The sequence below is a fragment of the Salmo salar genome, chromosome 22, assembly GCF_965601325.2.
Source record: "Salmo salar chromosome 22, fSalSal1, whole genome shotgun sequence".
Taxonomy (NCBI): domain Eukaryota; kingdom Metazoa; phylum Chordata; class Actinopteri; order Salmoniformes; family Salmonidae; genus Salmo; species Salmo salar.
In genome coordinates, this window is record NC_138312.1 from 2,411,467 (window position 1) to 2,483,555 (window position 72,089).

A 72,089-nucleotide genomic window follows, 5' to 3' on the forward strand; every position below is an offset into this window, starting at 1 on the left:
TGTTGATAAATAAGTGGTGGCTGGTTCTCCATGTTTTTCCAAGAATTATTGCTCACCCACCTAATTAAAAAAGACCAACATTGCAAGCTACCCAGACGTTATCCATGTGAGTGCTATAGCATTTATCCATGTTTCCAAACAAGTGAATAAAGCACTTTACCAGCTATACTCTTTCTTACTGGGATTTATATGATTGACTAGCTAACGCCATGATGTTTGGATCAGGCTGTCTAAATAGCACACTGTGAATGTGCATCAGAGTAGTTCTGTTCTGACATATTTACCAATGCCCGGTGGCCATGCACATTTCCTGACAATCCAAACGGACACAGGTTTCTTTACTTCACTTGAGTATTTCGACATTCAGAACAACTTGCCTTTTATTGCAGGATGGAGTCCATTTCTGAAAGGTGCTTGTTTCCCTGGGAAAAGACGTGAGGAGAAATGTAAGTGTCTACTGTGAGAATGTAATGTCATATCATGCGATATAGCATATGGTTGGAGCAAACATTCATTCAGACAAAGAGTGGCGTTAGTACAATACTGTGCTGCAGCCAAAACACACGTCATCTGTGACCTCAAACAGCCAAACACACTCCAACACCTCCGTCCACATCCATACTCCCTTCAGGATAATGCAGAGCTGCTGACTTGTAATTCCGAGTTGGATGACCGTTCAAAACAATTTTCCCCCAGTCGCAGCACGTTTTTTCCCCCCGAGTTCCAGGTTGTCTTGATCGTCTGTAACCCGACCCAGTGACCTTTCACTACAGCGGAGTGTTGTTTTAGGTTAACATTAGCCTAGTAGCTAGCATTTGGAACAACATATTTGGAGAAAACTTGAGTTGACCGTAAGCCTAAGCATGTATCAATTGAAGAGTCACCTGAAGCTTGAGAGGAATGAATGGGAGATAGCTAGGCTACTCATGATGATGTGTTGCTTGTTTTTGATGTGCTTTGAGAATGTTATGAAAAGCACTATAGAAATGAAATGTAATAGTATTATTATACCAAAGATGGTTTATTTAGTTTAGTAGAGCAGAAAGCTCAGAAGAAGGCCAAGAGGCCAATACCTAAGCTTCAATAAACAAATGATACTAGTGAGCAGGCTTCTCTTTTCTTTCAACTTATCTAGTTGTTACCATGCACCCGCAACAAGATAGGTCAGAGGTCAGAGGTCAGATGTGCATTTCTTTATGTTGAAATGGGGAAAGTAAAACACATCAACAGTAGATTTACCGATATCAAATATATATATATAAAAAAAAATATATATATATATTTTTTTTTACATACAAAAAAAAAACTTTTCAATGAGAACAGCATTCCACTTTGGGTTTAAACAAAGGACTTCACCAAAAACAGTACAAAATACATACCTAATAGCTATAAATAAAATACATAGAAAATGCATAAAACTACTTAATCATGGCCTTTAAAATGGCCATAAGGCATGCCTCCCTGGCATTCACCTTCTCCAGCTTCCACATCTGGACCCTTCTGGAAGGGAGAGGAGCCCACAGCTGCAGCTAGGGAGGATGAGGAGATGATAACCGGTGTGTTGATGGAGTGGCAGCCCCCCAGCACCTCATCAATCACTGCATACCACTCCCAGGATGTGGCTGTGGCCTTCCTTCCATTCGTGCTGACTCAGGTGGGGGGAGCTTTTAACTCTAACTCTAACTAAAAGGATAGCTTTCAGCATCAAACATACTACATGTAAATACCTGTAAAAATGCCAATTGCAGTAAATTCCTCTGGAACACATGCACCTTTCTAACATGTATGTCTTCACACTTACATGAATGTGCCGGTGAAGCATAGGAAATAGATGGGAAAGTGTTGTTGCTCTCAAAGAAAAGGGGAACTTTATTAGCCAAGTACAGCACAGCAATACATGTCAAGATAACATACAGTAGCATACAGGTCATGTTTGGTTCTCCCACTTCTTATTCACCCATGCAGGTCACCAGGGAGATCATTCAAGATTGACGTCAAAATTGGACGTCTATTCATGTCCCGAAGACATCAGGAAATGCCTTCAAAACCAGCCGCTAGGGGCAACCAAGAGCACTTTTATCATCAAGTAGGCTTGGGTTTTGTTAGACTGTTGTGGTGGTGGATGGGCATGTGTTCAATCCCAGTCATGGACATTAGTTAGAATTTTTGGTTTTAACCCTATCGCAAACCCTAACCTTAACCATTCGGAATGTGTGCCTAAACTTAAATCTTAACTTTGAAATTTGACGTTTGGAGTAACAGAACGATACAGAGTAGTAGGAGCAACAAAAACACTTAGAAATGTGACATTTGGAGAACGTGGATGAACGTCTAATTCTTCAGTGAGACTGAAAGCTTGTTGAGGTGACAGCTAGCTGCCCCTCCAGCTCACACTCTTTCATGTAGATCCTGAAAAGACATAAGATGAAGCACAACATTAACCAAAACATGAGTAAAGTAGAATTGTGTGAACTTTCTGTAGATAGCTAGGACTGCCACATACTTTATCAAATTGGAGTGCCAAGGTGAAACAATGAGTGCAGCTTACCATTACTTTCACCATAACAGGTTATGTGCAATAAAACTAGCTAGACCCATTCATGCTGTAACCGTTCAGGTAGAAACTAATATTGCATAGCATGAACATTACAATCAGCTCACCACAAATAAAATCGACGTGACAAATCAGAACTATATAGAAGAAGAGAGAAGTGGTGGGACCAGCACCACCGTGAAAAATAGGAATTTAGGCTACCGCGTTACTAACGTTAGGTACAGCTAGTGGCAGTGCATTGTGCAGTGGCAAGAAAGCTAATTATGGCCACATGACTTACTCAAAACAGTTTTTTTTGCAGCATTTCTCCTGTCGTGTTCGCCACTGAATTAAATACCTGGTATTGTCGTCAGACCCTGCAACAGAACACAAGCCCTGGTATTAACAACAAGTAGCTAGCTGGGCTAATGTTAAAAAAAGTTGTCGCTCAACAGCAAGCAAGAAACCCTGTAGCTAACATTACTGTTTGAACAGTAATAACTTCAATTTCTACTAAAGTGCATAACTAGGTAAAGGCACGGCAAGCTACTGATCTGTAAAAAAAAAAAAAAATCACATTAGGATGAAATAATCCTGATCATTATAAAGAGAACAGAAATTATATACACTACTGTAGAAGCTTCACTAATTGCCATATTCCAACTTGTTTTGTTGTTTGTTTGAAGAGATCTAGCTAATCAAAACTCGCAGCCCTCCCTTCCAATGCATTGTGGCTGTAAAATTCCCGAAAAGTGAATATAAAGTGTGCTATAAAATGTTCTATTTTTGCGTATTGAGAATGCGCTCTTCATTGATTTCGGTAGCGCATCCCCATATCTAATTGATCAGCTGTTGTCATGCTGAAATGAGTATGACATCCAGGCATTTAAAGTATACTAGATTTTCAAAATGTCACATTCTATAAAACTTTTTTTTTCACATATACAAACGGTCTACTATTTAAGATGCAAGTATGGGTATTCGGACACGGCCACACACATGTTCCTTCACACACACACAAACATATTTATTCATACTAACGCAAGCACACAAACATATGCATGCACCACCATCTAAACAGGCTTCAAGCACACATCCACCCCCCCCCCCATATCCATACAGGCTTCACGCACACATCCACACCTCCCACATCCACACAGGCTTCACGCACACATCCACACACCCCACATCCATACAGGCTTCACGCACACATCCACCCCCCCCACATCCATACAGGCTTCACGCACACATCCACACACCCCACATCCATACAAGCTTCATGCACACATCCACACCCCCTCCCCCCCCACATCCATACAGGCTTCACGCACACATCCACACACCCCCCAAATCCATACAGGCTTCACTCACACATCCACACACCCCCCACATCCATACAGGCTTCACGCACACATCCACACACCCCCCACATCCATACAGGCTTCACGCACACATCCACCCCCCCACATCCATACAGGCTTCACGCACACATCCACAGCCCCCACATCCATACTGGCTTCATCCACATCCATACAGGCTTCACGCACACATCCACACAGCATACATCCATACAGGCTTCACGCAGACATCCACACACCCCCCAGATCCATGCAGGCTACACGCACACATCCACCCCCCCCCCACATCCATAGAGGCTTCACGCACACATCCACACACCCCCCCACATCCATACAGGCTTCACGCACACATCCACACACCCCACATCCCTACAGTCTTCACGCACACATCCCCCACATCAATACAGGCTTCATCCACACACCCCACATCCATACAGGGTTCACGCACACATCCACACACCCCACATCCATACAGGCTTCACGCACACATCCACACCCCCCCCCACATCCATACAGGCTTCACGCACACATCCACACACCCCCCACATCCATACAGGCTTCACGCACACATCCACACCCTCCACATCCATACAGGCTTCACGCACACATCCACACACCCCCCACATCCATACAGGCTTCACGCACACATCCACCCCCCCCCCCCCCACATCCATACAGGCTTCACGCACACATCCACACACCCCACATCCATACAGGCTTCACACACACATCCACCCCCCCCCCCCCACATCCATACAGGCTTCATCCACATCCATACAGGCTTCACACACACATCCACACACCCCACATCCATACAGGCTTCACGCACACATCCACCCCCCCCCCCCCCACACATTCATACAGGCTTCACGCACACATCCACACCCCCCCACATCCATACAGGCTTCACGCACACATCCACACCCCCCACAGCCATACAGGCTTCACGCACACATCCACACACCCCCCACATCCATACAGGCTTCACGCACACATCCACACACCCCACATCCATACAGGCTTCACGCACACATCCACACACCCCACATCCATACAGTCTTCACGCACACATCCACACACCCCCCACATCCATGCAGGCGCCACGCACTCATCCACACACCCCACATCCATACAGGCTTCATGCACACATCCACACACCCCCACCACATCCATACAGGCTTCACGCACACATCCACACACCCCACATCCATACAGGCTTCACGCACACATCCACACCCCCCACATTCATACAGGCTTCATCCACACACCCCACATCCATACAGGCTTCACGCACACATCCACACACCCCACATCCATACAGGCTTCACACACACATCCACAACCCCCACATCCATACAGGCTTCATCCACATCCATACAGGCTTCACACACACATCCACACACCCCACATCCATACAGGCTTCACGCACACATCCACACAACCCCCAGATCCATGCAGGCTCCACGCACACATCCCCCCCCCCCCACATTCATACAGGCTTCACGCACACATCCACACCCCCCACATCCATACAGGCTTCATCAGCACCCCCCACATCCATACAGGCTTCACGCACACATCCACACACCCCACATCCATACAGGCTTCACGCACACATCCACACACCCCACATCAGTACAGGCTTCAAGCACACATCCACACCACCCTCCCACATCCATACAGGCTTCACGCACACATCCACACCCCCCACATCCATACAGGCTTCACGCACACATCCACACCCCCCCACATCCATACAGGCTTCACGCACACATCCACCCCCCCCCACATCCATACAGGCTTCACGCACACATCCACCCCCCCCCACATCCATACAGGCTTCACGCACACATCCACACACCCCACATCCATACAGGCTTCACGCACACATCCACACACACCCCAGATCCATACAGGCTTTACGCACACATCCACCCCCCCCCACATCCATACAGGCTTCATTCACACATCTACACACCCCCCACATCCATACAGGCTTCACGCACACATCCACACCCCCCCACATCCATATAGGCTCCACGCACACATCCACCCCCCCCCACATCCATATAGGCTTCACACACACATCCACACACCCCACATCCATACAGGCTTCACGCACACATCCACACACCCCACATCATTACAGGCTTCAAGCACACATCCACACCACCCCCCACATCCATACAGGCTTCACGCACACATCCACACCCCCCACATCCATACAGGCTTCACGCACACATCCACCCCCCCCCCCACATCCAGGCTTCACGCACACATCCACACACCCCACATCCATACAGGCTTCACGCACACATCCACACACCCCACATCCATGCAGGCTCCACGCACACATCCACCCCCCACATCCATACAGGCTTCATGCACACATCCACAAATACCCCACATCCATACAGGCTTCACGCACACATCTACCCTCCCCCCCACATCCATACAGGCTTCACGCACACATCCACACACACCCCACATCCATACAGGCTTCACGCACACATCCACATCCATACAGGCTTCAAGCACACATCCACACCCCCCACATCCAAACAGGCTTCACGCACACATCCACACCCTCCACATCCATACAGGGTTCACGCACAAATCCACAACCCCCCACATCCATACAGGCTTCACGCACACATCCACACCCCCCCACATCCATGCAGGCTCCACGCACATATCCACACACCCCACATCCATACAGGCTTCACGCACACATCCACACACACCCCACATCCATACAGGCTTCACACCAAACATCCACACAACCCCCAGATCCATGCAGGCTCCACGCACACATCCACCCCCCCCCCCCCCCCCCACACATTCATTCAGGCTTCACGCACACATCCACACCCCCCCACATCCATACAGGCTTCACGCACACATCCACACCCCCCACAGCCATACAGGCTTCACGCACACATCCACACACCCCCACATCCATACAGGCTTCACGCACACATCCACACACCCCACATCCATACAGGCTTCACGCACACATCCACCCTCCCCCCCACATCCATACAGGCTTCACGCACACATCCACACACACCCCACATCCATACAGGCTTCACGCACACATCCACATCCATACAGGCTTCAAGCACACATCCACACACCCCACATCCAAACAGGCTTCACGCACACATCCACACCCTCCACATCCATACAGGGTTCACGCACACATCCACAACCCCCCACATCCATACAGGCTTCACGCACACATCCACACCCCCCCACATCCATGCAGGCTCCACGCACACATCCACACACCCCACATCCATACAGGCTTCACGCACACATCCACACACACCCCACATCCATACAGGCTTCACACCAAACATCCACACATACCCCACATCCATGCAGGCTCCACGCACACATCCACACACCCCACATCCATACAGGCTTCACGCACACATCCACACACACCCCACATCCATACAGGCTTCACGTACACATCCAAACACACCCCACATCCATACAGGCTTCACGCACACATCCACACCCCCCACATCCTTACAGGCTTCACGCACACATCCAGTCACCCCCCACATCCAAACAGGCTTCACGCACACATCCACCCCCCCACATCCATATAGGCTTCACGCACACATCCACACACCCCACATCCATACAGGCTTCACGCACACATCCACACACCCCACATCAGTACAGGATTCAAGCACACATCCACACCACCCCCCCCACATCCATACAGGCTTCACGCACACATCTACACCCCCCCACCTCCATACAGGCTTCACGCACACATCCACACCCCCCACATCCATACAGGCTTCACGCACACATCCACACCCCCCCACATCCATACAGCCTTCACGCACACATCCACACACCCCACATCCATACAGGTTTCACGCAAACATCCACACACCCCCCAGATCCATGCAGGCTCCACGCACACATCCACCCCCCCACATTCATACAGGCTTCACGCACACATCCACACCCCCCCACATCCATACAGGCTTCACGCATACATCCACACCCCCCATATCCATACAGAATTCACGCACACATACACACCCCACCCCCTCCATACAGGCCTCATACACACATCCAAACCCCCCACATCCATACAGGCTTCACATACACATCCACCCACCCCCCCACATCCATATAGGCTTCACGCACACATCCACACACCCCACATCCATACAGGCTTCACGCACACATCCACACACCCCACATCAGTACAGGCTTCACGCACACATCCACACACCCCCCACATCCATACAGGCTTCACGCACACATCCAAATCCACACACGCACTCACGCACTCAAGCACACATCCACACCACCCCCCACATCCATACAGGCTTCACGCACACATCCACACCCCCCACATCCATACAGGGTTCACGCACACATCCACACCCCCCCACATCCATACAGGCTTCACGCACACATCCACACACCCCACATCCATACAGGCTTCACGCACACATCCACACCCCCCCCACATCCATACAGGATTCACGCACACATCCACACACCCCCCACATCCATACAGGCTTCACGCACACATCCACACACCCTACATCCATGCAGGCTCCACGCACACATCCACACACCCCACATCCATACAGGGTTCACGCACACATACACACACCCCACATCCGTACAGGCTTCACGCACACATCCACACCCCCCACATCCATACAGGCTTCACGCACACATCCACACCCCCACATTCATACAGGCTTCACGCACACATCCATACCCCCCCACATCCATACAGGCTTCAAGCACACATCCACACACCCCCCAGATCCATGCAGGCTCCACACACACATCCACCCCCCCACATTCATACAGGCTTCAAGCACACATCCACACACCCCCAGATCCATGCAGGCTCCACACACACATCCACCCCCCCACATTCATACAGGCTTCACGCACACATCCACACCCCCCCACATCCATACAGGCTTCACGCACACATCCAAACCCTCCACATCCATACAGGCTTCACGCACACATCCACACACCCCCCACATTCATACAGGCTTCACGCACACATCCACACCCCCCCACATCCATACAGGCTTCACGCACACATCCACACCCTCCACATCCATACAGGCTTCACGCACACATCCACACACCCCCCACATCCATACAGGCTTCACGCACACATCCACCCCCCCCCCACATCCATACAGGCTTCACGCACACATCCACACACCCCACATCCATACAGGCTTCACACACACATCCACACCCCCCACATCCATACAGGCTTCATCCACATCCATACAGGCTTCACACACACATCCACACACCCCACATCCATACAGGCTTCACGCACACATCCACCCCCCCCCCCCCCACACATTCATACAGGCTTCACGCACACATCCACACCCCCCCACATCCATACAGGCTTCACGCACACATCCACACCCCCCACAGCCATACAGGCTTCACGCACACATCCACACACCCCCCACATCCATACAGGCTTCACGCACACATCCACACACCCCACATCCATACAGGCTTCACGCACACATCCACACACCCCACATCCATACAGTCTTCACGCACACATCCACACACCCCCCACATCCATGCAGGCACCACGCACACATCCACACACCCCACATCCATACAGGCTTCACGCACACATCCACACACACCCCACATCCATACAGGCTTCACGCACACATCCACACACCCCACATCCATACAGGCTTCACGCACACATCCACACACCCCACATCCATACAGTCTTCACGCACACATCCACACACCCCCCACATCCATGCAGGCTCCACGCACACATCCACACACCCCACATCCATACAGGCTTCACGCACACATCCACACACACCCCACATCCATACAGGCTTCACGTACACATCCAAACACACCCCACATCCATACAGGCTTCACGCACACATCCACACCCCCCACATCCTTACAGGCTTCACGCACACATCCAGTCACCCCCCACATCCAAACAGGCTTCACGCACACATCCACCCCCCCACATCCATATAGGCTTCACGCACACATCCACACACCCCACATCCATACAGGCTTCACGCACACATCCACACACCCCACATCAGTACAGGATTCAAGCACACATCCACACCACCCCCCCCACATCCATACAGGCTTCACGCACACATCTACACCCCCCCACCTCCATACAGGCTTCACGCACACATCCACACCCCCCACATCCATACAGGCTTCACGCACACATCCACACCCCCCCACATCCATACAGCCTTCACGCACACATCCACACACCCCACATCCATACAGGTTTCACGCAAACATCCACACACCCCCCAGATCCATGCAGGCTCCACGCACACATCCACCCCCCCACATTCATACAGGCTTCACGCACACATCCACACCCCCCCACATCCATACAGGCTTCACGCATACATCCACACCCCCCATATCCATACAGAATTCACGCACACATACACACCCCACCCCCTCCATACAGGCCTCATACACACATCCAAACCCCCCACATCCATACAGGCTTCACATACACATCCACCCACCCCCCCACATCCATATAGGCTTCACGCACACATCCACACACCCCACATCCATACAGGCTTCACGCACACATCCACACACCCCACATCAGTACAGGCTTCACGCACACATCCACACACCCCCCACATCCATACAGGCTTCACGCACACATCCAAATCCACACACGCACTCACGCACTCAAGCACACATCCACACCACCCCCCACATCCATACAGGCTTCACGCACACATCCACACCCCCCACATCCATACAGGGTTCACGCACACATCCACACCCCCCCACATCCATACAGGCTTCACGCACACATCCACACACCCCACATCCATACAGGCTTCACGCACACATCCACACCCCCCCCACATCCATACAGGATTCACGCACACATCCACACACCCCCCACATCCATACAGGCTTCACGCACACATCCACACACCCTACATCCATGCAGGCTCCACGCACACATCCACACACCCCACATCCATACAGGGTTCACGCACACATACACACACCCCACATCCGTACAGGCTTCACGCACACATCCACACCCCCCACATCCATACAGGCTTCACGCACACATCCACACCCCCACATTCATACAGGCTTCACGCACACATCCACACCCCCCCACATCCATACAGGCTTCAAGCACACATCCACACACCCCCCAGATCCATGCAGGCTCCACACACACATCCACCCCCCCACATTCATACAGGCTTCAAGCACACATCCACACACCCCCAGATCCATGCAGGCTCCACACACACATCCACCCCCCCACATTCATACAGGCTTCACGCACACATCCACACCCCCCCACATCCATACAGGCTTCACGCACACATCCAAACCCTCCACATCCATACAGGCTTCACGCACACATCCACACACCCCCCACATTCATACAGGCTTCACGCACACATCCACACCCCCCCACATCCATACAGGCTTCACGCACACATCCACACCCTCCACATCCATACAGGCTTCACGCACACATCCACACACCCCCCACATCCATACAGGCTTCACGCACACATCCACCCCCCCCCCCACATCCATACAGGCTTCACGCACACATCCACACACCCCACATCCATACAGGCTTCACACACACATCCACACCCCCCACATCCATACAGGCTTCATCCACATCCATACAGGCTTCACACACACATCCACACACCCCACATCCATACAGGCTTCACGCACACATCCACCCCCCCCCCCCCACACATTCATACAGGCTTCACGCACACATCCACACCCCCCCACATCCATACAGGCTTCACGCACACATCCACACCCCCCACAGCCATACAGGCTTCACGCACACATCCACACACCCCCCACATCCATACAGGCTTCACGCACACATCCACACACCCCACATCCATACAGGCTTCACGCACACATCCACACACCCCACATCCATACAGTCTTCACGCACACATCCACACACCCCCCACATCCATGCAGGCACCACGCACTCATCCACACACGCCACATCCATACAGGCTTCATGCACACATCCACACACCCCCCCCACATCCATACAGGCTTCACGCACACATCCACACACCCCACATCCATACAGGCTTCACGCACACATCCACACCCCCCACATTCATACAGGCTTCATCCACACACCCCACATCCATACAGGCTTCACGCACACATCCACACACCCCACATCCATACAGGCTTCACACATACATCCACACCCCCCACATCCATACAGGCTTCATCCACATCCATACAGGCTTCACACACACATCCACACACCCCACATCCATACAGGCTTCACGCACACATCCACACAACCCCCAGATCCATGCAGGCTCCACGCACACATCCCCCCCCCCCCCACGTTCATACAGGCTTCACGCACACATCCACACCCCCCACATCCATACAGGCTTCATCAGTACCCCTCACATCCATACAGGCTTCACGCACACATCCACACACCCCACATCCATACAGGCTTCACGCACACATCCACACACCCCACATCAGTACAGGCTTCAAGCACACATCAACACCACCCTCCCACATCCATACAGGCTTCACGCACACATCCACACCCCCCACATCCATACAGGCTTCACGCACACATCCACACCCCCCCACATCCATACAGGCTTCACGCACACATCCACACCCCCCCACATCCATACAGGCTTCACGCACACATCCACACACCCCACATCCATACAGGCTTCACGCACACATCCACCCCCCCCCACATCCATACAGGCTTCACGCACACATCCACACCCCCCACATCCATACAGGCTTCACGCACACATCCACACCCCCACATTCATACAGGCTTCACGCACACATCCACACCCCCCCACATCCATACAGGCTTTAAGCACACATCCACACACCCCCCAGATCCATGCAGGCTCCACACACACATCCACCCCCCCACATCCATACACGCTTCACGCACACATCCACACCCCCCCCACATCCATACAGGCTTCACGCACACATCCACACCCCCCACATCCATACAGGCTTCACGCACACATCCACACACCCCCCAGATCCATACAGGCTTTACGCACACATCCACCCCCCCCCCCCTCACATCCATACAGGCTTCATTCACACATCTACACACCCCCCACATCCATACAGGCTTCACGCACACATCCACACCCCCATACATCCATATAGGCACCACGCACACATCCACACACCCCACATCCATACAGGCTTCACGCACACATCCACACACACAACACATCCATACAGGCTTCACGCAAATATCCACACACACCCCACATCCATACAGGCTTCACGCACACATCCACACCCCCCACATCCATACAGGCTTCACGCACACATCCACCCCCCCCCCACATCCATATAGGCTTCACACACACATCCACACACCCCACATCCATATAGGCTTCACGCACACATCCACACACCCCACATCAGTACAGGCTTCAAGCACACATCCACACCACCCCCCACATCCATACAGGCTTCACGCACACATCCACACCCCCCACATCCATACAGGCTTCACGCACACATCCACCCACCCCCCACATCCAGGCTTCACGCACACATCCACACACCCCACATCCATACAGGCTTCACGCACACATCCACACACCCCACATCCATGCAGGCTCCACGCACACATCCACCCCCCACATCCATACAGGCTTCATGCACACGTCCACAAATATCCCACATCCATACAGGCTTCACGCACACATCCACCCTCCCCCCCACATCCATACAGGCTTCACGCACACATCCACACACACCCCACATCCATACAGGCTTCACGCACACATCCACATCCATACAGGCTTCAAGCACACATCCACACCCCCCACATCCAAACAGGCTTCACGCACACATCCACACCCTCCACATCCATACAGGGTTCACGCACACATCCACAACCCCCCACATCCATACAGGCTTCACGCACACATCCACACCCCCCCACATCCATGCAGGCTCCACGCACACATCCACACACCCCACATCCATACAGGCTTCACGCACACATCCACACACACCCCACATCCATACAGGCTTCACACCAAACATCCACACATACCCCACATCCATGCAGTCTCCACGCACACATCCACATACCCCACATCCATACAGGCTTCACGCACACATCCACACACACCCCACATCCATACAGGCTTCACGTACACATCCAAACACACCCCACATCCATACAGGCTTCACGCACACATCCACACCCCCCACATCCATACAGGCTTCACGTACACATCCAAACACACCCCACATCCATACAGGCTTCACGCACACATCCACACCCCCCACATCCTTACAGGCTTCACGCACACATCCAGTCACCCCCCACATCCATACAGGCTTCACGCACACATCCACCCCCCCACATCCATATAGGCTTCACGCACACATCCACACACCCCACATCCATACAGGCTTCACGCACACATCCACACCCCCCCACATCCATACAGCCTTCACGCACACATCCACACACCCCACATCCATACAGGTTTCACGCAAACATCCACACACCCCCCAGATCCATGCAGGCTCCACGCACACATCCACCCCCCCACATTCATACAGGCTTCACGCACACATCCACACCCCCCCACATCCATACAGGCTTCACGCATACATCCACACCCCCCATATCCATACAGAATTCACGCACACATACACACCCCACCCCCTCCATACAGGCCTCATGCACACATCCAAACCCCCCACATCCATACAGGCTTCACGCACACATCCACCCCCCCCCCACATCCATATAGGCTTCACGCACACATCCACACACCCCACATCCATACAGGCTTCACGCACACATCCACACACCCCACATCAGTACAGGCTTCACGCACACATCCACACACGCACTCACGCACTCAAGCACACATCCACACCACCCCCCACATCCATACAGGCTTCAAGCACACATCCACACCCCCCACATCCATACAGGGTTCACGCACACATCCACACCCCCCCCACATCCATACAGGCTTCACGCACACATCCACACACCCCACATCCATACAGGCTTCACGCACACATCCACACACCCCACATCCATACAGGCTTCATCAGCACCCCCCACATCCATACAGGCTTCACGCACACATCCACACACCCCACATCCATACAGGCTTCACGCACACATCCACACACCCCACATCAGTACAGGCTTCAAGCACACATCCACACCACCCTCCCACATCCATTCAGGCTTCACGCACACATCCACACCCCCCACATCCATACAGGCTTCACGCACACATCCACACCCCCCCACATCCATACAGGCTTCACGCACACATCCATACCCCCCCACATCCATACAGGCTTCACGCACACATCCACACACCCCACATCCATACAGGCTTCACGCACACATCCACACACCCCCCAGATCCATACAGGCTTTACGCACACATCCACCCCCCCCCACATCCATACAGGCTTCATTCACACATCTACACACCCCCCACATCCATACAGGCTTCACGCACACATCCACACCCCCCCACATCCATATAGGCTCCACGCACACATCCACACACCCCACATCCATACAGGCTTCACGCACACATCCACACACAGAACACATCCATATAGGCTTCACGCAAACATCCACACACACCCCACATCCATACAGGCTTCAAGCACACATCCACACCACCCCCCACATCCATACAGGCTTCACGCACACATCCACACACCCCACATCCATACAGGCTTCACGCACACATCCACACACCCCACATCCATGCAGGCTCCACGCACACATCCACCCCCCACATCCATACAGGCTTCATGCACACATCCACAAATACCCCACATCCATACAGGCTTCACGCACACATCCACCCTCCCCCCCACATCCATACAGGCTTCACGCACACATCCACACACACCCCACATCCATACAGGCTTCACGCACACATCCACATCCATACAGGCTTCAAGCACACATCCACACCCCCCACATCCAAACAGGCTTCACGCACACATCCACACCCTCCACATCCATACAGGGTTCACGCACACATCCACAACCCCCCACATCCATACAGGCTTCACGCACACATCCACACCCCCCCACATCCATGCAGGCTCCACGCACACATCCACACACCCCACATCCATACAGGCTTCACGCACACATCCACACACACCCCATATCCATACAGGCTTCACACGAAACATCCACACATACCCCACATCCATGCTGGCTCCACGCACACATCCACACACCCCACATCCATACAGGCTTCACGCACACATCCACACACACCCCACATCCATACAGGCTTCACGTACACATCCAAACACACCCCACATCCATACAGGCTTCACGCACACATCCACACCCCCCACATCCATACAGGCTTCACGTACACATCCAAACACACCCCACATCCATACAGGCTTCACGCACACATCCACACCCCCCACATCCTTACAGGCTTCACGCACACATCCAGTCACCCCCCACATCCATACAGGCTTCACGCATACATCCACACCCCCCACAGCCATACAGGCTTCACGCACACATCCACACACCCCCCCCACATCCATACAGGCTTCACGCACACATCCACACACCCCACATCCATACAGGCTTCACGCACACATCCACACCCCCCACATTCATACAGGCTTCATCCACACACCCCACATCCATACAGGCTTCACGCACACATCCACACACCCCACATCCATACAGGCTTCACACACACATCCACACCCCCCACATCCCAACAGGCTTCATCCACATCCATACAGGCTTCACACACACATCCACACACCCCACATCCATACAGGCTTCACGCACACATCCACACAACCCCCAGATCCATGCAGGCTCCACGCACACATCCCCCCCCCCCCCCCCACATTCATACAGGCTTCACGCACACATCCACACCCCCCACATCCATAAAGGCTTCATCACTACCCCTCACATCCATACAGGCTTCACGCACACATCCACACACCCCACATCCATACAGGCTTCACGCACACATCCACACACCCCACATCAGTACAGGCTTCAAGCACACATCAACACCACCCTCCCACATCCATACAGGCTTCACGCACACATCCACACCCCCCACATCCATACAGGCTTCACGCACACATCCACACCCCCCCACATCCATACAGGCTTCACGCACACATCCACACCCCCCCACATCCATACAGGCTTCACGCACACATCCACACACCCCACATCCATACAGGCTTCACGCACACATCCACCCCCCCCCCACATCCATACAGGCTTCACGCACACATCCACACCCCCCACATCCATACAGGCTTCACGCACACATCCACACCCCCACATTCATATAGGCTTCACGCACACATCCACACCCCTCCACATCCATACAGGCTTCAAGCACACATCCACACACCCCCCAGATCCATGCAGGCTCCACACACACATCCACCCCCCCACATCCATACAGGCTTCACGCACACATCCACACCCCCCCACATCCATACAGGCTTCACGCACACATCCACACACCCCACATCCATACAGGCTTCACGCACACATCCACAGACCCCCCAGATCCATACAGGCTTCACGCACACATCCACACCCCCCACGTCCATACAGGGTTCACGCACACATCCACACCCCCCCACATCCATACAAGCTTCACGCACACATCCACACATCCATAAAGACTTCACGCACACATCCACCCCCCCCCCCCACATCCATACAGGCTTCACGCACACATCCACACCCCCCCACATCCATACAGGCTTCACGCACACATCCACACCTCCCACATCCATACAGGCTTCACGCACACATCCACACACCCCACATCCATACAGGCTTCACGCACACATCCACACCCCCCCACATCCATACAGGCTTCACGCATACATCCACACCCCCCCCCCACATCCATACAGGCTTCACGCACACATCCACACCCCCCACATCCATACAGGCTTCACGCACACATCCACCCCCCCCCCACATCCATATAGGCTTCACACACACATCCACACACCCCACATCCATACAGGCTTCACGCACACATCCACACACCCCACATCAGTACAGGCTTCAAGCACACATCCACACCACCCCCCACATCCGTACAGGCTTCACGCACACATCCACCCCCCCCACATCCATACAGGCTTCACGCACACATCCACCCCCCCCCCCCCACATCCAGGCTTCACGCACACATCCACACACCCCACATCCATGCAGGCTCCACGCACACATCCACCCCCCACATCCATACAGGCTTCATGCACACATCCACAAATACCCCACATCCATACAGGCTTCACGCACACATCCACCCTCCCCCCCACATCCATACAGGCTTCACGCACACATCCACACACACCCCACATCCATACAGGCTTCACGCACACATCCACATCCATACAGGCTTCAAGCACACATCCACACCCCCCACATCCAAACAGGCTTCACGCACACATCCACACCCTCCACATCCATACAGGGTTCACGCACACATCCACAACCCCCCACATCCATACAGGCTTCACGCACACATCCACACCCCCCCACATCCATGCAGGCTCCACGCACACATCCACACACCCCACATCCATACAGACTTCACGCACACATCCACACACACCCCACATCCATACAGGCTTCACACCAAACATCCACACATACCCCACATCCATGCAGTCTCCACGCACACATCCACATACCCCACATCCATACAGGCTTCACGCACACATCCACACACACCCCACATCCATACAGGCTTCACGTACACATCCAAACACACCCCACATCCATACAGGCTTCACGCACACATCCACACCCCCCACATCCATACAGGCTTCACGTACACATCCAAACACACCCCACATCCATACAGGCTTCACGCACACATCCACACCCCCCACATCCTTACAGGCTTCACGCACACATCCAGTCACCCCCCACATCCATACAGGCTTCACGCACACATCCACCCCCCCACATCCATATAGGCTTCACGCACACATCCACACCCCCCACATCCATACAGGCTTCACGCACACATCCACCCCCCCCCACATCCATACAGCCTTCACGCACACATCCACACACCCCACATCCATACAGGCTTCACGCACACATCCACACCCCCCCACATCCATGCAGGCTCCACGCACACATCCACACACCCCACATCCATACAGGCTTCACGCACACATCCACACACACCCCACATCCATACAGGCTTCACACCAAACATCCACACATACCCCACATCCATGCAGTCTCCACGCACACATCCACATACCCCACATCCATACAGGCTTCACGCACACATCCACACACACCCCACATCCATACAGGCTTCACGTACACATCCAAACACACCCCACATCCATACAGGCTTCACGCACACATCCACACCCCCCACATCCATACAGGCTTCACGTACACATCCAAACACACCCCACATCCATACAGGCTTCACGCACACATCCACACCCCCCACATCCTTACAGGCTTCACGCACACATCCAGTCACCCCCCACATCCATACAGGCTTCACGCACACATCCACCCCCCCACATCCATATAGGCTTCACGCACACATCCACACACCCCACATCCATACAGGCTTCACGCACACATCCACACCCCCCCACATCCATACAGCCTTCACGCACACATCCACACACCCCACATCCATACAGGTTTCACGCAAACATCCACACACCCCCCAGATCCATGCAGGCTCCACGCACACATCCACCCCCCCACATTCATACAGGCTTCACGCACACATCCACACCCCCCCACATCCATACAGGCTTCACGCACACATCCCCCCCCCCCCCCCCACATCCATACAGGCTTCACGCACACATCCACACACCCCACATCAGTACAGGCTTCACGCACACATCCACACACGCACTCACGCACTCAAGCACACATCCACACCACCCCCCACATCCATACAGGCTTCAAGCACACATCCACACCCCCCACGTCCATACAGGGTTCACGCACACATCCACACCCCCCCACATCCATACAAGCTTCACGCACACATCCACACATCCATAAAGACTTCACGCACACATCCACCCCCCCCCCCCCCCACATCCATACAGGCTTCACGCACACATCCACACCCCCCCACATCCATACAGGCTTCACGCACACATCCACACCTCCCACATCCATACAGGCTTCACGCACACATCCACACACCCCACATCCATACAGGCTTCACGCACACATCCACACCCCCCCACATCCATACAGGCTTCACGCATACATCCACACCCCCCCCCACATCCATACAGGCTTCACGCACACATCCACACCCCCCCACATCCATACAGGCTTCACGCACACATCCACACCCCCCCCACATCCATACAGGCTTCACGCACACATCCACACACCCCACATCCATACAGGCTTCACGCACACATCCACACACCCCACATCCATACAGGCTTCATCAGCACCCCCCACATCCATACAGGCTTCACGCACACATCCACACACCCCACATCCATACAGGCTTCACGCACACATCCACACACCCCACATCAGTACAGGCTTCAAGCACACATCCACACCACCCTCCCACATCCATTCAGGCTTCACGCACACATCCACACCCCCCACATCCATACAGGCTTCACGCACACATCCACACCCCCCCACATCCATACAGGCTTCACGCACACATCCATACCCCCCCACATCCATACAGGCTTCACGCACACATCCACACACCCCACATCCATACAGGCTTCACGCACACATCCACACACCCCCCAGATCCATACAGGCTTTACGCACACATCCACCCCCCCACATCCATACAGGCTTCATTCACACATCTACACACCCCCCACATCCATACAGGCTTCACGCACACATCCACACCCCCCCACATCCATATAGGTTCCACGCACACATCCACACACCCCACATCCATACAGGCTTCACGCACACATCCACACACAGAACACATCCATACAGGCTTCACGCAAACATCCACACACACCCCACATCCATACAGGCTTCACGCACACATCCACACCCCCCACATCCATACAGGCTTCACGCACACATCCACCCCACCCCACATCCATATAGGCTTCACACACACATCCACACACCCCACATCCATACAGTCTTCACGCACACATCCACACACCACACATCAGTACAGGCTTCAAGCACACATCCACACCACCCCCCACATCCATACAGGCTTCACGCACACATCCACACCCCCCACATCCATACAGGCTTCACGCACACATCCACCCCCCCCCACATCCATATAGGCTTCACACACACATCCACACACCCCACATCCATACAGGCTTCACGCACACATCCACACACCCCACATCAGTACAGGCTTCAAGCACACATCCACACCACCCCCCACATCCATACAGGCTTCACGCACACATCCACACCCCCCACATCCATACAGGCTTCACACACACATCCCCCCCCCCCCCCCCCCACATCCAGGCTTCACGCACACATCCACACACCCCACATCCATACAGGCTTCACGCACACATCCACACACCCCACATCCATGCAGGCTCCACGCACACATCCACCCCCCACATCCATACAGGCTTCATGCACACATCCACAAATACCCCACATCCATACAGGCTTCACGCACACATCCACCCTCCCCCCACATCCATACAGGCTTCACGCACACATCCACACACACCCCACATCCATACAGGCTTCACGCACACATCCACATCCATACAGGCTTCAAGCACACATCCACACCCCCCACATCCAAACAGGCTTCACGCACACATCCACACCCTCCACATCCATACAGGGTTCACGCACACATCCACAACCCCCCACATCCATACAGGCTTCACGCACACATCCACACCCCCCCACATCCATGCAGGCTCCACGCACACATCCACACACCCCACATCCATACAGGCTTCACGCACACATCCACACACACCCCACATCCATACAGGCTTCACACCAAACATCCACACATACCCCACATCCATGCAGGCTCCACGCACACATCCACACACCCCACATCCATACAGGCTTCACGCACACATCCACACACACCCCACATCCATACAGGCTTCACGTACACATCCAAACACACCCCACATCCATACAGGCTTCACGCACACATCCACACCCCCCACATCCATACAGGCTTCACGTACACATCCAAACACACCCCACATCCATACAGGCTTCACGCACACATCCACACCCCCCACATCCTTACAGGCTTCACGCACACATCCAGTCACCCCCCACATCCATACAGGCTTCACGCACACATCCACCCCCCCACATCCATATAGGCTTCACGCACACATCCACACACCCCACATCCATACAGGCTTCACGCACACATCCACACCCCCCCACATCCATACAGCCTTCACGCACACATCCACACACCCCACATCCATACAGGTTTCACGCAAACATCCACACACCCCCCAGATCCATGCAGGCTCCACGCACACATCCACCCCCCCACATTCATACAGGCTTCACGCACACATCCACACCCCCCCACATCCATACAGGCTTCACGCATACATCCACACCCCCCATATCCATACAGAATTCACGCACACATACACACCCCACCCCCTCCATACAGGCCTCATGCACACATCCAAACCCCCCACATCCATACAGGCTTCACGCACACATCCACCCCCCCCCACATCCATATAGGCTTCACGCACACATCCACACACCCCACATCCATACAGGCTTCACGCACACATCCACACACCCCACATCAGTACAGGCTTCACGCACACATCCACACACCGCCCACATCCATACAGGCTTCACGCACACATCCACATCCATACAGGCTTCACGCACACATCCACACCCCCCACATCCATACAGGCTTCACGCACACATCCACACACGCACTCACGCACTCAAGCACACATCCACACCACCCCCCACATCCATACAGGCTTCACGCACACATCCACACCCCCCACATCCACACAGGGTTCACGCACACATCCACCCCCCCCACATCCATACAAGCTTCACGCAAACATCCACACATCCATAAAGACTTCACGCACACATCCACCCCCCCCCCCCCCCCACATCCATACAGGCTTCAGGCACACATCCACACCCCCCCACATCCATACAGGCTTCACGCACACATCCACATCCATACAGGCTTCACGCACACATCCACACCCCCCACATCCATACAGGCTTCACGCACACATCCACACACGCACTCACGCACTCAAGCACACATCCACACCACCCCCCACATCCATACAGGCTTCACGCACACATCCACACCCCCCACATCCATACAGGGTTCACGCACACATCCACACCCCCCCACATCCATACAAGCTTCACGCACACATCCACACATCCATAAAGACTTCACGCACACATCCACCCCCCCCCCCCCCCCCCCCACATCCATACAGGCTTCACGCACACATCCACACCCCCCCACATCCATACAGGCTTCACGCACACATCCACACCTCCCACATCCATACAGGCTTCACGCACACATCCACCCCCCCCACATCCATACAGGCTTCATTCACACATCTACACACCCCCCACATCCATACAGGCTTCACGCACACATCCACACCCCCCCACATCCATATAGGCTCCACGGACACATCCACACACCACACATCCATACAGGCTTCACGCACACATCCACACACAGAACACATCCATACAGGCTTCACGCAAACATCCACACACACCCCACATCCATACAGGCTTCACGCACACATCCACACCCCCCACATCCATACAGGCTTCACGCACACATCCACCCCCCCCCACATCCATATAGGCTTCACACACACATCCACACACCCCACATCCATACAGTCTTCACGCACACATCCACACACCACACATCAGTACAGGCTTCAAGCACACATCCACACCACCCCCCACATCCATACAGGCTTCACGCACACATCCACACACCCCACATCCATACAGGCTTCACGCACACATCCACCCCCCCCCCCCCCACAACCAGGCTTCACGCACACATCCACACACCCCACATCCATACAGGCTTCACGCACACATCCACACACCCCACATCCATGCAGGCTCCACGCACACATCCACCCCCCACATCCATACAGGCTTCATGCACACATCCACAAATACCCCACATCCATACAGGCTTCACGCACACATCCACCCTCCCCCCCACATCCATACAGGCTTCACGCACACATCCACACACACCCCACATCCATACAGGCTTCACGCACACATCCACATCCATACAGGCTTCAAGCACACATCCACACCCCCCACATCCAAACAGGCTTCACGCACACATCCACACCCTCCACATCCATACAGGGTTCATTCACACATCCACAACCCCCCACATCCATACAGGCTTCACGCACACATCCACACCCCCCCACATCCATGCAGGCTCCACGCACACATCCACACACCCCACATCCATACAGGCTTCACGCACACATCCACACACACCCCACATCCATACAGGCTTCACACCAAACATCCACACATACCCCACATCCATGCAGGCTCCACGCACACATCCACACACCCCACATCCATACAGGCTTCACGCACACATACACACACACCCCACATCCATACAGGCTTCACGTACACATCCAAACACACCCCACATCCATACAGGCTTCACGCACACATCCACACCCCCCACATCCTTACAGGCTTCACGCACACATCCAGTCACCCCCCACATCCATACAGGCTTCACGCACACATCCACCCCCCCACATCCATATAGGCTTCACGCACACATCCACACACCCCACATCCATACAGGCTTCACGCACACATCCACACACCCCACATCAGTACAGGATTCAAGCACACATCCACACAGCCCCCCCCCCCACATCCATACAGGCTTCACGCACACATCCACACCCCCCCACATCCATACAGGCTTCACGCACACATCCACACACCCCACATCCATACAGGTTTCACGCAAACATCCACACACCCCCCAGATCCATGCAGGCTCCACGCACACATCCACCCCCCCACATGCATACAGGCTTCACGCACACGTCCACACCCCCCCACATCCATACAGGCTTCACGCATACATCCACACCCCCCATATCCATACAGAATTCACGCACACATACACACCCCACCCCCTCCATACAGGCCTCATGCACACATCCAAACCCCCCACATCCATACAGGCTTCACGCACACATCCACCCCCCCCCCCCACATCCATATAGGCTTCACGCACACATCCACACACCCCACATCCATACAGGCTTCACGCACACATCCACACACCCCACATCAGTACAGGCTTCAAGCACACATCCACACCACCCCCCACATCCATACAGGCTTCACGCACACATCCACACCCCCCACATCCATACAGGCTTCACGCACACATCCACCCCCCCCCCCACATCCAGGCTTCACGCACACATCCACACCCCCCACATCCATACAGGCTTCACGCACACATCCACACCCCCCCACATCCATACAGCCTTCACGCACACATCCACCCCCCCCCCCCCACATCCATATAGGCTTCACGCACACATCCACACACCCCACATCCATACAGGCTTCACGCACACATCCACACACCCCACATCAGTACAGGCTTCACGCACACATCCACACACCCCCCACATCCATACAGGCTTCACGCACACATCCACATCCATACAGGCTTCACGCACACATCCACACCCTCCACATCCATACAGGCTTCACGCACACATCCACACACGCACTCACGCACTCAAGCACACATCCACACCACCCCCCACATCCATACAGGCTTCACGCACACATCCACACCCCCCACATCCATACAGGGTTCACGCACACATCCACACCCCCCCACATCCATACAAGCTTCACGCACACATCCACACATCCATAAAGGCTTCACGCACACATCCACCCCCCCCCCCCCCCCCACATCCATACAGGCTTCACGCACACATCCACACCCCCCCACATCCATACAGGCTTCACGCACACATCCACACCTCCCACATCCATACAGGCTTCACGCACACATCCACACACCCCACATCCATACAGGCTTCACGCACACATCCACACCCCCCCACATCCATACAGGCTTCACGCATACATCCACACCCCCCACAGCCATACAGGCTTCACGCACACATCCACACCCCCCCACATCCATACAGGCTTCACGCACACATCCACACACCCCACATCCATACAGGCTTCACGCACACATCCACACCCCCCACATCCATACAGGCTTCATCAGCACCCCCCACATCCATACAGGCTTCACGCACACATCCACACACCCCACATCCATACAGGCTTCACGCACACATCCACACCCCCCCACATCCATACAGGCTTCACGCACACATCCACACACCCCACATCCATACAGGCTTCACGCACACATCCACACACCCCCCAGATCCATACAGGATTTACGCACACATCCACCCCCCCCCCCCCCCCCCACATCCATACAGGCTTCATTCACACATCTACACACCCCCCACATCCATACAGGCTTCACGCACACATCCACACCCCCCCACATCCATATAGGCTCCACGCACACATCCACACACCCCACATCCATACAGGCTTCACGCACACATCCACACACAGAACACATCCATACAGGCTTCACGCAAACATCCACACACACCCCACATCCATACAGGCTTCACGCACACATCCACCCCCCCCCCCACATCCATATAGGCTTCACACACACATCCACACACCCCACATCCATACAGGCTTCACGCACACATCCACACACCACACATCAGTACAGGCTTCAAGCACACATCCACACCACCCCCCACATCCATACAGGCTTCACGCACACATCCACACCCCCCACATCCATACAGGCTTCACGCACACATCCACACCCCCCACATCCATACAGGCTTCACGCACACATCCACACACACCCCACATCCATACAGGCTTCACACCAAACATCCACACATACCCCACATCCATGCAGGCTCCACGCACACATCCACACACCCCACATCCATACAGGCTTCACGCACACATCCACACACACCCCACATCCATACAGGCTTCACGTACACATCCAAACACACCCCACATCCATACAGGCTTCACGCACACATCCACCCCCCCCCACATCCATATAGGCTTCACACACACATCCACACACCCCACATCCATACAGGCTTCACGCACACATCCACACACCACACATCAGTACAGGCTTCAAGCACACATCCACACCACCCCCCACATCCATACAGGCTTCACGCACACATCCACACCCCCCACATCCATACAGGCTTCACGCACACATCCACCCCCCCCCCACATCCAGGCTTCACGCACACATCCACACACCCCACATCCATACAGGCTTCACGCACACATCCACACACCCCACATCCATGCAGGCTCCACGCACACATCCACCCCCCACATCCATACAGGCTTCATGCACACATCCACAAATACCCCACATCCATACAGGCTTCACGCACACATCCACACCCCCCACATCCATACAGTCTTCACGCACACATCCACACACCCCCCACATCCATGCAGGCTCCATGCACTCATCCACATACCCCACATCCATACAGGCTTCACGCACACATTCTCGTGCACGCACACACCCACACACAGACTGACCATGTCGTCATCTTCACACTCGTCCGGTGTGCCGCTCTCCTCCCCATCCTCCACATCACTGTTATGGGTTTCGTCTACCAGCTTCTCTGTGTCCGAGCATGACTCGTCCTGAGACACCTCGCTATTGCTCTCCTCTGCCTTCTGTAGCTCTACATACACACACAAAAACCAAGCAGGTATGGCAGTTACAGCAACAATATTATGTTACTGTGAGGTACAGTAGTTAGGCATTGAGGCTACACTTGGCCAACAAAACCCTCCAAAAACATGATAAGGTCTCTCAAAAGGAAATGTGGAGCGATATTGACAGTAATAGCAAATATGAAACAGCTGTTCAAGGTGCAAAAGTGACTTGAAATAAATTTGTAAAAATAAGTGACTACTGTTACGAAACCACTCAGCCAGCCTATGAACATACATGCTCTTGTTATGTCTATGTATGCCCCTAAGGACTCAACTACCAAAATGTTCTACCATACCTCCCCTCAAAAAGAAAAACAATGCAGCTGTAGTCACCGATATCTTTCCTACGGTACAGCATTGTGTTGCGTTTGAGACAGAGTCAAGACCGAGATCAGAAGAATGCAAGTCCAATTCAAGACCATGAGTGTAATTTGGTCAAATCACCACCATAATAAAGTTCAAAATGTCCAGTATTTCTGTGTTCATATTTCAGAACATATGGATTCTTTAGACACTCGAATAGTGAAAAAATGCATGCTGAGGGAAAATAGAGGCACTCTACAAATTATTACTAACCCAAAACACAACGCCTTCAAAGGGCTAAGGATTTATAAAATAATGATTATAATAATGCTAATTATATTATTATTTTCAATGATCTGATTTAATCTCTTCAGTTTTTGTTGGAAAGGAAAGGGTTAACCCTGAAGTGAAAAAAGATCCAATCAGGATTTGGCCAGGAGATAAATCTAGCTAGCCATTGGCAAGGCCATCAGAAGCTACATAAAGGCATCTGCCATTCAACTGTGTTAGGGCAAAATGTTGGAGTGACAGTGGAATCAACCAATTACATATGGAAACTTCTGCCTTTTTGAAGGCAAACAGGTCAATGCGCAATAGCGAGCAGTAGTTTTCCCACTGTCCAGCTAGCAAGCTTTTGTTGTCGGCTAGTTTGCAGCAGGTTTTATCAAAGAGGATGTTGTTGCTAATTTGTCAAATTTTCCCTTTTCAAGAATAACTTTCAACAGGAAGTTACGTTTCAAATGATCATCATCTGGTGAGTGGAACTGTTTTTTTTACTGCATCGCGCTTGCTGTTAGCTGTTGTGTTGTGTGTGTGAAACATTGCTGTGAGTTTCACTTGAAATGCAACATGAAGTCCTATTACAATCTGTTCATAAACAGTGCATTCGGAAAGTATTCAGACCACTTCCCTTTTCCACAATTTGTTTCGTTACAGCCTTATTCTAAAAATGATTAAATTAAATGTTTTCATCGACAATTTGCCATAATGACAAAGCAAAAAAGATTTTTATATCACACTTTAAAAATAAAACTGAATAAAAACATATTTTGTCCGGGCATACTGGTGCACTACAGCGAATCATTCTTCGCCTCTCCCGAGTCAGTGCGGGAGTTGCTGTGATAGGACAAGACTAACTACCAATTGGATATCACGAAAAAGGGGTAAAAAGTTAAATATATCAAAATAAGTTCCCAAATGGCCTGTGCAGTGAAGGAAAGGCGCCCTATGTGAAAAATCATTTTTCAATACCTGGTTTCCATACCCATTGTTGCCTTAGTTAGCAGTTACTCATCAATGCATAAAAACCTCAGATACAGACCATTTAAGGAAGGATCTGTGTAGTTCACACCACTTCTCAAAAACGCACCACTTGTTTCCATAAAGTGAGCGTGTAAAGGGGCCCATGTCAATGATCTTGAGTGTCAGGCCTGTCACATTCACCCTCTCACAGGCCATGCCCAGATGGCCATGGCTACTGGGCGAGGGTGGCAAATCTCCAGGTACACTTGTGTCAGAAGTTCCCTGCCTAACAGTAGCTACCAGGACTGGTTGTAAAGCAGGGGAGTGATCTCTGCCAACCAGCGTCCCTGGTCAGCCAGGGGCTTGAAGATGAGGGTTAAGCTTGGGTTGCTAGGCATACGGGAGAAAAAAAACTTAGGCCATCACCGTTGACAGGGTGTACCCGCGGCGCAGGGGGGCAGAGAGTGTCTCCTAGTTAATTGGGATACCTCGTAATGTGTCTGAGGCATATGAGCATAGTGTTTTTCTTGCAAAACATGCTTGATCCTCTTGGACCAAGCATGTCACTGAGCAGGGCTTTGCGTGAGAGAGCAGCTGACGGAGCCTGTTCTACTGTGTTCGCTTGCGTGCAAGACAGTTGGAGGCAAAATGCCCCAAGGCATGGGAAGAGTGCCATGAAGGATGGCAACCTGTCATCCTGCTCCTCATGTCAGAAGAGACTAGAGGGAGAGCGGACATGCTGACTTTTGTCCCTTTTGTGTTCGTTTTTTTGTGCAGATGTGCCTCCGCGAGGCGGAGAAGAATGGCTCACGTTAAACCAGAGAGCGCATGTTGGGCAAGGAAGCCGTAGGCTTTGCACACTATCCTCCTCTACCGCTTAGGGCTAGGCTGTAGGTTGGCTGAGCCTTCTACCCCAAGAGGGGTTGGGAGGGCAGAACATTGCTGCGGCTGCAGAAAAGTACGGTTTTCCTCCAGGTCTGCCCTGGTTCAGGGCCCTAACCTGGGTATCGGCAGTTTGCTGCGTTTGTCGGGGGTTTAGGTCCACTAAAGCCAGCGTGTTGCCCCCTCCCCACTGTGAAGCTAGAATGATTAGCTGCAGGAACCAACGGGCTGCCCTTTACAGGGCCCGGGTCTGTGGGGCAGACAGAAGTTTAAGGCTTACGCCGCGTGCACACGGCTTGCATCAACACATTGCCTTACGGTAAATTTGACGCAATTGTCGCAAATCCATGCTCCGCATCTTCACAGTCAAGATAACATAGAGAATACTTTTGTCTGTGTACCCTGCAATATTCAATACAACTTCTGATGTATACCATGAACAGAATTCCAAAAATGCAGCATGGAAATTTGTTGCAGCACACGTTAAGATGCCAGGTTGGGGCTATAAAATTAAGATGGCTAGAAATGTGGCCTAATGTTAGCTTGCCATGTTGCCAAGTCTAGCTAGCCACAAGCTCTGGTGTGTGAAAAATGGAGAGAAGTGCTTAAGGTAATTAATTTTTTGGTCACTTTGTAGAAGATTAAATATTTAGTAACCAAATGCAGATACCTAAAGGCAGAAAAGCAAAGAAAGAGGACTGGGGCTGCAGCCAGCAACCACTGTTCTTGCCGTTTCTTCCCAATCATGTCATTCATTGACCCAATTGTAAAATCACATCCCACAAGTGGGAATACGATAGCCAGGTGCAGGGACAAGACATGACAGGAAGAGGGAGAGGAGGATGTTGGTATATGATGTATGTTGTTTAATTGCTAGATATTACTTGTTAGATATTACTGCACTGGTGGAGCTAGAAACAAGCATTTTGCGACAACATCTGCTAAACACTTGTATGTGACCAATACAGTTTGATTTAATGAGAACACCCAGCTAGAAGAGGACAGGGGAACGCTTGAGGTTGCCGTCTGGGAAAAGCCTATGTCCACAGGAGAACATCCTGATGCCGACCCTGAGCACCACTCAAGCTACCAGACATCTGACGCAAAGCACCTTTCAAGCCACCCACCACCCTAGACCCCATACCTGGTAACACCTTTCAGTCACCTCTGACGTCATTCCTTTGCAGCATCGCATCCTGACTGAATCGAAGCAGATAACTAGTTCGTTCCACCACCAGCTCCACTTACTGCACTGTCACACCAAAAAAAAAGCCATTTTCAAACTCACCAGCCATTCTATGATGCAGCATTTAATTGTACATTTTATACATTGACACACACGAATATCATTATTATTCTCAAATGTGGTGTGTGTGTATATATATTTTACACTACCGTTCAAAAGTTTGGTGTCACTTAAATGTCCTTGTTTTTCAAAGAAAAGCAAAAAATGTTTGACCATTAAAATAACATCAAATTGATCAGAAATACAGTGTAGACATTGTTAATGTTGTAAATGACTATTGTAGCTGGAAATGGCAGATTTATTTTATTGGTGCAGCGTATATCCCGCTAGCCGAATATCCATGTCATCATTCAGCCACGATTCCGTGAAACATAGGATATTACAGTTTTTGATGTCCCGTTGGTAGGATATTCGTGATCGTATCTCGTCTAATTTACTGTCCAATGATTGCACGTTGGCGAGTAGTATTGACGGTAACGGCAGCTTTCCCAGTTGCCTTCTCTGGGTCCTGACCAGGCTTCCGGCTCTTTGTCCTCTGTACCTGCGTCGCTTCCTCTTGCAAATAACGGGGATGTCGGCCCTGCTGGGTGTTTGGAGAATGTCTTGTGCGTCGTCTTTGTTGTCGAAAAAATCTTTGTCTAATCCGAGGTGAGTGATCACTGTCCTGATATCCAGAAGCTCTTTTTTTGCCGTAAGATACGGTAGCAGAAACATTATGTACAAAATAAGTGACAAATAACGCAAAAAACCCCCACAATGGCACAATTGGTTGGGCGCCCGTAAAACTGCTGCCATTTCTTCCAGCGCCATTTTACCTACCAAACCCTCAGGTGTGATGTTCCCAATGTACCGATCCTGTGCAGGTGTTGTTACATGTGGTCCGCCAGTGTGAGGACAATCAGCGCTCCATCCTGTCTCCCTGTAGCGCTGTCTTAGGCGTCTCACAGTATGGACATTGCAATTTATTGCCTTGGCTACATCTGCAGTCCTCATGCTTCCTTGCAGCATGTCTAAGGCACGTTCACGCAGCTGAGCAGGGACCCTGGGCATCTTTCTTTTGGTGTTTTTCAGAGTCAGTAGGAAGGCCTTTTTAGTGTCCTACGTTTTCATAACTGTGACCTTAATTGCCTACCGTCTGTAAGCTGTTAGTGTCTTAACGACCGTTCCACAGGTGCATGTTCATTAATTGTTTATGGTTCATTGAACAAGCATGGGAAACAGTGTTTAAACCCTTTACAATGAAGATCTGTGAAGTTATTTTGATTTTTACAAATTATCTTTGAAAGACAGGGTCCTGAAAAAGGGCTGTTTCTATTTTTGCTGATATATATTTTCCTTGTACTTTTTATCCCTTTTTCGTGATATCCAATTGGTAGTTACAGTCTTGTCCTATTGCTGCAACTCCCATATGGACTCGGGAGAGGTGAAGGTTGAGAGCCTTGCGTCCCCCGAAACACGACCCTGCCAAGTCGCACTGCTTCTTGACACACTGTTCGCTTAACCCGGAAGCCAGCGGCAACCAATGTGTCGGAGGAAACAATGCAACTGGTGACCGAAGTCAGCGTGCATGCGCCCGACCCACCACAAGGAGTCGCTAGAGCACGATGGGACAAGGACATCCAGGCCGGCCAAACCCTCACGTAACCCGGACGACGCCGTGCCAAATATGCTCCACCCTCATGGGTCTCCCGGTTGGCTGCGACACAGCCTGGGATCGAACCCAGATCTGTAGTGACGCCTCTAGCGTTGCGATGCAGTGCCTTAGACCACTGCACCAATCGGGAGTCCATACTTATTGACTCAAGACATTTTCATTTTTTAAATGAATTTCTAAAACATAATTCCACTGACATTTGGTAGTGTGTAGACCAATGACCCACAATCTCAATTTAATAGATGTTTAATTCCAGTTGTAACAACAATGTGGAAAAGTCAAGGTGTTGTACACTGAGTGTACAAAACATTAGGAACACCTGCTCTTTACATGACAGACTGACCAGGTGAATCCAGGTTAAAGCTATGATCCCTTATTGATGTAAATTCTTAAATCCATTTCAAATCAGTGTAGATGAAGGGGAGGATACAGGTTATAGGAGGATTTTTTTTTTTTTTGCCTTGAGCCAAATTGGAATTTGTGCCATTCAGAGGGTGAATGGGCAAGACAAAATATTTATATGCCTTTGAATGGGGTATGGTAGTATTTTATTTAACTAGGTAGTAGGTGCAAGGAGCCCTTTTTTGTTGTTGTCAAGAACTTCAATGTTGCTGGGTTTCTGTGTGTGTAAAGAATGGTCCACCCCCCAAAGGACATCAAGCCAATTTGACACAACTGCCGGAAGCAGTGGAGTCAACATGGGCCAGCATCCCTGTAGAACACTCAAAACCTTGTAGAGTCCATGCCTGACAAAATTGAGGCTGTTCTGAAAAAGGGTTTTCAAAACATTAAGAACCCTGCCCTACACCCTATACACTGGTGGAGATCTGATACGATATAATTGGTATAAGGAATATGGTGTAACTTCTATCTAGGGGGACAAGGTGAACCTATTATCATATTGCTTACACCCGTCAAATCGTCTGAAATCTCCACAAGTTCATAGGGTATATAGACATGCAATCTCCATAGACAAACATTGGCAGTAGAATGGCCTTACTGAAGAGCTTAGTGACATTCAACGTGACACCGTCATAGGATGCCACCTTTCCAACAGGTCAGTTTGACAAATTTCTGCCCTGCTAGAGCTGCACTGGTCAACTGTAAGTGCTGTTATTGTGAAGTGGAAACGTCTAGGAGCAACAATGGCTCAGCCGTGAAGTGGTAGGATACACAAGCTCACAGAACGGGACCGCTGAGTGCTGAAGCACGTAGCGCATAAAAATCGTCTGTCCTTAGTTGCAACACTCACTTCAGAGTTCCAAACTGCCTCTGGAAGCACCGTCAGCACAATAACTGTTCGTTGGGAGCTTAATGAAATGGGTTTCCATGGTTGAGCAGCCGCACACAAGCCTAAGATCACCATGCGCAATGCCAAGTGTCGGCTGGAGTGGTGTAAAGCTCACCGTCATTGGACTCTGGAGCAGTGGAAACGCGTTCTCTGGAGTGATGAATCACACTTCACCATCTGGCAGTCTGACAGATGAATCTGGGTTTGGCAGATGCCAGGAGAATACTACTTGCCCCAATGCATATTGCCAACTGTAAAGTTTGGTGGAAGAGGAATAATGGCTGGGGCTGTTTTTCATGGTTTGGGCTCGGCCCCTTTAGTTCCAGTGAAGGGAAATATTAACGCACCAGCATACAATGACATTTTAGACGATTCTCTGCTTCCAACTTTGTGGTAACAGTTTGGGGAAGGCCCTTTCCTGTTTCAACATGACAATGCCCCTGTGCACAAAGGGGGGTCCTTACAGAAATGGTTTGTCAAGATCGGTTTGGAAGAACTTGACTGCCCTGCACAGAGCCCTGATTTCAACCCAATCGAACACCTTTGGAATGAATTGGAATGCCGACAGCGAGCCAGGCCTAATCGGCCAAAATCAGTGCCCGACCTCACTAATGCTTTTGTGGCTGAATGGAAGCAAGTCCCCACAGCAATGTTCCAACATCAAGTGGAAAGCCTTCCCAGAAAACTGGAGGCTGTTATAGCAGCGAAGGGGGGACCAACTCCATATTAATGGCCATTATTTTAGAATGAGATGTTTGATGAGCAGCTGTCCACATACTTTTGGTCATGTGGGGTAGTTAGCTACCACGTCATGTTCTTGTCAAACTGTCAACAGAGTAGCTAGCAAGCAACAACACATGCCAAATAAAAGTATAAAAAAAACACTTGAGTGCAAATAAATCAGATTTAAGTCGTATGCCCAGGAATCAGATTTGTAACTGATTTCAAACCACCTACAAAGGTGGTTTGAAATGTGCCTTGAAATATCCGATTCCATGTGCTTTTTGGCTGCTCCGACTGCACTGTCAACTGTGGGACCTTATAGACAGGTGTGCCTTTCCAAATCATGTTCAATCAATTGAATTTACCACAAGTGGACTCAAATCAAGTTGTAGAAACGTCAGGGACGATCAATGGAAACAGGATGCACCTGAGCTCAATTTCGAGTCTCATAGCAAAGGGTCTGAATTTACTTATGTAAATATGGTATGTTAATTTTTTTTAATACATTTACAAAATTTTCCAAAACGTTTTGCTTTGTAATTATGGGGTATTGTGTGTAGATTTAGGAGGAAAACAATTAATTTAATACATTTTACAATAAGGCTGTAACGTAACAAAATGTGGAAAAAGTCAAGGGGTCTGGATACTAGTACAGCAGATGAGTCGCAGATTGAATTCCATTGAAATGAATGGACTTCCACCAGAACACAAAGTTTAATAAAAGCTGTGTTAGCCTTCTGTTCTTACGCATGTCACACTTCTGCCGCATGGTGACGACTTGGCGAGTGGTCGTTGGGTATTGATAATACAACCCAGTAGAAAATGGGTGATTTCATAGCAAACTGAATTTTGTATCCCCTTGTAATAGTAGACAGCACTTAGGCAGTAACTGTGACAGCGTGTTAATTCTCTGCTATGAAAAAGAGCTGGTGATTTGCGCTCACCTGAGGTAGTGTGGTGGCACCCTCTGGTGGCATCAGAGCCACTTTTATCGAATTAACATGGCCCTGTGCCCCTAGTTTCAAGGGGACAAAGAGTTATATACTGAACAAACATATAAATGTAACATGTAAAGTGTTGGCTTCATGAGCTGAAATAAAAGATGCCAGAAATCTATACGCACAAAAAGCTTCTCAAATCTTGCACAAATTTGTTTACATCCCTGTTAGTGAGCATTTCTCCTTTGCCAAGATAATCCATCCACCTGACAAGTGTGGCATATCAAGAAGCTGATCAAACAGCATGACCATTACACAGGTGCACCTGGTGCTGGGGACATTAAAAGGCCACTAAAATGTGCAGTTGTCACACAATACAATGCCACAGATGTTTCAAGGGAGCGTGCAATTGGCATGCTGACTGCAGGAATATCCTATAGAGCTGTTACCAGAGAATTTAATGTTAATTTCTCTACCATAGCAGCACGTCCAACCGGCCTCACAACAGCGAGCGGTTTGGATAGCTGAAGTGAGCACAGTGTATGAACGCTATAGCCGTGAGGCTAGTGTAGGCATTAGCTAGTTAGCAAGCGCCTCGTTTTGGTAAGCTATAACTAGCACAGTGTTAGGCGACGGGTGCGTTGTTCGACTTCGGTTTAAAGTCTCCCATGACCGTAATGCCGTGAGGCTAAACTGGTCAGTCAAATCAAACGCATGAACATAGGTTGAACTAAATGAGAGAATGGAGCTTGCCATACTACTGTCTGGGCAGGTAGGCAACTCGTTTCTGAGTTATCTTTCTTATGCAACTGTATGTGCAGGTAGGAATGCTAGCCGTTTTGTTGAGAGCTTCAGGAGAGTAGTGATCTCTTCCACAAGGAAGAGGTGAAAATGACCAGCGGAGGGGGTAGTGGCGCCTTATAAGGAGGCGAGGGGCTCACCTCATTCGCTCACTCAACTGGTCTGCCTCCAACAGATGATGTGCGATTGGTTCTTCGAGCCGTCAAAGATATGCTGAGCAAATTCCGTAGTGAGACATTGAAACGTGTATTTCAATTAGTACGCCTGAGAAAGTAAAGCCATTCTAGAAAACCAGAAGCCAGTCAAAACCTTTTCTTGTGGATCTTTTTTTGTGTCTGGGTGAATTGAACATTTTGTTACCCACAGACCTTCTCACTTCCCACATGCGCCTTAACCTCTGGGGCCACTTTTGTAGGTTGTACATTAAACATTTCATGTGCTAAAGTCATGAAACCAGTGAGTCAAGTGAACAAAAATCTGTTTCTGGTATGTTTTCTCCACTGTTTCGCAATGTGATTTAATGGGTCCCAAAAATGCTTGAGGTATTGCATCTGCTCTCAATAAAACACTTCAACTAGGTACTATTTGCCCAGACACATCATTGACAAGTCTACTTGAAAACCAAAAGTATGGTACACGCAGCAGATTAATAACTGACAAACATACATATGATTAGTTAGGACTTAGAGCTGCTCTGTGAAGTAAATCCCTAAACAACTGATCCAAGGTTAGTTGTGTTTCACATCGATACGGTTTGGCTTCTAAACTTAGGAAGGGAATACTGATCCTAAATCTCTGGTTAGAGGCCACGCCTGGTCAAAGACAGTGGAGCACTGAATTTATGACCTGTGTGTGTGTTTGAGAGAGAAAGAGAGGAGTACAGCTGGCACAGCCTACAGGGTCATAAACCCAGTGCGAATGACAGTTCATATAACAAGTCTTCGTCCCAAATGGCACCCTATTTCCAATGGGCTCTGGTCAAAAGTAGTGCCTTATAGGGTGCCATTTGGGATGCAGACCAGGGCCTCGCTGACTCAGCACCTTTACAGTGTTTGACCCTCACTGTTAACAGTATATGATCTGTGGAGGGTCAATTTATTTAGAAAAAGGGCTTATAAAGGTGTCTCACATCATATGAAAAATAATGTGGGGGCTGTTGGTGCATTAAAGTAGAGTCTGTGACCAGGATACAAGAGAATTTGATTTTCTTCTTTGGTCAAACCAAGGAGATAATCAATGGCTGATTGTGTCATTCTGCCACCTACTGGACATTGGCCATTAGGGGAGGGTGGGAAACTATACAATCTGCATACCAGAGGCAGCCTTGTAATAATAACACAAATTAATTAAGGTTATTGACTCAGTCTGATTTTCTTGGCTGCTTCTGTAAGAGTTTATATTGGGCCTATCTTGGCCCTTTTTAGTTTTTTTTGGTTGATTAAGCTGTATTAAACTGTACTCAACTCACACTTCAAGTTCCATTTGGCTGCAAGGACCTACCATTTTTCAGTGTTGGGGGTTCAATTGAGTTCTCTACCCTACTTTCTCTATCCTCCTGTACAGGTGTTTGCACAATTGTTTTACCTTTTGTTGACTCCACCCTGGTAAAGAGGGCTCTCTAAGGTTGTAGAGTTATATTTTATATATTTCTTGTGGACTGATGGAGATGGAACTCACCCGCGGCAAAGTGTTTGTCTTCTGTGATCTGTTCCAGTCGGCCGAGCAGCGCATCAATGTTGAACTTGATCTGAGTCAGCTCTGATTTGATTACCTGTAGCTCGTTGGATTTTACCGCTGAGCTCACCGTAACAGACAACACCAGAATAGAGATATAAAGAGAGAGAGAGGGGGGACAGCAAAGAAGAGCCATTTTAAGTTTGAGATCCACCCACACATTCATTGCAGCATGGAACCGTATCAAGAGAAGATTGCTGTAAATGGTAACAACACTGCAAAGCGCGATTGCTCAAAACAATAACATGTACTCGTCCCAACAAATGATATCCATTCATCTTAGAATTTACTGTTTAAAAGCAAATATAAAATTGTAGATGAAAAGAGATTGCTATGGATCCGTTCAAGTTCAACCGAGCCATTTTAGTTCAGAGCTTTGCTTGAAGACATCTTATTGGGTTAATTGTTGATATAAAGCACCTGCAGGAACTTACACTTCTGCTTGGGGCTGCTAGGGAGGAGTGATGAGCGTGCCAACAGCTTGGAGGGTAAATACTTGACCTGATGCACCAGGGGCATGGCCATGTGAGGCCACTTAACTGGCACTATGCGAGGCACTGGCGACACTCTGCTCCTGTACTCAAACAACCTACAGAGGGAAAGAGAGAGGGTACACAGCCTTTGGTGGATGGATATTTAAAATGTACATTTCTGTATTGCGTTATGACAGTACAGAGGTAATAGTCCTTAATTCTTAAAAATTTAAGCCGTTGGGGGTAATTTGATTTACAATTCCGTTATGTATCTCAAAAATATTTTACAATTATTTGATAAAATATTGAATTTGGCCTTTACTACAGACCAGAGAAACACATTGAATAACACATTCATAAATGGCAAAAAAGATAGTCAAGAAATGAAAAACAAGGTTTTGAAGTGTTTGTCCTATATCTCCGAGATATAAGAAAGCTCAGGAAATGTAAATAGATTTGGTTTTTTGCATGTATTTCATCCCTTTTTTGGGTAGGCACAAAACTACCTTCATACTTCCATTCATTTAAAAAAAAAACTGGTAGCGGTTACCTTCAGACGGGTTCCGTGACACTTGTGACGGTCATAACGCCAAACAGAGAACACCTTCATGTTTTGAGAAACTTCCCTTTCCACATTTGGTTCACATTAGTTTAGCTCAAATGGTTTGGACGCTACAAACAGAAGTTGGCACATTGACGGTACCGACTTCAGACAAGTCCCCTGACACCTGTGAAGTTCGTAAAGCAAAGCAGAGACCACCATGGTGTTCGTGAGAGTCTCCCATTTCCATAATAGTTAGGTCAAACTGTTCGGACGCTACAGGCGTTTTCGTGAGAAAGACCGATTTTCGGGATGTCTCATGGTACGACAAACACCGCTATAGCTCTGCCATCTTTCACCATAGATGCGGAAGTGCAACATTGGCGGATAAGGTGGATTGAGACGCATTCAATGCAAAATAATCTCTAGCTTGACTGACGGATTTTGTTGGGGAATTTTTTTATCATGTTACCTAGATTGATGCACCAGTCGACTCTAGGGGGTTAAAAAGGTATTGACATGCCTGAAACATTGAAAGGGACAACTGAGGTAAAGCACTACCTTCTTACACGTATCTACAGTACCATGGACTGGGGGTGTTGAATACATCTTATGGAGTTTGAGATAATTATATTGCCTTTAAGGGGTATGTATGTCCATTGTTCACTAGAAAAAATAAACCTACCTCAAAAGGATTTAGAGGAAACTATTCTGCGATGAGCTTTCTCTGGTGTGTTGTGAATGAAATAAAGTAAGAGGCTGAGGCTATTGCCTCGGCTTCAAAGCGATATCTGCCGTCCAGACAGAGAGCAAGTTCGTTGGTTGCGTCAGCGGCTCCATGAAGACTAGGGGTTTTGAAGATCAGTTGAAAGCAGAAGGGCGATTAAATTATTGGGTGTATCTCTCTGTAATATATTGATCCCAGTCAAAGGCAGCCTCTGACAGCCGTAACTCAGATTTGGACATCACAGAGAGGGTATAAATAAACTCCTCTGGATGGCTGAAATGTGTTCCTCATCTGGATATTATGTTCAGACATCTGCGAACACAGGCATCCAGCGGAGAGCAACAGCGGGGATTCTATAGCCACTGAAATGGGGACGGCCAAGAGAGGAGGCGGACACTGCCAAAGTTTGCTCAGCACAGGCCGTGTTGTGAAACAAAAGCTTGACTTAACAGCTGGGTGAGCGTTACTTATGGGAACAAGTTTTGACATCTTTCAGTAATGATGAGTTGAGAATAAAAGGCAACAACATCTTCCACTGCTCAGAAAAAAAGTCCCATGAAAGTAAATATATAGTTTATAGTCTTTGATCAATGACATTAATGGTTTGCACCCTCACAAAATAAATTACTTGTGTCTGTATGACTGCATTAAAATGCCATCACTGACTGACTTTTTGGGAGATTGCAAAACGATTGTCACCGATGAAAGAATATGATCTCTTTATTTACTTTACTGTGAATGTTTGCCATTGCAAAATGATTCTCTCTTTCTCATTGCTGGATGATGTGCAATGTAGAGTTACACCGAAAGTGTATTTACAGGTGTAATCCACTCACCTGTCATAGAATTCATCTCTGTAGTAGTCATTATCAAAGTGATAGCCACTGAAAGAAACAAACAAAATATCTAGACAACATTATAATGTTCTGGAATGACAATGAGCATCAATAATCTCCTTAGTTCCCAAATTCCTCTCCCTCATGTGCACTGACCTCAGAAAAAAAACAGGTCAAAGCAGTAAGGCAAAAATCCCACTATCAAGTTCTATCAGATTGGTGTAGAGGAAGGATAGGAAATGAGTAAAGAATTATCAGCAACTATTGAGACTTGAGATTGACCCCTTATTCCCCCCTTATTTCCATGAAGCCTTAATAGTCCAAATGTGGATGCATACGTACAGCAGTGTTCTAGAATATTGAACCGTTGGCTTTCATACATTTCAAATTCTCAGCGCAGCTCAAGCAATTTCTCAAACTGTCAACACATTCAAATGAATAGAGCTGCATTGGTTGGGAATTGTGGGGAGGTATGCAGAGCCACATAGCTATGTCACAACAGAATGCTGGACTATTGCGGCTCTGCGTCTGTGCACATGATTTACGCTTTACACCTTATAGAGTACACTCGGACAAGAACACTTGTTGGTTCTGTTTTGGGTTCATGTAGAACACTTTCCACAGAGGGTTCTACATGGAACCCAAAATGGTTCTCCTATGTACCTGTAGAGACCAGCGGCAGACCTCTTCAGTCCTTTGGGTCTGTTGGGCTTGGGCTCACCCGCCATGTTGATGTCTGAGGAAGAACAACGAATGTTAGAGAAATTTAGAGAAATTGAGTAAAAAGGGGAAAGTGTCACAAGTCTCATCTATATCAACCTTGCCCTCTGGGTCTGTTGGGCATGGGCTCTCCCGCCATGTTGATATCTGAGGAGGAGTGGAGAAAGGGGGTGTTACAGAGAAAGAGAGATTAATTTTGTATCAATCTCTCAATTATCTAAAGCTCACTTCACTTAAAATATACAGTGCATTTGGAAAGTATTCAGACCTCTTGAATTTTGTTACGTAACAGCTTTATTCTAAAAAGTGATTAAATACCCCATAATGACAAAGAAAAAACAGGTTAACTAATTTTAGCACATGTATAAAAAAAGACTGAAATATTACATTTACGTAAATATTCAGACAGGGCAAGGAAACCCATATTTAGTTCACCGAAATTGCAAAATGATTTCTTTAATACCAGATAAGGGTGATGTATACCATCACCCTTATCATCTGTTATTAAAGAGACAATTTTGCAATTTCGGTGAACTAAATATGGGTTTCCTTACCCTGTAAGCAGTCTATGGACGACATAAGACAAAGCAGTGGTTTTGTTTACCTGGACACGGTCTCCAAATGCTGCTTTTTTTTTTTTTTTTTAGCATTTGTCGAACAAATCCAATACAAGCCCTGATATTAGCTTTTGGAGACAGTTGTCAGATAGCAATCCATGCTTTGAGTTTGTTTGTCATACCTTGTCCATAGACTGCTTACAGAAACCAATATGTCATTTTGTAATTTGGGTGAACTTTAATATTACAATACTTAATATTACATCAAACAGACAATATGAGAAGGATATGAGGTTTCTGCTACAGGTGTTACTGCTGCAGTATTATGTCTGACATTTGGGGGTCAGGTAAAGGTGAATCAACATAAAGGGCCCAAAGGAAACACACTACATAACAAGAATATCTGGACCACACCCTTTGATCGCTGCATTGAACCTAGCCATAACACAAAAGGGAGCCCATAGGGGAAGGGAAGCTGATTCTAGATCTGTCCAGTGCCTAGCCACAACAGGGCAAAATGGAAGCCTGACAACAACCCTAATGTTTGTGCAGACCTACCATCTCCACCAGAGGGAGGTGTTAAACCATGATACGCCTCTCTCTGCCCCTCTGCCTTCTGAAAGTATTCTCTTTATCCACATTTTGTTATGTTACAGCCTGAATTTAAAATACGTTAAATTTAGATGTGTCACTGGCTTACACATAATACCCCATAATGTCAAAGTGGAATTATGTATGTAGACACATTTTTACAAATGAATTTAAAATGAAAAGCTGAAATGTCTTAAAGTCAAAGTATTCAACCCCTTTGTTATGGCAAGCCTATTTAAGTTCAGGAGTGAACATTTGCTTAACAAGCCACATAACTTGCATGGACTCTGTGTGCAATAGTGTTTTAACAACATTATTTTTTTAATGACTACCTCAGCTCGGTTCCCAACATATACAATTATCTGTCAGTCAAGCAATGAATTTCACACACAGATTCAACCACAAAGACCAGGGAGGTTTTCCAATGCCTCTCAAAGGGCACCTACTGGTAGATGGGTAAAAATGAACTATCCCTTTGAGCACAGTGAAGTTATTAATTACACTTTGGACGGTGTATCTGTACTCCAAGTCACTTCAAATATAGTGTATTCGGGAAGTATTCAGACCTCTTGAATTTTGTGACCTTACAGCCTTATTCTAAAAAGTGATTAAATACTCCATAATGACAAAGCAAAAACAGGTTAAGAAATTTTAGGACATTTTATAAAAAAAGACTGAAATATATTAAATTTACATAAATATTCAGACTCTTTACTCAGTACTTTGAAGAAGCACTTTGGCAGCGATTACAGCCTCGAGTCTTCTTGGATATGACGCTACAAGCTTGGCACACCTGTATTTGAGGAATTTCTCCCATTCTCCTCTGCAGATCCTCTAAAGCTCTATAAGGTTGTGTAACTGATGTGAAATTGCTAGCTAGTTAACGGTGTGCGCGCTAATAGCGTTTCAATCGGTGACGTCACTCGCTCTGAGACCTTGAAGTAGTTGTTCCCCTTGCTCTGCAAGGGCCGCGGCTTTTGTGGAGCGATGGGTAATGATGCTTCGAGGGTGGCGGCAGTTGATGTGTGCAGAGGGTCCCTGGTTCAAGCCCAGGTAGGGGCGAGGAGAGGGATGGAAGCTATACGGTTGCATTGATGCTGTTGACCCGGATCACTGGTTGCTGCGGAAAAGGAGGAAGTGAAAAGGGGGTGAGTGTAACCGATGTCAAATGGCTAGCTAGTTAGCGGGGTGCATGCTAATAGCATTTCAATTGGTGACGTCACTCACTCTGAGACCTTGAAGTAGTTGTTCCCCTTGCTCTGCAAGGGCCGTGGCTTTTGTGGAGCGATGGGTAACGATGCTTTGTGGGAGGTAGTTGTTGATGTGTGCAGAGCCCAGGTAGAGGCGAGGAGAAGGACGGAAGCTACACTGTTACAGTTGGATGGGGAGCGTTGCTGCACAGCCATTTTTAGGTCTCTGCCGAGATGTTGGATCGGGTTCTAGTCTGGGCTCTGGCTGGGCCACTCAAGGACATTCGGAGACCTGTCCCGAAGCCACTCCTACTTTGTCTAGGCTGTGTACTTAGGGTCATTGTCCTGTTGGAAGGTGAACCTTCAGCACAATCTGAGGTCCAGAGTGCACAGGAACCGGTTTATCATCAAGGATATCTCTGTACTTTGCTCCATTAATCTTTTCCTCAATCCTGACCAGTCTCCCAGTCCCTGCTGTTGAAAAACATCCCCACAGCATGATGCTGCCACCACCATGTTTCACCTTTGGGATGCTGCCAGGTTTCCTCAAGACATGACGCTTGGCATTCAGGCCAAAGAGTTCAATCTTGGTTTCATCAGACCAGAGAATCTTGTTTCTCATGGTCAGTCTTTAGGTCCCTTTTGGCAAACTCCAAGCAGGCTGTCTTATGCCTTTTACTGAGGATTGGCTTTTGTCTGGCCACTCTACCATAAAAGCCTAATTGGTGGAGTGCTGCAGAGATGGTTGTCCTTCTGCAAGGTTCTCCCATCTCTACAGAGGAACAGTGGAGCTCTGTCAGAGTGACCGTCGGGTTCTTGGTCACCTCCCTGACCAAGGCCCTTCTCCCCTGATTGCTCAGTTTGGCCGGGCGGTCAGCTCTAGGAAGAGTCTTGGTGGTTCCAACCTTCTTCCATTTAAGAATGATGGAGGCCACTGGGACCTTCAATGCTGCAGAAATGTTTTGGTGCCCTTTCCCACAATTCCTTCAACCTCATGGCTTAGTTTTTGCTCTGACATGCACTGTCAAATGTGGGACCTTATATAGAGAGGTGTGCCTTTCCAAATCATGTCCAATCAATTGAATTTACAACAGGTGGACTCCAATCAACTTGTAGAAACATGTCAAGGATGATCAATGGAAACAGGATGCACCTGAGCTCAATTTCGAGTCTCATAACTAAGGGTCTGAATACTTATGTAAATAAGGTATCTGTTTTTATTTTTAATACATTTGCAAACATTTCTAAAAACCTGTTTTTGCTTTGTTATTATTGGGTATTGTGTGTAGATTGATGAGGGAAAAATCGAATGTAATCAATTTTAGAATAAGGCTGTAATGTAACAAAATGTGGAAAAAGTTAAGGGGTCTGAATACTTTCCGAATGCACTGTACAGGCATCCTTCCTAACTCAGTTGCCGGAGAGGAAGGAAACTGGTCAGGGATTTCACCATGAGACCAATGGTGACTTTAAAACAGTTTAATGGGATGGAGCAACAACATTGTAGTACTCACAATACTAACCCAAATGACAGTGAAAAAAGGAAGCTTGTAGAGAATAAAAGGTATTCCTTGGGATAGGATAAAGTAATCCTTCTAACCCCCCCGTAAAAGATTTAGATGCACTATTGTAAAGTGGTTGTTCCACTGGATATTATAAGGTGAATGCACCAATTTGTAAGTCGCTCTGGATAAGAGCGTCTGCTAAATGACTTAAATGTAAATGTAAAATATAAAAAATTATATATCCTGTTTGCAATAAGACACTAAAGTAAAACTGCCAAAAAGGTTGCAAAGAATTTAACTTTACGTCCTGAAAACAAAGTGTTATGTTCGGGGCAAAGCCAACACAACACATCACCTAGTACCACTCTTCCTATTTCAAATCCAACACATCACCTACTGTAGTACCACTGTTCATATTTTGAAGCATGTTTGTGGCTGCATCATGTTATGGATATGCTTGTTATCGGCAAGGACTACAGAGTTTATTTGGATTTAAAAAAAAAAAAATGGAATAGAGCTAAGCACAGGCAAAATCCTAGGGGAAAACCTGGTTCGGTCTGCTTTCCACCACTGGGAGACAAATTCACCTTTCAGCAAAACAAGAACCTAAAATACACTGGAGTTGCTTACCAAGATGACATTGAATGTTCCTGAGTGGACTAGTTACAGTTTAAAATTGGCTTAAACATCTATGGCAAGACTTGGCTGTCTAGCAATGATCAACAACCAACTTGACAGAGCTTGAATAATATTTTTCATAGTAATGTGTAAACATTGTTCAATCCCGGTATGCAAAGCTCTTAAAGACTTACCCAGAAGGACTCACAGCTGTAATCGTTGTTTAAGGTGATTAACATGTATACATATGTTAATACTTATTTATGGGAATGAGCCATTTCTGCATTTCATTTTCAATAAATGTGCAAAAAAAATGTTTTAAACGTGTTCACTTTGTCATTATGATGTATTGTGTGTAGATCATGGGTGAGAAACAAAATATACTTAATACATTTTAAATTCAGGCTGTAACAACAAAATGTGGAATAAGTCAGGGATATGAATACTTTCTGAAGGCACTGTAGCTAATGCTAGCATCAGTGCTCTAAGTCTTAGCTGTCACTGTCACCTCCAGTTTGAGCACCAGGCCTCCTGATTGTGTTCTCTGGGCACGCCCACTGTGGGGGCTTAGGGCTGAGGCAGTGAGGAGTATGCTAGGGCATCGCTCCACACTGAAAGCTTGTTAACTTGACCGTGACGTGAAAGAGCTGTGTGTATTTCTCCCCCCCCCCCCCCCCCCCCCCCCCCGTTTAAATAAAGGTGTGTTTATGTGTGAGCGTGTGCTTATGAGTAGGTGTGTGCGTCGCCTATAAAAGGCGTGTGTCAGTAAGTGTATATGTTTTACATTTACAGTCATTTAGCAGACGCTTTTATCCAGAGCATCTTACAGTAGTGAGTGCATACAGTTCTCTCAGTGGTCGCCCATGGACATTGAACCCACAACCCTAGCATTGCAAACACCATGCTCTACTAACTGAGCCACACAGGACCCCTGAAGATTTTTAAACTGCTTTTTAAAACCTTTAAAATTAATTGAGTAATATAATCTCTATTGTTCTCTGTAAAATGTTCAACGTTGATTGTATGAATCTGAAACTTGTTAATTAATTAGATGCATAAGTAATTCAATCATGTTGTTAGATGTTAAAATGATCATATTACCTATATTTTGGCAAAATAACAGGCGTTTCAGTTTCAATCAGAGATAAATGGAGGACTTTTTTTCTAGTATACACATTGCCTTTGAGGACTTCCACCATTTAAAAGTAGTCTACTGGGTGGGGATTCCTATGGGTTGTGAGTGATCAGCCAATGATCAGTCATTGTCTTCTTCAAAATTGGGTTGCCTATGCTTTGTAAACCAAATACTAAGGTAATATCCAGGACCAATATTTATACAAGGACATTGGTCCCAAGATCCCGACCCAGTGAGATGAGACCATAGAGATGGATAGAGGACTCAACCTCTATGTAACATATTTTAGCATGGACATTGCCATTGAAGGCTTCCACCATTCTAAAGTAGTCAGCTGGGTCATGATTCCTATGGGTTGGGAGTAATCAGCCAATGATCAGAGCATTGTCTTCAAATTGGATGCTATGGTTTGTAAATTACTTTAACACCCCCCATCTAGTGGCCACAATAAATTAATGACACAAATTGGTTCATGACTCCAGTACTGCAGGTGTCATTAACTCACCAAAATAAGATGTATGCATTAATAAAACACACCAAAATAAGTTGTATGCATTAATAAAACACACCAAAATAAGATGTATGCATTAATCAAACAACAAAATAAGAACTGACTACGGGCAGCGCCATAATGATGATCTCTCTAACTCTGTGGTTGAGACCATGACAAGTTAAAGACTGAATTTGTGGTCTTGAGTGGTCTCAAGACTAAGACCACTTGATCAAGAGGCCATGGGCCCTTTCTTCAATTGTAAAAAACTCAAGTAGAGTAAACTCGAGCACAGTACAGGACAGTGCAGTAGACAACAGTACAGTAAAGTACATTACAGTATAGCACATTATAGATCTCTATGTAGTGGCCAAATGGATGTACATTTTTGGACTCTTGGAGGGTTGGAGCCACCCTGCTGGCTATGCATCTCAATACTATACTTTTTCCTGAAGTGTGCCCTTGTCCTCTACCCACATGGTGGTCCTTTGTAGCTCAGTTGGTAGAGCATGCAACTTTAAAATGGCGCTGCCTGTCCTGTAACAGACGCCATGATAGCCAGAAACAAAGATGAGGCCTCATATATATTCGTGTCAATTGTTTTGGTTGTGATCGTTTCTGTTTGGACTTTAAAGAATCCCCATAGCTAACATATGGCTGGCTCTTTTTCATTTGGCCAGATGTACACCCCAGCAAAACATATTTTAGTCCCAAAAGCGTACTTTACATATTAGGTGTTTCGTAGTGACACTTCTTAAAAATACATGAAGATTTACCAACTTGCTACACACCATGCGGCAATGCTGGAGAGGGGTGCAATTCCATCACCTGGTGATATTTGTAGGGGTGTGGCTTAAGGCACATTCATTCTACAGTCTATTTTTTGTAATAATTTTTTTTGTCTCATCAGTGCAACTCTCCAACGGGCTCGGGAGAGGTGAAGGTCGAGTCATGTGTCCTCCGAAACATGACCTGCCAAACCACACTTCTTAACACCTGCTCGCTTAACCCGGAAGCCAGCCGGTCAAATGTGTCAGAGGAAACACCATTCAACTGACGACTGAAGTCAGCCTGCAGGCACCCGGCCCGCCACAAGGAGTCACTAGAGCACGATGAGCCAAGTAAAGCCCCCCAAACTCTCCCCTAACCCAGACAACACTGGGCCAATCGCGCGACTCCCGGTCCCGGCCGGTTGTGACTCCCTGTCCCGGCCAGGATCGAACCCTTGTCTATAGTGATGCTGTAACACTGTGAAGCAGTGCCTTAGACCGCTGCGCCACTCGGGAGGCCCATTCTACAGTCTTTTAGTGTGTGTTTCCGTGGTGTACATCAAAAGATGGTACAGCATTCTTTTGAGGTCGATGTTTAAAAATAAACAACTACTAATTAGATTAGTATATTTCAATGTAATATTAGAAAAAGATTTGCTCTTGAAATAATATTGGTAAAAAATACAGGAGTCAAAGTTTAGGAGTCAGGGTTTAGGACAGCCACCTCAACAGAAATGGGTGTATAAACGGTGACTGTGTACTATATTAATTTAACTACTTATTGCCTTGGACTGAATTAGAACAGGACATTTATTTACATAATGATATATGTTTGGAATGTGTTTTAAGGGGGGGTGCAATTTGCACACTTCTGTAGAATCGCCCATATAGGAAAATGCCCTTAGGGCTCTAGTTCCCTGACAGAGTCCAGTTAGGGCTCTGTGTAATGGGGGATGAAGCTGTACCAGATGACCAGTAAAAGGGTGTTGAATGATGCTCAGTGCAGTGCAGGTTAATCTCTGAGTTCCATTGAGATGAATGTTTTGATAACAAGCACCACTCTTCAAAGGCCTGATAAGGACTACAGGGAGTGCTGTAAGAGTGGTTCAGATACGCAGGTCTCTCTCCTCTCTCCCAGAGGCACACAGTGGTGGAAAAGTACCCAATTGTCATACTTGGGTAAAAGTAAAAGATACCTTAATAGAAAATGACTCAATTAAAAGTGAAAGTCACCCAGTAAAATACTACTTCAGTAAAAGTCTAAACGTTTTTGGTTTTAAATATACTTAAGTATCAAACGTAAATGTAATTTCTAAAATATACTGAAGTATCAAAAGTAAAAGTATAAATCATTTAAAATTCCTAATATAAAGCAAACCAAATGGTATTATTATTATTTTTTAAACGGATAGCCTGGGGCATGGTCCAACATTCAGAAATCATTTAAAAACAAAGCATGTGTTTAGTGAGTCTACCAGATCAGAGGCAGTAGGGATGACCAGGATTGTTCTCTTGATAAGTGTGTGAATTAGACAATTTTCCTGTCCTGCTAAGCATTCAAAATGTACTGAGTACTTTTGGGTGTAATGGAAAATGTATGGAGTAAAAAGTATATAATTTTCTTTAGGAATGTAGCGAAGTAAAAGTTTTCAAAAATATAAATAGTAAAGTACAGATACCCCCCAAAAAACAACTTAAGTAGTACTTTATAGTATTTTTACACATTATGCAAAACCAAAATAAAACAGGGCCAACCCGTATAGCCATGACTGCTGGATTCTACATGGGGTACATACTGTACCATAAGGTCAAGAGTGTTTACTTGATTGATCTCCGCATGTGTGGTTCCCACCGTAAAGCATGGAGGAGGTGGTGTGATGGTGCTTTGCTGGTGACACTGTCAGCACACTTAACCAGCATGGCTACCACAGCATTCTGCAGAGATACGCTATCCCATCTGGTTTGCACTTAGTCCCACTATCATTTGTTTTTCAACAGGACAATGACCCAAAACACACCTCCAGGCTGTGTAAGGGCTATTTGACCAAGGAGAGTGATTAAGTGCTGCATCAGATGACCTGCCTTCCACAATCCCCCGACCCCAACACAATTGAGATGGTTTGGGATGAGTTGGGCCTCAGAGTGAAGGAAAAGCAGCCAACAGGTGCTCAGCAAATGTGGGAACTCCTTCAAGACTGTTGGAAAAGCATTCCTCATGAAGCTGGTTGAGAGAATGCGAAGAGTGGATACTTTGAAGAATCTAAAATATATTTTGATTTGTTTGACAAATCTAAATATTTTGGTTACTACATGATTCCATGTGTTATTTCATAGTTTTGAGGTCTTCACTATTATTCTACAAAAAAATAAAGGAAAACCCTTGAATGATTAGGTGTGTCCAAACTTTTGACTGGTACTGTATGCCAAAAGCTGAGTTCCACGGCATTTGTTGTGTATGTTAGATGGTGCCAATCTTTACCATTCATGTGCAATTGGGACCTGCAGATTTCTAAATAACAGATGCCGTGAAATATGTTCAAATCGACTTCAGATCACTTTTAAGGTCTGAAAACTTCTGACACACTTTGATTTTAGGGTAAACTATTTTATTAATTATCCCTCTACAGTGTTGGTTAACATATGCTGATCTGTTATTATCATGACATTCTCATCATCATTACACTGAAATGTAATGGTAACACTTGCTACATCTGAAACAAAAACATGACCCTAGTATTCACTATTGAGATGACGAACCCAAGTAGGACTCACCCAGAGTCTGTCCCGCCAGCACTCGTCCATTCTCCCCTATAACAGACCCACGGGCATGCGTCTCGCTGGCGTACTGGACAAAGGCGTAGCCCTTGTGCACAGAGCAGCCCAGCACACGGCCATATTTCAAGAAAATACTCTCCACATCCGACTTCTTCACCACGGCTGTGTTGAGGTTACCGATGAACACGCGTGAGTTGATTGACTTGGGGTCATTCTTGTTGGTGACATTGCTGGTGTGAACCTTCAGAGACATCTTGGTTACGAACCTCAAAATATAACCTCAAAATATCTGCGAGGAGGGGGGAAAAGCATGATAAACATACAAAATGTAAGTTCCTTTTCTTGGGGTGATTACCCACTGGGCACACCATGTAATTTCAACGTGGACAATTGGGTAATATTTGGGTGAGCCGTTGATCAATGAGATTACAACCTACAGGTAACTGCCAAAATAAAGGAAACACTTTTTATTAAATGCAAATGAGGGCTACAAAGTCATTTGAAAACAGGTGCTTCCACACAGGTGTGATTCCTTAGTTAAACAATTAACATCCCATCATGCTTAGGGTCATGTAGAAAAATGCCCAGCTGTCCATTATTTTGACTCCCATGGCTATTCCATAATTAGGGAAGAGATACCAGTTACTTTGAAAGAGGGGTCTCAAAGGACCATAGGGGGTTTAATATAAAGTGAGCTCCGAAAGTATTGGGTCAGTGACACGTGCGTCTAACTTTCTCAGTCATCATTATTCACGATTCGATTAGGATTATCCGTAATCATGGTAGCATCCACTTTAATGTAGAAGTGTGTATAAACACATTCTAATCTTATTTACAATAGAAGTTACTCTAAAATAACAATACATTATTTACCATTAATTTCTATTGAGCACAAAATAATCCGAAACACAAGCAACAAATTTGTAGAGTCAGAAGCTTGATGTAGTCATTGCTTGATGAATATCGGACCAAATACTTAACGTTTTACTACTTTAATACACATATAAGTCAATTTGTCCCAACACTTTTGGTCCCCTAAAATTGGGGGACTATGAACAAAAAGTGCTGTAATTTCCAAACGGTTCTCCTGATATGGATGAAAATACCCTCAAATTAAAGCTGACAGTCTGCACTTTAAACTCATTGTCATTGTATAATTTCAAATCGGAAGTGCTAGAGTACAGAGTAAAAAACAAAAACAATGTTACACGGTCCCAATACTTTTGGAGCTCACTGTATGTGTGTGTGTCACAGTCACTAGATCTCAACTAAATTGGACACTTATGGGAGATTCTTGAGCAGTGCCTGACACAGCCTTTTTGACGACCTTAAAAAAAAAAACAGAGTTCCAGACACTTGCTGAATCTATGTCAAGGCATTCTGACGGTTGGTGGTGGCCCAACGCTCTATTAAAGGTCCAATGCAGCCATTTGTATCTCAGTATTAACAATGAAGTACCTTACTGTGATTGTTTTCAATTAAAATGGCAAAAAAAAAAAACATTTCTCAAGCAATAATTTCGCTAGGACTGTCTGAGTGGGGAAGGGAAAACCAAAAACTAGCTTTTATTGGCAGAGAGGTTTGGAATTCTCTTTCTTATTGGTGTATTAATTCTTTAAAGCCTAAGCCAATGGGGAGGGGGTGTCATAGAGTCCTGTGACAATTGTGAGGTTTGTAGAGCAAAACGGAGAAAACCATCGTGTTCATGAGAATCTCCCCTTTCCACAATGGGGTTTGTAGTTTGTAGCCAAAACGGTTGTGATGCTACAAACAGAAGTTGGCGCATCTACGGTACGGACTTCAGACGAGTCCCCTGACACTTGTAGTGGTTGTAGACCTAAACAGAGACCACCACCGTGTTCATGAAAGTCACATTTTTCCATATTCGTTTTCGTGAGAAGACAGATTTTCGGGATGTCTCATGGTCTGACAAACACCGCTATAGCTCTGCCACCTTTCACCGCAGATGCGGATGTGCGACATCGGCGGATGTGGTGGACTGAGACGCATCCGATGCAAAACTGATATCTCTATCTTAAACTGACAGATTTTTATGGGGATTTTTTTTTTTTAATGTTACTTAGACTGTCACACCGGTGGGTCATTCGACTCTAGGGGGTTAACTAATATACCACCTGGTGATGTCACAAGGCAGGCCTAAACTCCATCCCAACAAAACTTTTCAATGTTTTCAACCAGCTCTTACACTAAAGGGAATTATAAAAGTTTTCACAATTTCAAGGTATTATTCCAACCTCATAGTGTGGAAATAATATATATAAAACACCGGGAAATCATGTTTTTGACTGCACTGGACCTTTAAGACACTATGTTGGTGCTTCCTTTATTTGAGCAGTTACCTGTATATTCACTCAAAGACAGCCAATAGTTTGTTGAAATCCCAATGTGTTATCACTGCACTTTCAACCCTATAAAAGCACTTTCAACCCTATAAAAGCACAACAAAAGGCATTTTAGCCCAAAACCTGGTTGCCTCTGCCAGGAGGCTGAAACTTGCCGCAAGTGGACTTTCCAGCAAGACAATAACACCAAGCACACATCAAAATCCACAAAGAAATGGTTAAGTGGCCACAAAATCATAATTTTGTAATGGCCATTTCAGTCTCCAGACTTCAAACCCATTATAAACCAGTGGTTTGAATTGAAGAGGACAGTCCATAAGCACAGATGAAGGATATCAAAGATCTGGAAGAGTTATGTATGGAGGAATGGTCTAAGATCCCTCCCAAGTGTTCTCTGTTTGCGCCACTGACTTAGTCTCCAGTTTGTCTACAAGTTAGTAATTCATACCATCATGGTCACCTAATCATCCCCAGCTTACAATTGGCTCATTCATCCCCCTCCTCTCCCCTGTAACTATTCCGCAGGTCGTTGCTGTAAATGAATGTGTTCTCAGTCAACTTACCTGGTAAAATAATAAATAAAAAATATGTTGGATTCACAGCTACACCTCAACCAAAACGTTAACAAACATAATTAAATCAAACACACTTTAAATAAAGTTTGATTTGATTTACTCCTATTCTTTAAATTAGATTCTGTGTTGCGATGAAGACATGAATCCAACATATCCATTATTAACTTGTAGAATTGGAAATACATTTGAAATCAATCAAAGCTTGAAACCGTAGACCTATATTCATTCTGAGATGGCATAGCAGTCAGACGTCTTTTGTCCTTGTCTTGTCGTGTCCCGTGTATATACAGTGGGGGAAAAAAGTATTTGATCCCCTGCTGATTTTGTATGTTTGCCCACTGACAAAGAAAGGATCAGTCTATAATTTTAATGTTAGGTTTATTTGAACAGTGAGAAACAGAATAACAACACAAATATCGAGAAAAACGCATGTCAAAAATGTTATAAATTGATTTGCATTTTAATGAGGGAAATAAGTATTTGACCCCCTCTCAATCAGAAAGATTTCTGGCTCCCAGGTGTCTTTTATACAGGTAACAAACTGAGATTAGGAGCACACTCTTAAAGGGAGTGCTCCTAATCTCAGCTTGTTACCTGTATAAAAGACACCTGTCCACAGAAGCAATCAATCAATCAGATTCCAAACTCTCCACCATGGCCAAGACCAAAGAGCTCTCCAAGGATGTCAGGGACAAGATTGTAGACCTACACAAGGCTGGAATGGGCTACAAGACCATCGCCAAGCAGCTTGGTGGGAAGGTGACAACATTTGGTGCGATTATTCGCAAATGGAAGAAACATAAAATAACTGTCAATATCCCTCGGCCTGGGGCTCCATGCAAGATCTCACCTCGTGGAGTTGCAATGATCATGAGAACGGTGAGGAATCAGCCCAGAACTACACGGGAGGATCTTGTCAATGATCTCAAGGCAGCCTTGACCATAGTCACCAAGAAAACAATTGGTAACACACTACGCCGTGAAGGACTGAAATCCTGCAGCGCCTGCAAGGTCCCCCTGCTCAAGAATACATATACATGCCCGTCTGAAGTTTGCCAATGAACATCTGAATGATTCAGAGGACAACTGGGTGAAAGTGTTGTGGTCAGATGAGACAAAAATGGAGCTCTTTGACATCAACTCAACTCGCCGTGTTTGGAGGAGGAGGAATGCTGCCTATGACCCCAAGAACACCATCTCCACCGTCAAACATGGAGGTGGAAACATTATGCTTTGGGGGTGTTTTTCTGCTAAGGGGACAGGACAACTTCACCGCATCATTTGACGGGGCCATGTACTGTCAAATCTTGGGTGAGAACCTCCTTCCCTCAGCCAGGGCATTGAAAATGGGTCGTGGATGGGTATTCCAGCATGACAATGACCCAAAACACACGGCAAAGGCAACAAAGGAGTGGCTCAAGAAGAAGCACATTAACCTGTTGGGGCTAGGGGGCAGTATTTGCACGGCCGGATAAAAGATGTACCCGATTTAATCTGGTTACTACTCCTGCCCAGTAACTAGAATATGCATATAATTATTGGCTTTGGATAGAAAACACCCTAAAGTTTCTAAAACTGTTTGAATGGTGTCTGTGAGAATAACAGAACTCATTTGGCAGGCCAAAACCTGAGAAGATTCCTTACAGGAATTGGCCTGTCTGACCATTTCTTGCCCTCCTTGATCATCTCTAACAAATACAGGGGATATCTGGCATGACGTGACACTTCCTAAACCATTTCTTGCCCTCCTTGATCATCTCTAACAAATACAGGGGATCTCTGGCATGACGTGACACTTCCTACGGCTCCCATGGGCTCTCAGAAGGTGGGAAAAAGCTGAACGATGTAATTCCATCCCCAGGCTGAAACACATTAGCGCGTTTGGCAAGTGCTCTATCAGAGGGCCATTAGACTGAGGCTCGTGCATGAGGGGATAGCATGCTTTTACTTTCACTCTCTTTGTAATAAAAAACGATTTCCCAGTCGGAATATTATCGCTTTTTTACGATAAAAATTGATTTTAAAAAGCGGTTGACATGCTTCGAAGTACGGTAATGGAATATTTAGACATTTTTTGTCACGAAAAGCGTTGTGCGCGTCACCCTTCTTTACACTTCGGATAGTGTCTTGAACGCACAAAAAAAACAGAGGATATTTGAACATAACTATGGATTATTTTGAACCAAACCAACATTTGTTATTGAAGTAGAAGTCCTGGGAGTGCATTCTGACGAAGAAGAGCAAAGGTAATAACATTTTTCTTATAGCAAATCTGACTTTGATGAGTGCTAAACTTGCTGGGTGTCTAAATAGCTAGCCCTGTGATGCCGGGCTATCTACTTAGAATATTGCAAAATGTGCTTTCACCGAAAAGCTATTTTAAAATCGGATATAGCGAGTGCATAGAGGAGTTCTGTATCTATAATTCTTAAAATAATTTGTTTTTTGTGAACGTTTATCGTGAGTAATTTAGTAAATTCACCGGAAGTTTGCGGGGGGTATGCTAGTTCTGAACGTCACATGCTAATGTAAAAAGCTGTTTTTTTTATATAAATATGAACTTGATTGAACAAAACATGCATGTATTGTATAACATAATGTCCTAGGGTTGTCATCTGATGAAGATCATCAAAGGTTAGTGCTGCATTTAGCTGTGGTTTGGGTTTATGTGACATTATATGCTAGCTTGAAAAATGGGTGTCTGATTATTTCTGGCTGGGTACTCTGCTGACATAATCTAATGTTTTGCTTTCGTTGTAAAGCCTTTTTGAAATCGGACAGTGTGGTTAGATTAACGAGAGTCTTGTCTTTAAATAGCTGTAAAATAGTCATATGTTTGAGAAATTGAAGTAATAGGATTTTTAAGGTTTTGAAAATCGCGCCACAGGCTGCAAGTGGCTGTTACGTAGGTGGGACGAATTCGTCCCGCCTAGCCCAGAGAGGATATGTAGCTCGTTTTTGGTCACAGGTCCAGGAATGACTGAAGAATTGCAACATTTACCTGGAGCTAACGCTATAGATAGCAATACTGGGTGATTTGAAAAGTCCTAGTCAATCGATCAATAATATAATAATACTTTTAGCAAAAAATGTATCTTTAATTTACAATCTGTAGAAACTATGACAATAGAAAAGTTCAGAACTTTTGTGAAGCATCACAGCACAGTTGAAAAATATGTCAAATAGAAATCCTAAATGGATGGTGTTAAGGAGAAGTTTATCTATAATCCTATGCATAACACTTGTATCTTTCATCAACATTTATGATGAATATTTCTGTAAATTGATGTGGGTCTCTGCAAAATCACCAGATGTTTTGTAGGCAAAACATTACTGAACATAACGCGCCAATGTAAACTATAAATATGAACTTTATCGAACAAAACATACATGTATTGTGTAACATGAAGTCCTATGAGTGCCATCTGATGAAGATTATCAAAGGTTAGTGATTAATTTTCTCTATTTCAGCTTTTTGTGACTCCTCTCTTTGGCTGGAAAATGGCTGTATGTTTTTTTGTGACTAGGTGTTGACCTAACAATCATATGGTATGCTTTTGCCGTAAAGCCTTTTTGAAATCAGACACTGTGGTTGGATTGTCAAGAAGTTACACATCATGATCATTTCACAGGTGCACATTGTGCTGGGGAGAATAAAAAGCCACTCTAAAATGTGCAGTTTCAATCACAACACTGCCACAGATGTCTCAAGTTTTCAGGTAGTTTGCAATTGACATGCTGACTGCAGAAATGTCCAGTAGAGCTGTTGCCAGAAAATGTTATGTTCATTTCTCTAAGCCGCCTCCAACGTCATTTGAGAGAATTTGGTAGGACATCCAAACGGCCTCACAACCGCAGACCACGTGTAACCGCGCCAGCCCAGGACCTTCACATCTGGCTTCTTCACCTGCGGGATTGTCTGAGACCAGCCACCCAGACATCTGATGAAACTGAGGAGTATTTCTGTCTGTAATAAAGGCCTTTTGTGGTGGAAAACTCAATCTGATTGGCTGGGCCTGGCTCTCCAGTGGGTATGCCCTCCTATGCCCACCCATGGCTGCGCCCCTGCCCAGTCATGTGAAATCCATAGGGCCTAATTAATGTATTTCAACTGACTGATTTCCTTATATGAACTGTAACCAGTAAAATCGTTGAAATTGTTGCATGTTGCGTTTATATTTTTGTTCAGTATAAATAAGGAAGCCACATGCACTTATTGCCCAAAACCGGAGTGTTGCTTTCTCTAAACTGTGTCCCCTGTGAATATTAACACACAGTTAGTCCCTGTGAGATGGGCCATTCAGTATGTTGAGGTTGTACTCTACTGCTTTGCTCTGCACTGCACACTATCAGCAATTTGGTTGCCACTTGTCAGTAGAGTAGTTTAATTAAAATCAATCACAACAGCAGTTTTATTCACAGTAGAAATGGCAGTGCATCATTTTCAGGACTGTTTCAAAAACATTGGGTCTGTCTGTTGTGTTCGGTTTGCCTTGGTTGTTTTTTCTGCATTCTTTGGTACAGGCAGAATTGCCTGCCCATACCCACCTATACTGCACCTTTCTCCAATACATTTCAAAACATTACTGCTTTATCTGGTGGTGCAAAACATCAGTCAAAAAATGAGGGTACTGTCAGAGACTAATATGGTTCAAAAGTGAATTCCTGTTACCTGCATCCTTCTGGCTTTCAGCAAACACAAAGGCATGAACGCCAGGGATCACCAATTAAGAAGCAGGTCCATCCATCTCCACTTTGAAGATGTACCCAATGCAGTATCTACACCAACAGGTTTCCTCAAACTGTTTTTCTCGTTTCCTCCTCCTTTCTTGTCCCTCCTGGCAGCATTTAGCGATGCCGTAAACTCTGAATGCTGACTGCTGTTTTATCTGTTTTAAACCGTGATTAATTTGGTCGGCAATTCAAAATCCCTGCTTCATTAATGAGCATACTTGTGACTGTATTCAAGCCTCCCAGATATAATTTAAAATTCCCTGGAGTTAGGGGGATTAATATGAGCTCCTGCATAGTCCCAGTCGATAATACAAATAAAATTGTGGCCCCAACTGCCTGTGGAGAAAACAACCCATGGTTATCTTGGTAACCCCATTGGCTCATAGCAAAAACGTGACCTTTTTCAAAAAAAATAATTGTATGTCTGCTTGTTTTAGGCAATTATAAAACAACATTTAAGAAAATGTTTATTTTCAACATTGCCTGCTCCCAAGCATTCTCACTACTTTTAATATATTGTAGGGCTTCCCGCATGCCCCTTTTCATGACATGATAGTGCTAGCTAGCTACCAACCAGAACATTGAGCTAGCCAAGTCCAACAAATCAAACAGACTAGCTATAAAGCTACAGGTAGTGAGTGGAGTTAAAAATGGACTATACTAAACAAGTTAAATGTCTCACCTGTGATTACATGTTTTGCACACACATAGCTACATGTAGCCTACTTGGATACCGGGTTTCCATAATTTCCCACTCTTCCACACCGAAGAGCGTGAAGCCACAGGGCTCTTCTTGCAGGCTCTATTTCCCTACATGGGAGCATTGCGAGCCGTATGTCGGATTTTTGACCTGGTTACATGTACATTGAACAACACAGCAGTTTTTCGGCATGTTTTGTTATTTCTGTATAAAAAAAAAATAATCTACGACAATGTTGGCTCTTTTACAGTGGGGGTCAATGGGAAATAATGTTTGTTTTCCCCAATTTGTGGTCGAGGGGAGTTCCTTCTTATGAAATGAATACTGACTCGGAGTAATCGCCGCGGGCTACACGTACTGAGACAGAGGGGAGCTTTTTCGCTCACTCTGAATCTTTCTCTGGTGCGATACATTCAGCCACTTGCAAATTGAAGGACAATAATATTTAATACTTTTATTTTAACTTTTTGTGACGGGAAGCCTGGCTATACGCCACTGCTATTGTACATAAGAAAATAAGGTCAGATGTACTTTGGGCCTACATGTAATGTCCAGTCAAATTTTTCAGAAAGACTTTATAATATGTATGAAGTTTAGTATAATGAGTGACAATAATCTAAGTTCCTGAGAAAAGTCCTTCTTCCCTGGAAAACGAAAGGCCACACTATAAAAAAAATAGAAGAAAAGGTCACACAATCCACATCTCACACCACAGGCCAGTAACAAAAGAGCAAGTGCAGCTCAATGTTAGCAGCAGTTCAGGTTTTAGCTGTGAATAGCTGGGGGACCTTGAGGCCTATTTTAAGCCTCCTTAACAGCTGAGAGGCAGATGGTATGCATGGGATGTTTGTGGCATTTGAAGCCCACGTGGCTCTGCAACAGTTATAAGGATGTCCCCCCCGACAAACGCAACCTATCCGTGAACCTTGCTGGCATCTGCTCTTTTAGCTGCTTTCAGGGCTTGTCAAACACCTACAGTCACATTAGGGAAGGATCTGCATGAAACTCTAACGATGGGTGTGAGCTGTACCACCTGTTTTTGTTTACTAATTAGGCAAAAACGAAAACAATGTTGCATACCTTATACTCTGAGGCAAACAATGCATAAGCGAGTACCAAATATATGATTAAGAATTTAGAGGTCTTTGAATCTAAATTATTTGAACTTCATTTAAACTTTTATGGGGTACACCTGTTTCTTACATGCAATAATTCGGAAATGTTGCCAATGTGTTTAAACTACATACAGTGTGCAATGTATTCACCTGTCTTTCAATTTTTCTACAGTAAGTGCATGATATCGGCCATGAAGCTGAGAAAAATTACAAATGCATATGTCCATAATCATTATCATAGACCCTGCAGAGAGAGAAGTTTTAAATACTGAGTGGTTGCAGATCCGACATTTCCCAGAACCTTGTTTTTCCGGACTAAATATCAGGGAGCTTCTGTGCATGTGCAGATCACATTCTGTGCATGTGTTTATTCTCTAACTTATGCACAGTCTCTGCTCTACTTTTAGAGAACAGGCTACTCTCGCAAATGGTGCTTGTTTAATAAAGTTAGATCAAAGCTGAATCAATGTCTGCAAGATTATATAATGATACTATTCTACATAACAGAACCAAATTATAATGACAGTAAATCAAATCAAATTTTATTGGTCACATACACATGGTTAGCAGATGTTATTGTGAGTGTATCAAAATGCTTGTGCTTCTAGTTCCGACAGTGCAGTAATATCTAACAACTAATCTAGCAATTCCACAACAACTACCTAATAGACACAAATCTAAGTAAAGAGAATGGAATAAGAATATATATATATATAAACATATGGATGAGCAATGACCGAGCGTCATAGGCAAGATGCAATAGATGGTCGAACAAAACATTTCTAAATATTCCAATATCATACTTCGAAGCATGTCAAACGCTGTTTAAAATCAATTTTTATCTGATTTTTCTAGTAAAATAGCGATAATATTCAGACCGGGAGACTTGTTTTCGTTCAAAGACTCAAAGAAGAAAATGGACTCTTCACGTGCACGCGCGCCCCCGTGTCATTGTTCTCAGATCGACCACTATCCAAATGCGCTACTGTTTTTCAGCCAGGGACTGCAGAGTCATCATTCAACGTTCTGGCGCCTTCTGAGAGCCTATGGTAGTCTTAGAAAATGTCACGTTACAGCAGAGATCCTCTGTTTTCAATTAAGAGGCTATAGAAGGCCAAGAAATGGTCAGAGAGGGCACTTCCTGTACAGAATCTTCTCAGGTTTTGGCCTGCCATATGAGTTCTGTTATACTCACAGACACCATTCAAACAGTTTCAGAAACATCAGGGTGTTTTCTATCCAAATCAAACAATTATATGCATATTCTAGTTTCTGGGCAGGAGTAATAACCAGATTAAAACGGGTACGTTTTTTTATCCGGATGTGAAAATACTGCCCCCTACCCTAGAGAGGTTAAAATGGTGTAAAAATAGTCATATGTTTGAGAAATTGAAGTTATAGCATTTTTGAGGTTTTTATTTTGCGCCACGCGATTCCACTGGCTGTTGACGAAGGGAGGTTAAAGTGGCATGACTAAAGTGGCCAATGATTTAATGTCTGTATGTAGGCAGCAGCCTCTCTGTGTTAGTGACGGCTGTTTAACCTGTTAGGGCTAGGGGGCAGTATTGACACGGCCGGATAAAAAAACGTACCCGATTTAATCTGGTTACTACTCCTGCCCAGTAACTAGAATATGCATATAATTATTGGCTTTGGATAGAAAACACCCTAAAGTTTCTAAAACTGTTTGAATGGTGTCTGTGAGTATAACAGAACTCAAATGGCAGGCCAAAACCTGAGAAGATTCCATGCAGGAAGTGGCCTGTCTGACAAGTTGTGTTTCATCTTGGCTCTTTTTATTGAAGACTGAGGATCTTTGCTCTAACGTGACACTTCCTACGGCTCCCATAGGCTCTCAGAGCCCGGGAAAAAGCTGAACGATATCGAGGCAGCCTCTGGCTGAAACACATTACCGCTTTTGGCAAGTGGCCGATCAGAGTACTATGGGCTTAGGCGCGTGCCCGAGTCGACCCCATGCTTTATTTTCTTTTTTCTGTTTACCTAAACGCAGATTCCCGGTCTGAATATTATCGCTTTTTTTATGAGAAAAATGGCATAAAAATTTATTTTAAACAGCGGTTGACATGCTTCGAAGTACTGTAATGGAATATTTAGAATTTTTTTGTCACGAATTGCGCCATGCTCGTCACCCTTATTTACCCTTTCGGATAGTGTCTTGAACGCACGAACAAAACGCCGCTGTTTGGATATAACTATGGATTATTTTGAACCAAACCAACATTTGTTATTGAAGTAGAAGTCCTGGGAGTGCATTCTGACGAAGACAGCAAAGGTAATAACATTTTTCTTATAGTAAAGCTGACTTTGGTGAGTGCTAAACTTGCTGGGTGTCTAAATAGCTGCCGGGCTATCTACTGAGACTATTGCAAAATGTGCTTTCACCGAAAAGCTATTTTAAAATCGGACATATCGAGTGCATAGAGGAGTTCTGTATCTATAATTCTTAAAATAATTGTTATGCTTTTTGTGAACGTTTATCGTGAGTAATTTAGTAAATTCACCGGCAGTGTTCGGTGGGAATGCTAGTCACATGCTAGTCACATGCTAATGTAAAAAGCTGTTTTTTGATATAAATATGAACTTGATTGAACAAAACATGCATGTATTGTATAACATAATGTCCTAGGTGTGTCATCTGATGAAGATCATCAAAGGTTAGTGCTGCATTTAGCTGTGGTTTGGGTTCATGTGACATTATATGCTAGCTTGAAAAATGAGTGTCTGATTATTTCTGGCTGGGTACTCTGCTGACATAATCTAATGTTTTGCTTTCGTTGTAAAGCCTTTTTGAAATCGGACAGTGTGGTTAGATTAACGAGAGTCTTGTCTTTAAAATGGTGTAAAATAGTCATATGTTTGAAAAATTGAACTTTTTGCATTTTAGGTTTTTGAATAACGCGCCATGGGATTACACTGGCTGTTGAGTAGGTGGGACGCAAGCTTCCCACCTAGCCCATAGAGGTTAACAGTGTGATGGCCTTGAGACCGAGAGACTGAAAAATAGCTTCCGTCTCAGCTTTGATGCACCTGTACTGATCTCGCGCAACTGGATGGTAGCGAGGTGAACAGGCAGTGGCTCGGGTGGTTGTTGTCTTTGATGATCTTTTGGCCTTCCTGTGACAGCGGGTGCTGTAGGTGTCCATGAGTGCAGGTAGTTTGCCCCCGGTGATGCATTGTGCAGACCGCACCACCTTCTGGAGAGCCCTACGGTTGTGGGCGGTGCAGTTGCCATACCAGTCGGTGATACAACCCGACAGGATGCTTTCAATTGTGCATCTGTAAAAGTTTTAGGGTTTTAGGTGACAAGCTAAACATTTTACAAATGTTCAGCCTTCTTCACCACATTGTCAGTGTGGGTGGACCATTTTAGTTTTTAATGATGCGTACGCCGAGGAACTTTCCACCTTCTCCACTGCTGTCCCGACGATGTGGATAGGGGTTGCTCCCTCTGCTGTTTCCTGAACTCCACGATCATCTCCTTTGTTTTGTTAACGTTGAGTGAGAGTTTGTTTTCCTGACACCACACTCCAAGTGCCCTAACCTCCTCTCTATAGGCTGTCTCGTCATTGGTGATCAAGCCTACTACTTTTGTGTCATCTGCAAACTTGATGACTGTGGGCCTCCCGAGTGGCGCAGTGGTGTAAGGCACTGCATCACATCGCAGTGCTAGCTGTGCCATTAGAGATCCTGGTTCGAGTCCAGTCTCTGTCACAGCCGGCCACGACCAGGAGACCCCTGAGGCAGTGCACAGTTGGCCCAGCGTCGTCTGGGTCAGGGGAGGGTTTGGCCGGCCGGGATGTTCTTGACACATTGGTGAGGCTGGCTTCCGGGTTAAGTGGGCATTGTGTCAAGAAGCAGTGCGGCTTGGCTGGGTTGTGTTTCCGGGATGCACGGCTCTCAACCTTCACCTCTCTCTCGAGTCCTTACGGGAGTTGCAAAGAAGGGACAAGACTGTAACTACCAATTGGATACCATGAAATTAGGGAGAAAAAGGGAGAAAAAACTCAAACTTGATGATTGAGTTGGAGGTGTGCATGGCCACGCGGACATGGGTTAACCTCTATGGGCTAGGTGGGACGCTAGCGTGCCACCCGTGGTGCACTCCATCAACAGCAGGTGCATTTCAAGAGCGGCAAATTTGAATCCAAATAAATGTCAAAATTCAAATTTTACAAAAATACAACTATTTTACACCATTTGAAAGATAAACATCTCCTTAATCTAACCACGTTTTACGATTTCAAAAAGGTTTTACGGCGAAAGCATAAATTTAGAGTATGTTAGGACAGTACATTTACAAGAGTTGTGTGTAATGTTTTGTCAAGTCAAAGACAGGGTCACCAAAACCATAAAACCAGCTAAAATGATGCACTAACCTTTTACAATCTCCATCAGATGACACTCCTAGGACATTATGTTAGACAATGCATGCATTTTTAGTTCTATCAAGTTCATATTTATATCCAAAAACAGCGTTTTACTATGGCATTGATGTTGAGGAAATCGTTTCCCTCCAATAACCGGCAGTCAAGTCAGCGTCACAAATTAAATAATTAAAATTAGAAAACATTGGTAAAATATTATATTGTCATTTAAAGAATTATAGATTTACATCTCTTGAACGCAATCAACTTGCCAGATTTAAAAATAACCTTACTGGGAAATCACACTTTGTAATAATCTGAGCACTGCGCCCAGAAAAATACGCGTTGCGATACAGACTAGACGTCATGTTGGGGAGATCTAAAATCGAAAATACTATGTAAATAATCCATTACCTTTGATTCTCTTCATCAGATGTCACTTCCAGGTATCACAGGTCCATAACGAATGTAGTTTTGTTCAAAAAAGCTCATCATTTATGTCCAAAAATCTCCGTCTTGTTAGCACATGATCTAAGCCAGCCGGACTTCTCGTCATGAACGAGGGGAAAAAATATATTTACGTTCGTTCAAACATGTCAAACGTTGTATAGCATAAATCATTAGGGCCTTTTTTAACCAGAACATGAATAATATTCAAGGTGGACGAATGCATACTCTTTTATAACGTATTGGAACGAGGGTACCCAACATGAACTCGCGCGCCAGGTGTCTAATGGGACATCATCGTTCCATGGCTCTTGTTCGGTCAGATCTCCCTCCAGAAGACTCAAAACACTTTGTAAAGGCTGGTGACATCTAGTGGAAGCAATAGGAAGTGCCAAAATATTCCTCAGCCCCTGTGTTTTTCAATGGGATAGGTTTAAAGTCAATACAACACATCAGGTATCCACTTCCTGTCAGAAAATGTCTCAGTGTTTTGCCTGCCAAATGAGTTCTGTTATACTCACAGACACCATTCAAACAGTTTTAGAAACTTTAGAGTGTTTTCTATCCATATATAATAAGTATATGCATATTCTAGTTACTGGGTAGGATTAGTAACCAGATTAAATCGGGTACATTTTTTTTATCCAGACGTGCAAATGCTGCCCCCTAGCCCTAACAGGTTAACAGGAGGTACAGGATGGGGCTGAGCATGCACCCTTGTGGGGCCCCAGTGTTAAGGATCAGCAAAGTGGAGATGTTGGTTCCTACCTTCATTACCTGTGGGTGACCCGTCAGGAAGTCCAGGACCCAATTCCAGGGTTGAGACCCAGGGCCTCAAGCTTAATGATGAGCTTGGAGGGTACTATGCTGTTGAATGCTGAGCTATAGTCAATGAACAGCATTCGTACATAGGTATTCCTCCTGTCCAGATGGGATAGGGCAGTGTGCAGTGTGATGGCGATTGCGTCGCCTGTGGACCTATTGTGGCGTTATGCAAATTGAAGTGGGTCTAGGGTGGCAGGTAAGGTAGAGGTGATATAATCCTTGACTAGTCTCTCAAAGCACTTCATGATGACAGAGGTGAGTGCTACGGGGCGAGAGTCATTTAGTTCAGTCACCTTTGCCTTCTTGGGTACAGGAACAATGGTGGACATCTTGAAGCATGTGGGGACAGCAGACTGAGATAGGGAAAGATTGAATATGTCCGTAAACACACCAGTCAGCTGGTCTGCACATATTCTGAGAACGCGGCTAGGGATGCCATCTGGACTGTCAGCCTTGCGAGGGTTAACAAGTTTAAATGTCTTAGTCACATCAGCCACAGAGAAGGAGCGGGAGAGCCCACTGTCCTTGGTAGAGGGTCGCATCGGTGGCACTGTATTATCCTCAAAGCGAGCAAAGAAGGTGTTTAGTTTGTCTGGAAGCAAGACGTCGGTGTCCGTGACCTGGCTGGTTTTCTTTTTGTAGTCCGTGATTGCCTTTAGATCCTGCCACATACGTCTCGTGTCTGAGCCGTTGAATTGCGACTCCACTTTGTCCCTACACCAACATTTTGCTTATTTGATTGCCTTACGGAGGGAATAACTACACTGTTTGTATTTGGCCATATTCCCAGTCATCGTTCCATGGTTAAATGCAGTGGTTCGCACTTTCAATTTTGTGCGAATGCCGCCATCTATCGATGGTTTCTGGGTAGGGTAGATTTTAACCTCCCTGGGCAAGCGTCCCACCCTAGTCAACAGCCAGTGGAATCGCGTCGCGCGAAATACAATTACCTCTATATGCTATAACTTCAATTTCTCAAACATATGACTATTTTACACCATTTTATAGATACACCTCTCCTGAATCGAACCACGTTGTCCGATTTCAAAAAGGCTTTACAGCAAAAGCAAAACATTAGATTACGTTAGGAGAGTACCCTGCCAAAAACAAATCACACTGCCATTTTCAAAGCAACTAGCATGCATCACAAATACCCAAAACACAGCTAAATGCAGCACTAACCTTTGACAATCTTCATCAGATGACACTCCTAGGACATCATGTTACACAATACATGCATTTTCTGTTCGATAAAGTTCATATTTATATGTAAAAACAGCATTTTACATCGGCGCGTGACGTTCAGAAAACATTTTCCCTCAAATGCTTCTGGTGAATCAGCGCTACAATTTACAAAATTACTATTCGAAAACATTGTTAAAATGTAATATTGTCATTCAAAGAATTATAGATTAACATTTCGTGAATGCAACTGCATTGCCAGATTTAAAAATTACTTTACTGGGAAATCACACTTTGCAATAAACCACGTGGTATGCTCAGAAAAATAGGCTAGGCGATACATGTTAGCGCCATCTTGGAACCGTCTAAAATCAAATATACTATTGTAAATATTCCCTTACCTTTGATTATCTTCATCAGAAGGCGCTTCCAGGAATCCCAGGTCCACAACAAATGTAGTTTTGTTCGAAAAAGTTAATAATTTATGTCCCAATAGTTCCTTCTTGTTAGCGCGTTCCGAAGGCTACTCATAATGTACTGAAGCGCGCGGGACTTGTCGTCACGAATGTGCAAAAAAAATATATTTACATTTGTTCAAACGTTGTATAACATAAATCTTTAGGGCCTTTTTCAACCAGAGCTTCAATAATATTCAAGGCGGACGATTGCATTGTCTTACTAAACGTTTCGGAACAAAAGGGTTCCCATGGGCGCCCGCGTCATAGTAGTAATGGCCCTCCCCCTGTGACCAAATTCCCAAGCCTCTCTTTGGGTCAGTTTCTACCATAGAAGACTCAAACCACTTTGTAAAGACTGTTGACATCTAGTGGAAGCCTTAGGAAGTGCTAAATGATTAATAAGTCCCTGTGTGTTTCAATGTCAAAGGCTTGAAAGTGATTCCACACATCAGATTTCCACTTCCTGTTAGGATTTGTCTCAGGGTTTTGACTGCCATATGAGTTCTGTTATACTCACAGACACCATTCAAACAGTTTTGGAAATTTTATAGTGTTTTCTATCCATATCTACTAATTATATGCATATTCTAGTTTCTGGGCAGGAGTAGTAACCAGATTAAATCGGGTACGTGTTTTATCCGGCAGTGAAAATACTGCCCCCTATACCACAACAGGTTAAACATCCTTCATGAAATACCACAGAATACAGGGGAAAAACCAGCCTGGTGCGAAACACAAAACAATTCCACACAAGGACATGGGGGAACAGAGGAATATATATATTGTGGCAAACCTCTTCAAAGTTAGGAGCGTTTGTCACAAATTAAGTGGGAAACTGTCACCAAAGTCAGCCCAGAATGAAAGTTCTTTCGAACATGACAGTACCTGTGTGTTTGTTTCGCTGTCCTGGTCCACCCAGGCCGCAGGTAAGGTCAAGGATAGCAGGGTTCGGTACACAAATCTGGTTCTCGGTAGGTCCAGGTCTAAACGCCAACAGGTAAGTCCAAAACAGTCCAGCTCGTACACGGTAAATCCAGCCAATGTAGATTGTCTCTTTCTCTATGGTTCATAGATCCTTCCCGCCCTCTCTCTCTCTTCCTGGTTTTTCTAGACCTTTTATCTGTGGGTCGGCTCCACCTTCTGAGGGTTCCCCTTGCTTCTGGGAATTGTAGTTTTGGCAGTCGGCCATTTTGTGATCTGTAGTTCTGATCGGGGTGACCATTTTAGTGATCGGGCAGAGCCCGTTTATTAGCTCTGCTCTCACATATCTGCCATTTATCACTCGACCCCCTTCTTTGCCACAATATATACAATGTGATTAGGGAATGTAAACCAGGTGTGTGGGGAACAAGACATGAAAAATGGAGCGGCGGTGGCTAGAAGGCCGGTGACGTCGACCGCCGAACGCCACCCGAACAAGGAGAGGAGCCGACTTCGGTGGAAGTCGTGACACTTCGTTATGAATCAGCGATACACAAATTGGCTTAATTTTCTATTTACTAACTAAATATTCACACAGAAATACATAAACACACGGTATAGGTTATTGATGACTAACATAATGCAATGAAAACAGTCCCTAGTGGACTAACCCAATATTACGGCTTGTTACACAATGGAAAGGGGGTGGGGAAAGATAACGAGCGGGAGACAAAGTGAGTGGTCTTATCGTACATACATTTGGAAACTACGCTCACCGTAAATATGAATATTTAGCACCCTAACAACTGCTCATTCGAATTAGAAATGCAACATATATTTATGTGTGGATGTCTTTCTCTATGTCTCTGTTGAACTGGATGGTTCTATGGGAAGTGGCTCGATGTAAGTCTCTGGTCTTCCACCAGAGGTCACAATGTCCTTAGTTGTAAGCTTCTTTGTCTCTGAGTGTTCTTAGAACGGACACCTCCAGGTGTACCACACGGTGGTGAGAGGGATCTGTCTTCCCTCCCGTTTTGGTCAATTGTTCTAGACTACTTTACATGCAGAGCTGCAGACAGTGCATGTTTTGGTCTAGTCTTCACCTTCTTCACTCATCGAGAGTTTCAGAGGGTCTCACCATTTTCTGGTCTTGTAGTTTTAACCATTTAAACGTGTGGACCACCTCATGTTCTCTGGTCTGTATTTAAATTCTCAATGAGTCATTTTAAGCACTCTGGCCTTGGAGGGAAGTTCCATCATGTGGACACGAACTCTGACCTCATTAGGGGCGTGGCTTAGTGTGTAACAGACATGAAAAAACATTATCTCAATAGAAGACTAATCTCACATTTCTATCTTTTCAAACATAGTTTTATCGTTCTCCACATTGTTTTAACATCATATAGGGTGGAACTTTAATGCTAGAATGTGTTTCCTTCCTAAATTAGTGTTTCCGTTATATAGTCTTTTTGCTCATTTTAATGACATCACAAAATATACATTCATTTTCCAGATTCCATCCCTCATCAATTTAAAACGTTTTGTTCACCTGGTAAAGTAACATTAGATGGAAAGACAGAGGTAGAGTATAGTAGAGATTGTAGAGGGAAACAAGTGTTCGAGTGGAAGAGAAATGTACTGGGTGATGATGATTGAGAGGGCTTCTGAGTTAAAGGAAACAGAGAAGTAGATTCATAAGATTTAGCTAAGTGAAAACTAACAAAATTTATTTTCTCTTTTAGGAGAGGATGGGGTGTCCTTATCTCTCCTTTTGAAATGTTTCCCGAGGCGGTTGCCTTGAGAGAGTAGTTAGTGAAATTCTGCAGATTTATAAAGTATAAAGGTATCCGGATTTGGCCCTAAAGGGAGATCCCAAATAAGTAAGGCCTGGCCATTGGTTTGTTTGTTTGTTTTGCCCTATGTGTTACCACACACACCAGCACACGCACACACAAACCACAGTTTTTGAATATTTGTTAGTGGTGTTAATACCCTGTTTTATTTTTTATTTGGTTGTAAACCAGGTAAGCAGAATGACATTTTTAAAATCTTTTTTAATGGTTTTGGAAGTACAGGGAAAGAAAAGGGAAAGAAGATACTTAATAGGGTTGACTGACCTCTGACCTCTGTCCTGACATCCTGGTGAGGCCTGCCCACGCTCACTAGAAAGACTGGAGACATTGGGTGGGATTTAAATGGACTATGTAAACACTAATAATTAGGAAAAAGCTTATAATTTAGCAGTAGTCCTATGTGTGATTCAGAACACGAGAAGGAGAGAGAGAATGAGGGACACCTGTCTCTAGTCTATTTTACCATTACCCTATGGAGTTATCAAGAGTTGTAATTCTAATTTGATTTGTTATTCTAATTAAATTATTTTTTCATATAACTTCTTCGGGCTAGGGGACAGTATTTGGAAGTTTGGATGAATGAGGTGCCCAAAGTAAACTGCCTGTTACTCAGGCCCAGAAGCTAGGATATGCATATAATTGGTAGTATTGGATATAAAACACTAACGTTTCAAAAACGGTTAAAATAATGTCTGTGAGTATAACAGAACTGATATGGCAGGTGAAAACCAGAGGACAATCCATCCAGAATTCTTTTTTTCAGCTCACCACTGATTACAATGGCTGGGAATGGGAATAAAAAAGGAAGACTTCCCAGATTGCAGT

The 72,089-nt window shown here is 46.5% G+C and overlaps 1 protein-coding gene across 1 annotated transcript; it reads right to left on the minus strand.

Moving 5' to 3' along the window:
• Nucleotides 1–2,388: 2,388 nt before the first annotated feature.
• Nucleotides 2,389–51,959, minus strand: LOC106582628 (RNA-binding protein Raly). Its single transcript, XM_082967795.1, has 7 exons — nucleotides 51,704–51,959; nucleotides 42,019–42,091; nucleotides 41,356–41,403; nucleotides 39,213–39,367; nucleotides 38,722–38,838; nucleotides 27,782–27,930; nucleotides 2,389–2,409 (listed from the first exon to the last, which is right to left on the minus strand). The coding sequence occupies exons 1-7, from the start codon at nucleotides 51,957–51,959 to the stop codon at nucleotides 2,389–2,391; spliced, it is 819 nt and encodes a 272-aa protein (XP_082823921.1).
• Between the last annotated feature and the right edge of the window lie 20,130 nt (nucleotides 51,960–72,089).

Bases quoted from the DNA above. Each gene is read 5' to 3' on its own strand.
- LOC106582628 (XM_082967795.1), bottom strand. From the start codon at position 51,959: ATGTCTCTGAAGGTTCACACCAGCAATGTCACCAACAAGAATGACCCC. The intron at 27,931-38,721 runs GTGAGTTCCATC...GTGTGTATGTAG, and splicing joins AGACAAACACTTTGCCGCGG to AGCTACAGAAGGCAGAGGAG. The intron at 2,410-27,781 runs GTCAGTCTGTGT...ATGTCTTTTCAG, and splicing joins AGTGTGAAGATGACGACATG to GATCTACATGAAAGAGTGTG.